Genomic DNA, 72,089 nt, shown 5'->3' with positions numbered 1-72,089 from the left:
AAGAAATATATATATATATATATATATATATATATATATATATACCAGAAAATTCTTATGCCGCATAATTTACCTCCAATTATGACAAGGCCATCTAGTTTCAAATCCCTGCACGCAGTTAAGGCAGCATTAACTTGCTCAGTGGTTCTAATTTGATCTTTTGTTCGTCCCAGCAAATCATAACCACCTTGATTCTTGTAGGTAGCAAGAATGTCATCAGTTATCTCAAGAGTTTTCTGGGCAAACAATCCTTCAGAACCCCCTGTGGATAGATAAAATATCATATCAATGACAGTGTTCCTTACAAACAACAAACAGTCTTGGCTAGTGACAATGAGTTTTGTTTGTGTATTAACACAAGGTCGAATCCCATATTGCAATAGCAGAAAAACTAATCAATGTTGGTAAAGCAAATAACGCATCTGAGCTTTGAATGAGATAACTAATGCTTACCCAAGAATCCAAGTAAAGTGCTTGTGGGGTTGTGAATTTTAAGAGCACTGAGAAGACCCCAAATGACGTTGTGTCCTCCGGGAGATTGTCTCCCACAAAAGACTATTCCCACCCTATTAAAAAGACAAAACATTTAAATAAAAGATGATCTTTTTATTTCTATTTTCGCTAGAAAATCAAAAGTGGCACTGTTAACAAATAGCAACGCATAAACCTTTTAGCAGGGTGTTCAGTTATGATATGAGCATCAGCTACTTTTGCAGTGGCCCTAAGAAAGTGAGCCAATGGGTGACCGTAAGTGTGAGGGAAAGATCGACTTATGGTGTGGGCATCAGTTGGGTCCAACGATGTAGTTGTATCACCAAATTCAACCCTAACAGTCGTACCCTGCAAACACAATCAAGTAATAACAATAAATAAATACACAATTTCAGTATCAGTGCAGCATCTGGTACAGAACCAAAGACTAAATCAATAGCAAAAAAACAGATCTAATGCCTTGGTCTACTTCGGCATGCCAATAGATCCAATCAAACATAATAAAGATCACTACTTTACTTGAGTATGAATGAGACTGTCACTGTGTGAGCAGGCCTAAGCTAAATCAACCAAATAGAGAATATGACAGCTAAAAAAGGAAAGAAGAGAAAACCTGAAGACAAGGAGGTAAGTCGGGCTGGTAGGCAGATCGTAGTTTTTGGAGATCGGAGAGTTCTCTGGGAATGCCGTAGTCGGAATCCATGGTATTGGTTCAGTCTTAGTTTGGTCTTTTGGGAGAGAGAGTGAGTGTGAATGCCGTCTCTGAGTACTCCGCTTTTATAGTCTAGGCAAATTGGCGATACAACCAACCAAAGCATACCTTTTTTCTTCTGTATGACTCATTCGCCCTTTATTTTTACTTTAATTACCATAATGCCAACATCGTTAGGTTTTATTATTACCAATTATCTTATTTTCTGTAAATTTATCTATAATAAATTTCGTTTACGTATAAGATACTTTCAATATTTTTTTTTTTAACTAAAAGAGTGTTTATATTCATGAGCTTAATTGATTTTTATGGTTAATATGGTTTTTTGATTTTGTAATCCAATATGTAGTTTTGTAAGTGATTTGTTTTTTGATTTTGTAAAGTTAAGGTGATTAATTTTGTTTTGTATGACTAATGTGATTAGTTTTTGTTTTTACGATCGATGTGACTAGTTTTAGTTTTGTAAGGTCAGTATCACTACTTTTAGTTTTGTAAGACTTAGTATGGTTAATTTTTAGTTTTGTAAAACCACTATATGACTAGTTTTGATTTTATAAGACCAATTTAAAATAAAAAACACATCATATGTATTGTAGTCACCTTCAATAATGGAGATGAAAATAAATAAGTTCTAGTCTTTATATCAAAGAATTATATGTGACTATTTATATAAAGTCTCATAATTTATTAAAATATTTGTTATATATTAATTTTTGTTCGTTATTTTATAGGTGTTCTATTAGTGGGTCAGAGTCACATCTCTTATTTTTTAGATTTTTTTTTAATATTAAGATTTTAATATCTAGTTTTTCAGGAGTATTTCTGGATGCCCTTATGATAAACAATAAACTATTATAAATAGAAGAAAATGATTCATTAGTTGCATAACTTTATTACTTTGTTATTTTAATTTGTATCGGTTTCTTTTAATTAAAAAAAAAGGCAATGCTTGAAATGAAAGTTGTATTTGCTAACCAATCTAAACTAATTTCAATCCAAACTAAATTAATTAATTTAAATTTTATTTTTATAATAATACATCGGAATAATAATGACTCATATTGTTAGAGTATGTGTATTTTATTATATAAAACCATGTCCACAAGCACAAGCATTTTGTTGGGGAGGTAGGTTAAAATGAAGTTCGGTTGCTTGATAATGAAGCACTCCAAACATTCTAAACTCTCAATCGATAAACTAATAGGAAACTAAAATTAAAAGATAAGGGCAAATTAGGGAAATTCATATTGATTTTATTGAATTTGAGAAAGATGAATCTATGAGCGTAGAGGAGTTCAAGATAGAAAGTAAAAAACACCAATAATTGCCAAACTTACTAAACTATGGATTTTTTATTGAGAGAATATGCTCAAAACTCAAGGGATATTCCTGTAATTTTAAAATATTGGCCCACCAACTTACTAAAACTGCTCAACTAATAGAACTACAACACACACATCACCACCTAACACTCCAAACACCAACACCAACACCAACACCAACACCAACACCATAGTCTATTTTTCTTTTGATGTAATATATAAATAAAATCAAGAAACTCTTATATTTTCATAGCAATAAATAATTTAAAAAAACTACAAAAAAAAATGTAGAGAACATGATTATAATTTGTTGTTGGAAAAATTTAGACAACACTAAATTTATACGAGTATTCAAATAAAATTAGAATATTTAAAAACAGATGTGCGAGTACTCACCAAGAATAGCGAGTACTCAAGATATAAGCTACTAAATAGACAAAAACAAAAGCAAAAATAAAGAAGAGACAAAAAAATTATAGTGGTTCAGTGAGAGCTTGAGCTACTTAGTTCACTTTTGGTAATAATTTCAGCTTAGTTTATTTGATTTGGATCACTTCTTTATATAGAAAGCAAGTGTCCTTTAGGATTACATAACTGATCGGCTTAGAACCGTTTTTACAATAAATGCCAGTATTTAATCAAAATAAACATTTAAGGAATAAATGAAGAAAAATTTCATCAATTCTTAAATTAAGTGCAACAACGTATGCGACTTAATAAGCTGCGAGTTGTCTATTCATATTCCAACACACGAGCTCGTAGACTCTATGGTGTTTGTACTCCCAGGATGGCCTTCAGGCCTATCGTTTGAATGTCTGCATTCATCTTTGATTGCATAGTTGGACCTTCCATGTGTTTGACAACGTGGAACATGTGAGTCCCTAACAAGTCGTCGAACACATTAGTCATGCGGACCGAACCTATGTAAAGAAACGGTCTTTACTTGTCGCAGGGAAGATATACTTGGTCATCGCATATAACCAGTATATGCGTGACTAGGATCAACTTCTCTTGATCTTGCTTATCCTTTAACTATGTGGGGCATCACATCTTCTCACAAGTTCATATCAAGCAAGGTTAGCTCTACTTGAGCTATTTTATTGACACGTCATCCTTATCTATCGGGAATCGGGTCCACGTGTCAGCTATTTACGAGACTGTACTCGTATTTCTAAGCGAAAAAAATCACACTATAACACATGTCCCTAGTTTTGTGATGACAACTGTTTGTCAAATAGCAAAACTATTCATGAGGGATAAGCGAGTTATTCTGTCACATTGCGGTGGCCCTTGATTGTCTTATTGAGTGTTTTGAAAAGACAGCCATATTTATTATTTTACTTTTTCCAAGATGCCATGTCATTGAACCCTTCGGGGTTCGTACAGGCGTGGTATGATATTACTGTTAGATTGGGTGACCTTTGGTTTGTGAATGCCACATGTCCAGATCATAACGGATGGGTTTGGTTCATAATTAAACCCCCGGGATACGAATTGATTTACTTTATTTTCCCTCTCATTTTTTATTTTCATTAAAACTATTTTCTCTAAAAATCCAAGAGAAACCTTTTTTTTCAAGATTTCAATCTCCTTTTGTTGAAGATTATTTCGTATTTCAAACAGTTTTCTAAAGTGATAATCGAGTTTAGAAGAACAAGCCTTTGGACTAAAGGTTGGTTTTTCCTAAAAACTTTCTCCGTTTAATGTGTTTTCTTTAAGTAATCGCGCGCCATCTGGGTTTTTCGGGGTAGAATTTGCATGAAAATAGTAGGATAAGTTTTGGTAAGGCAAAAAGGGGAATTTCTTGGAATTTTTTTCCTATATCTCGAATACTTGCATATTGTTTATCATGAACTTCGAATGCTCAAACTTTTAGCTAGAACACATTGAGTATTTGCATATTTCGATGATATCACATTATGATCGTAAACTACTCGAGTTTGAAGTGGTTGGGTGTTTCATAGTGATTTAATGTTTATTTACCCGTATAAACCTTAAGACATTGTGAAACACCGAACCACTATGTATTACCTTGGTGTTAGTTTTGTTGTTTTTGTTCAATCTAAATTTGTTATCCGTGTGAGAGCACTCCTCCCTAAATTGCACTCACAATACGCTGAAAAGATTTTCTATCTTTCAAATGAGTGATCTCTCGGACAACAGCCAAATATTTGCATATGAGGGTGGGATATTTGCGGACGAACCTTAGAAGAGCGACTGTTTTATCCCCACATCACGGTTAGAAGATGAGATTCCAGCAAGAGTAGACCAACATGACTCGTGGTCTACTGCAGAGATAGGTCACATGGTCCAAGAGTTAGAGGCACCGATTGCTATCGAGATACGAGGAAGTGAGTCCACTATGTCTGCTCAAGGGAGTTTTTGTTGGATTTTGTGCCCTAAATAAAACTCATTTCAATATAATCAGATTTACTAATTAATAAAGATCAGAAATCGCATTTTATGTTGCATGGTACACATGATTTATTTTATGATTATATTTAATTTATAAATTCTATTAAGTCCAAAACATATGTATTTGTTCATGATTATAGTGTTGTCAGCACATGGAATATAATCATGACTATATGTTCAAAAGTTTAATTCCCTGATTTGTCAGTTCACTGAATTTAGACTGGCATGATAATCAGCGATATGTATACTTACACCTTGGATAAGTGTTATGTCCTTTCTAGGGCATTGGAAAAGTTTACCAGTATCGGATGTATGGAGTATGCATTGGAAGGGACCGATATTGAACTTGGATTAGATATGATAAATTACCGTAATATCTATTCAATTCAATATCACCTAGTTGATCCTAGATCAAATGATCTTAATCCTGACATGATTAGGTTCGATCTCAAGAGTGTTATTTGTGTTCTTTGATTTGTTAGTTAAGCCTACCTTTTGGTTTGGGTGATACGTACATTTTGGGAACATGGTAGTACAATTGAGTTGGAGCGCTAATCATAGATATGGAATCTATAGCTTCTATCCAGACATAGAAGTGAAACGATGATTTCCTTCGAGCTAGGCTAAATAGAAATAAATGATAGAGCGCTCATTTTAGTGATTATATTAGTTCACTAAAATATCATTTATAGGTGGCAAAGTGTTTTAAGGATAAAATACATTGAAAGGGTTTAACGGTAATTTTTTCCCTATGCAATGTAGATCATCTATAGAGGATCATTGATTATTGGGATTATAACAATGGATAATTAATAGCGTATCTATATCGTGGAACATATAGAGCGTTCTATGTAACTGAGAGTGCAATTCCAAATTCTATGGTGGATGCAATGAGGAATTAATAAGTTAGTGAATTTACTTGGTGAATTCTAGATCTGCTTATTAGAAGCTCAGTTATGTAGACTCATAGTCCGCATACTAGTTGAGACAAACTACTTGTAAGACTCAGTTAATTGATTTTAGTTAATCAATTATAATTCTAAAATTAGACTATGTCTAGTTTATGAATTTTTCACTAAGATATGGGTTGATTGTGAAGAAATAGTGTTTTAGGGTTTATTTGTTAATTAAGAGACTTTATGGAGTCTAATTAATAAATATTATAAATGGAAATTTTATTTGATAATTATTTTAATTATTAAATAAATAGTTTTGGCATTTATAGGGTTGAAGTTGCAAAAGTGGTATTTATGAAAAATAGGTAAAATAGTTGGGAAAAATGACAAAACCCAAACTTGAGTTGGGCCCATTAAGTAGCCGGCCATCAAGTGGTATTTTACCCTATTTTATCATTTTTTTATTCCTAATAATTCAACTCTAACCCTATTGAAGATAGTTGTTAGGCTATTTCTAGCCTATATTCTGGATCACTTTTATGTTCACTTTTCGATGTTTTAGGACAGAATTACGCTTGTTTTTTATGTTTTCAGGTTTCTCAGAGTTATGGAGGCCCCGGGATACAAAAGTGCAATAAAAGACAAGTGGAGCCAAGAAAAACGCCAAATTGAGGCTCGGTGCACTTTTGGCCGCGGCGAGATCACCATGGCCGGGGCCATAACTCGAAAACAGAGAGGTCGTTTTTGGGGGCTCCAGTCGCCGGGGCGGAGGATGCCATGGCCGCGCCGCGGCGGCGAGAGCCCGTACAAGCAGGGGTATTTTCATCCTTTGAACCCTAAAAATGAGAAATAAAAAGAAAACTGCGATTGAAAATTAGAGGAGGCGATTTTGAGACCTAAAACGCAGTGGAGAGCGGCTAGAGGAGCAAAGTGAAGATCCAGAGTCATTCCACCAACAGTTTCTTTCTCTCTTCCTTTTTAATTTCTTTATGTTGAATTCTGTTTTAGGAATGGTTATGGATTTGAATATGAGCTAAATTTCCCATTTAGGGAGGATGATGAATGTTATTTAAAGTTTTTGCCTAGTTAATGAATAATTGCCATTCCTCCATCTTGATTGTGAAATTATCTATATTTGTGTTTAATTCCATGTGTAAGCTTGATCACCTTCTACATGTTCTATGATCTCAATTCAAAATCTGAAAAGTGAGAATTGAGAATGCTAAAATTGGATAATCGAGGCTCTATGTGAAACGAAAGTATTTGCATGACTTATGTGACAATTGGATTATTGCTTAATGCTGATTTCATGTTAGTTTAATTGAGAGATTAATTAGAGAACATGTGATTTAGAACCTAGAAGATCGAAAAGTATTTGAAAATTTGATGACTCGAGTAACTGGTATTTCTGAGCATTTATTCATGAATTTTTTTATTTGGGGTCTGAAGATGAAAATTCGAAGGGAGTTACTGCTAGCTAAACCAGTTGATTTAGCGGATGCTATGGCGAAAGCTCAATTGTTCGAAGACCGTAATGATGATTTGTTGGGACGTTCAAAGAGAAAGTATTCGATCAGGTTGGTCTCAGTGCACCATAACTTATCCTCAACCTTCAGCTCAAGCTACGGTCAACACTTCTACTTTTGGGGCAACCTCAACAAATACCAACGATCCAAAATCCACTAAGTCAGGTACTAATACACTGCCTGTTAAGAAATTAACTCCTGCAGAAATCAGGGAGAAGCGTGAGAAGGGCCTTTGTTTTACTTGTGAGGAAAAGTACAGTCTCAGACATAAATGCAAGAACAGGGTATTAATTCTTTGTGGCACCGAGGAGGAGGAAGAAGGGCAGCGAAGCCTAGTAGGAGAATTAGACTTGAACGAGGTGGATGAGACTTTAGTAGATGAAGTAAGCCTGAATTCCTTGTCAAATTCAGCGAACCCTCAAATATTTCGAATATGGGAAAATCATGGTAAGGAAACCTTGGAAGTTTTGATTGATACTGGCAGTAATAACAACTTTATACATGAATCCTTAGCCAGCAAGTTAGGCCTTGCTGCTGAAGATACAAAATGTTTCAAGGTTTACATGGGAAATGGTAACTCTCTGTTGTGTTCTAAGATCTGTCATGGGGTGGAATTACTACTCCAAGGTCATCAGTTCTATGTTGATCTCTATGTCTTGCCAATATGGGGATTAGATGTGGTGTTGGGAATGCAGTGGCTACAAACCTTGGGGCCATGTATCCATGACCATAAGGCACTCACGATGGAATTTACTTGGAATGGGAAGACAGTTAAGTTGGCAGGTTCCACTGATTCGGCGCCACATCATCTGACATTCACTCAATTCCATGCCATATTGCGAGATGGAGAGATAAGGGAAGCATATCGCATTACATCACTCGCCAAGATGGAAGACCAATCTTCAGGATCCATTTCAACTTGGTTAGAAATTCTGCCTGGGGAGTGTAGAGAACTAATCCATGAATTCCAAGATGTTTTTTTCGAACCCACTACTCTGCCTCTGTACTTGGACATAGACCACCGAATTTTTTTAGAATCGGGATCGTCTCCAGTCAATGTGAGGCCATACCGCTATCCATATTATCAAAAAGATATCATTGAAAAACTGATTCGGGAGATGTCATCTTGGGGGTTTATTCAACATAGCAATAGCCCCTATTCTTCACCAGTACTGCTAGTGAGAAAGAAGGACAGTACCTGGCGCTTCTGTGTTGACTATAGAGCTCTTAACAACGTTACGGTCAAGGATCGTTTTCTCATTCCCACGATTGATGAGTTGCTAGATGAATTGGGTGGTGCAACAGTGTTCTCTAAACTTGATCTTCAAGTAGGTTATCATCAAATACGAATGGATCGACGTGACATTCACAAAACAGCGTTTCAAACACATGAAGGGCACTACGAGTTTCTGGTAATGCCTTTTGGCCTCACTAACGCACCTTCCACTTTTCAAGCTGCCATGAATAAACTATTCAAACCTGTTATTAGAAGTTGTGTAATTGTTTTCTTTGATGATATACTGGTTTATAGCAAAGATATTCAGGAACATATGCTTCATTTGAAAAAGGTCTTACATCTACTTCAAGAAAACAAGTTCTATGCTAATGGAAAGAAGTGTCAAATTTTCCAAACCACCATTGATTACTTAGGCCATGTTGTATCAGCTAAGGGAGTTCAAGCTGGCCCAACAAAGATATCAGCAATGGTTTAGTGGCCCCAACCAAAAAATTTGAAGCAGCTGCGGGTTTTTCTTGGGCTAACGGGGTATTATTGACGTTTCGTGGCTCATTATGCAAGCATTGCTGCCCCGTTGACAGAACTACTCAAAAAAGATAATTTCGAATGGTCTGAACAAACAGCAGTGACCGTTCAACAGTTAAAAAATGTGATGACAACCACACCGGTTCTAGCTTTGCCCGATTTCTCTAAGGAATTCATTATTGAAACTGATGCTTCTCACACAGGAATTGGGGGTGTCCTGATGCAGGAGGGACATCCAATTGCTTTTTTCAGCAAAAACTTAGGACCTCAATTTCTTGGCACATCTGCATATAAGCGAGAGCTACAAGCTATTGTCGCAGCAGTCACAAAGTGGGGACAATACCTTCTTGGTCGTCATTTTGTGATCCGTACTGATCACAAAAGCCTAAAAGAACTCCTTACACGAGTCATACAAACTCCAGACCAACAATTTTTCCTTCGCAAACTGATGGGGTTTCAATTCTCTATCCAATACAAGTCGGGAAAGGAGAATAAGGCAGCGGATGCCCTGTCTAGACAGCATGAACACTCATTATCATCTCTTAGAACTGCCATCACTTCGGGATGTTTTGAATTCTTGGAAGAACTGAAGCAAGAAAACATTACCTGCCCAGATTTGAGACTTATTCATGAACAGTTAATGGCCGATTCTATTACGCTAACAGGTTACGAGGTAAGAGATGGGTTGCTTTACTTCCAACATAAGTTGGTGATCAGCAAACACTCTCATCTTAAGAGCCATTTGCTGCGAGAATTTCATGATTCGCCTATTGGTGGCCATGTTGGTAGCCAGCAAACTTTCCTTCGCCTAAGTGCTAACTTTTTTGGCAATGAATGAAACAAGATGTGTTCAACTATGTGCGACAATGTTTAGTTTGCCAAACCATCAAATACTCCCCTACAGCTCCTTATGGTTTGATGCAGCCACTTGAAATGCCAGAGAGGGTTTGGGAGGATCTTGCAATGGATTTTATTGTGGGCTTACCAAATTCTAATGGGGTCACCAATATTCTAGTGGTCATTGATAGGTTTACCAAGTATGCTCATTTCGGTGCTCCTTCAGATTACTACTCAGCCACTAAGGTAGCTGAACTTTTCACTAACATGGTGATTCATTTGGATGGGGTACCCCGAACAATTGTTTCAGATCGTGATCCAATTTTCACCAGTGCTTTCTAGAAAAAGTTGTTTGAATTTATGGGTGCAACATTGAAGATGAGTTCCGCCTATCACCCCCAAACCGATGGACAGACGGAGGTTACCAATAGATATGTGGAGCAATATCTTCGAGCTTTTACCGCTGAGAACCCCAAAAAATGGAGCAAGTTTCTTTCACGGGCTGAATTTCATTACAATACAAGCTTTCATTCAGCCATTGGCATGACTCCTTTCGAAGCGGTGTATGGAAGATCACCACCAACAATTCCAGACTATACTCGAGGCTCCACTTCCATACAAGCAGTTGAAGATGATTTGCTCTCAAGAGATGACATTCTGCGGAGACTCAAGGTTAACTTGCAACAAGCTCAGAATAGGATGGTTCAACAAGCTAATAAAAAATGCAGAGACATCGAATTTCAAGTTGGTGACTTGGTGTTGGTCAAACTCCAGCCTTACTGCCAATCAACTGTGGCTAAACGACTCAATACAAAGCTATGTCGGCGTTACTTCGGACCATTCCCAATAGTTGCCCGTTGAGGTCCGTTAGCGTACACGTTAGGACTGCCACAAGAGAGTAAGATTCATCCTACTTTCCATGTATCCTTGCTGAAACCCTTTCATGGTACCACAGCTCCAGTTTCTTTCCCGTTGCCTGAAACTAGCCTTGCTAACAAGCCAATGATGATCCCCATAGCTATTCTGGCTGCTTGCACCAAGATCATCAACAACAAACCCATTCGACATGTTCTTGTTCAATGGTCGTTGTCTTCTCCGGAAGACTCCACTTGGGAAGACTTTGAATCATTTGTTCAGCTCTATGATTTACACAACCTTGAGGACAAGGTTGATTTTGAGGAAGGGAGTAGTGATAGCAAGGCCCAAAACAAAAGCCCAATGCTAATTAACCCAAATGCCTTGCACCAAAAAGTAAAGGAGTGGATGGACCAAGCCTCTTCTTCAGCCCATGACACTAACAATGAACAAGCTTCTTCAACCAAAGGTATTAAGTTTTACTCTATTTTACTCTGTTTCCCTAGTTTTACTCTACTGTATTTACTGGTTTAGTATAGGTCTTGTTTAGTTGGTTGTATTTCATTACACTTAATTAGTTAGTTTGGTTGTTACCCTTAGTCGGTTAGTTTGTTTGCTGTAATAACGGTTTGTTAGTTAAAACCGTTTATTCACTCTTTTGTACCATGGTTCAAGCTCTATTTATAGGCTTGACCTCTCTTTGTTCTGTAAGTAATGAAAATTCATTTTTCCTTTTTCTCAATATGGTATCAGAGCGGGAGAGATAAGCCCTCCCGTCCGATCCTTCCAGCCGTCGTGTCTGCTTCTCCGGTGTTGCTGTGTTCTTCTAAGCTTTGTCTTCTCCTTCTCCAGTGATCCTCTTTTCGTTCTATACATTGATTCCGCGCAATGGCTACAGAAAAAGATCAAACCAGAACTCCTGCAACTATTGTCGATCTCGACGATTCTTCTACTAATCAAAGTCTTCGAATCGCAGCTGCCAAGAATCCAATGGAAGATCCTTCTAGTCCCTTCTTTCTCCACCATGGAGATAACCCTGGAAATGCCTTGGTATCCCAACCTCTGACTGGGCAAGATAACTACATCGCATGGAGCAGGGCGATGCAACTCGCGATCTCTGTGAAAAACAAGATCAGATTTCTCGACGGTTCCATTCCTAAACCCCCTATTTTTGAACTGAATCTTTATAATGCTTGGTATCGTAATAATAACATTGTCATATCTTGGATTCTAAATTCTGTTTCTAAAGAGATTTCATCTAGTATTCTTTATGATGAAAGTGCCTCAGCTATATGGAATGACTTGAGGATCCGTCTTCACCAGAAAAATGGTCCTCATATATACAATTTAAGAAAAGACTTAATGGATCTTAAGCAGGAAAACCAGAGCATTAGCATGTATTTTACTAGACTCAAGACTATTTGGGAGGAGCTAACCAACTACAGACCTACATGTACATGTAACGGATGTACATGTGGAGGAGTCAAGAAACTTCAAGATCATCATCACATGGAGTATATCATGTCGTTCTTGATGGGACTCTCGGATTCTTACTCCCAAGTTCGAGGAAGCATATTACTCATGGACCCTCTACCCGAAGTCAATAGGGTGTTTCATCTTGTTACTTAAGAAGAGATCAAAGAGGAACTGGAACTAACTCGAACAATGCCAATTCTGCCATGACATTTGCGTTTCAAGGTGACAAGAAGAGCAATCAGAAGGATGACAATCAATCCACAAAGTCTCACCATCCTAAGAGAAATCGTCCTTTTTGCACCCATTGCAATATATTGGGGCATACGATCGAGAAATGCTACAAAATCCACGGATATCCTCCTGGATTTAACAAGCAGAACAAGAACAAGGAAGCCGCTGCAAATCAAATTCAATGTGGGGATGAGAGCAACTCGACTGCTAGTGATAATCATGCGATTCTCCCTCAATTATCCACGGCTCAATACCAGCAGCTGCTTAACTTGCTTGCTTCACAACAGAGTGGTATGAACATTAATGAACCTAGTACTTCCACGGGAAATTTAGGTATCATACTATCACATTGTTCTAGTTCTCCTATACATAATTCTTGGATTGTGGATACAGGAGCCACTAGGCACATTTGTTCTAATATAAAACTTTTTTAATATATGTGTAAGATACCCTCAATTAAACTCATACTGCCTAACCATGATTGTTTGATTGTGAACCAAAGTGGATATGTCAAACTAGAAAATGAAATGGTCCTAACTGATGTATTGTATGCTCCCACATTCAAATACAATATCATATCCGTAAGCTATCTCACTAATAAGTCTGCCAATTCTGTTCTTTTTACCTCTGATGAGTTCACTATGCAGGAAAAGGGCAGCATGAAGATGATTGGAAGCGGCAGTAATGTCAAAGATCTATACATTCTTGACAATACACCAAACTCCAGTCAAATTCTATCTATAGATGCTGAGACTTGGCACTCTCATCTTGGGCATTTATCTCACAAACAATTGAATCTCCTCAAAGACATTTTGAATTGTAAAATTTCTGATTTACATAAAGAAATGCCATGTTATGTTTGTCCTATTGCTAAACAGAGAAAACTTCCCTTTCAAAACAGTATTACTGTTTCTAATAAAGCTTTTGATATTGTTCACTGTGATATTTGGGAACCATACCACATTATTTCACACACAAATCACAAATATTTCCTTACTTTAGTAGATGATTTTTCTAGATTCACATGGATATTTCTTTTACAGCATAATTCGGATGTTAGCTTTGTTATACCTCAATTTTTGAGTTACATACAAACTCAGTTCAATCAAAGTTGCAAGGTATTTCGTTCAGATAATGCACCAGAACTTGCCTTTAAGGAGCTGTTTTCGAAGCACGGAATTCTGCATGAATATTCATGCGTTGAAACGCCAGAGCCCAATGCTAATTAACCCAAATGCCTTGCACCAAAAAGTAAAGGAGTGGATGGACCAAGCCTCTTCTTCAGCCCATGACACTAACAATGGACAAGCTTCTTCAACCAAAGGTATTAAGTTTTACTCTAATTTACTCTGTTTCCCTGGTTTTACTCTACTGTATTTACTGGTTTAGTATAGGTCTTGTTCAGTTGGTTGTATTTCATTACACTTAATTAGTTAGTTTGGTTGTTACCCTTAGTCGGTTAGTTTGTTTGCTGTAATAACGGTTTGGTTTATTCACTCTTTTGTACCATGGTTCAAGCTCTATTTATAGGCTTGACCTCTCTTTGTTCTGTAAGTAATTAAAATTCATTTTTCCTTTTTCTCAATAAAAGGAAACAAGAAGAAGGAGAAGATGGAAGAGAACCAGGCAGCTACAGAGCGCGTGAAGGAAGAGTGCGCGTGAAACCGAAATGGCTCAAAGATTTCATTATGGCTGTGCGTTGTTGAGGAATGAAATTGATGGTGCCAAACTCCAATTCTGTTAGCAGAGGAATTACATTTTCTTTATTGTTAGTTAATATAAATACTCTTTTTGTAATTTTGAGAGGATTGTCTATTGAATGAATTAGCAAGAATTTGCTTGGGAGACTTGTCCTGTCTCGAAGAGGGCAGTTTATTCTATCACATATCTTGTCGAGACCATCAAAGTAAGGGTGGTCCATAGCTTTCTTTGCTGAGATACGCTTTGAGGGTTCATACTGCAACATTTGCTGCAAAAGTTGGATAATATTTTTAATCAAATTTGAGAAACTTGTCATTATGGTATTAACAATATCTTTATATTGTGAATGTGATCTCTTTACATAACTTACCCACAACAGATCCAATCCACGGTTGTCCAAGTTAGGAACAGCCTTGGTCAAACTGTGGGGATATTCATGCCAGTTCATTAGCAAAGCTGGAACATCAGAGTCTGCAAAAGCACAAGTTCATTTCTACTTAATGAAACCACACAATACATCAAAACAATTAGGGAAATGATTATTACTTTGACGGTATCAAGAGGGATTTTCTCCGTAGTTTCACGAAAGGAACGAATGAATTTCTTGAGATCAGTCTCCATATACTCAAACACAAAATACAGAACTGTCTTCCCTTCCTTAATTTATTCAACCCTTGTTTCACATCCATTAACCTAAATTCAATTAAAACAACTGACCTTCTCTCTAGGTCTGTACACCTTCACGAAAGTGCCTTCTCCAAAGAATCCATGGCCGCCGGTGTTTCCATCCAGAGCTACAGAATAATTTCATAATTTATTATTCAAAATTGGATTTCTTTTCTTCTAAATATAGTAGTCATTTTTCATTACAAAAATAAATAAATATGCATATCAAAACTTTCCCCTTTTTTTTTCATATTTTTTTAAATATTCCAATCCTAATTAAATAGCCTAACAAAAAAAAAAAAGGTAACTAGGTCTCTCCTTTAAAAATATAAATAACCTTCATTTGTCTTCTCATCTTTCTATTACTCTTTCCTTTGCCTCCGTCACCTTCACCAATACATTAAGCTATGATTCCTTCCTTGTCGTTAATCTAACTATCTCAACAAGTTTGGTTTTTTATTTCTTAATCATCATCATCTCATACTTGTATATATATATATATATATATATATAACTCGTGTATAATTTTCTCAGAGAGTTGACTAAAATGAAGTATAATACTGCTTCGATGATAGGATTAGGATTGGGATTGGGATTTGGCAAAGGAGTGATGACCATTATTGTTCGTCTTCTGCTTAAGGCTACCCATCATATTATTGGTATTTTATTTTATTATTTCCTGATAATACTAATTATTATTTTCAATTACACTTCTAATTATATATAATAAATTAATATAAAATATTAAATTTTTATGGACCTTCTTTTGTATTTAAGTACATTTTTTTTTTATAATCATTTACATTATTAGTTAATAGAGTATTACCTTCTTTTGTAGTTATTTAAAGATATTATAGTAAATTTAAAAAAAAAATCAAAAAAAATTTAACACGTTGAAAATATGATTCAAATAGTTAATAGAGTATTTTCAGTATTTTTTTTTTTCAAATGTATTGAAATTTTGCATGATATCTTAAATAATTAGAGTAAAAAATTCTTTTAATATCGAAACAAATAGATAGAGAGTACATTTAAGGGCGCAATAGAAGCATCTTAAAATATTTTTTGTTAAAACATAAAAATGACTTAGAGCATATCTAATAAAGAGTTAAATATGTGGTGTGTTGTTAATTTTTTAGCATTTTTCAATAAAAAATTTCTTCAATAGTGTGTTATAAGTGTGCCAAATTTGTCACATCTAAAAATTAGGCTAAATTTAGTACAAAATATAACATTGTGTTAAATTTAGCACATAATAAATGCTACTTTTTAATTACATTTTTGTAATTAATAAAATACTCTAATAAATATATTTTATTTATAATATTGCCATTAATTATTTGTCATTAATGATATTTTATTTTTTAGACTAATTTATCTCTTAAAATATTATTGTAGATTAGAGCACAATTACAAATGTTATGCTAAATATAATGTTTGTTTACTTTTTAATAATGGAAGTTGGATTTTTGTTGAGGAAATAAAAAAAGTAAGAAAATTAATTTCGTTATATTTAGTATAAGAATTTTTAAAATTTTTTTTTTTTGGTACAATTGTTCTTTTTATATTACCTTGATCAAAGGCAAAAAGGTGGTCTCTAATAAGACCCTGTCCATATCCGCACCAGCACCAGCACCAGCACCCGCACCAGCACCAGCACCAGCACCCGCACCCGCACCAGCACCAGCACCAGTCCCCGCACCCGCACCCGCACAAGCACCTGCTCCCACACTCGCACACTCACCCGATGAAATAGAGATGAATCAGTATTATAAATTCTTAAGTCCGATAAGAGATCAAAAACAAAAACGTAAGTATTAATACAATTCAATTTATATACATATATATGCTTTGTATTTCAACACTAATTTTCTTTCTTTTTTCTTTAATTTCAGCTTATTGTGCTGCATTTGCTGTAGTTGCATGCATTGAGGCTTTGATAGCACAAAGATATGGTATCAGGAAAAAGTTATCAATACAATATTTGGTTGATTACTGCTACGATAGAAAAAGGAAATTAGGACTTAAAACTGATATTTTACTTAATTTTATCATAAAATATGGGATATATACTGAATCTGATTATCCATATGATGGAGAAATTAATTATCCACGTCCGAAAAAGGTAAATTTATTTATTTGTTTAAAGCAGTACTTAATTTTTTATTATTATTATTATAATAAATTTTAATAATATGCTAATATAGTAATACATGCTTTATATATATAGGATAAAATGATTAAGAGAATATTTCCCATCAATGGGTATACAATGGTAGTGAAAGAAAAAGACATCAAGCATTGGCTGAAAATAGCTCCAATGTTAATATCAGTTGAAACAAATGGTGATATTAATCATAGTTGGGTAAGAAACAAATTTATTCATTTATTTATTTTTATTTGAGTTTTTTTATGATTAAACCCTCTTAATCTTTATTCTACTTGCATATAACTTTTCGAGCTCAAATTTTTTAGTGGTAAAATCTTCCAAATTATTCAACTCTTAGTAAATTTAAGATGTTATCTATTTCTCACCGTTTACTGCCAACAAGAATTGTTTGTGTGTATACTCTTGTACATGTCGCACGTTTACATTGGTACTCTTAAAATTATTATTTAAAATTTATAATATTTTTAATTTTTATAATGTTATTTAATTTAAAAATAAATTTTGAAATAATAATATTAGGTGTACTAATATAAACGTGTCATGTATACAAAAGTGTACATTAAGTAATATATATTTACAGTTAAGCGAACGACACCTTAAATTTATTTTGGAAGTTTTTACTATCAAAAGTTAAAGATTGAAAAATTAAGTACAAGTAAAATAATATTTAGAAGGGTTTGATTGTCAAAAATTCTTTTCATTATATATTATAAATAAAATTAAATTAAATTCAAATAATTTATATTGAATCAACATGTTTATTTAGGATATTTATTGTCGAAATAAGTCACAAGGAAATGATAAACGTAGTGGTCATCTCATGGTACTTATTGGATGTGGAGAACAAGAGCGTCCTTATTGGCTTTGCCAAAACTCACATGGAGAGAATTATGGTAAAAAAGGCTTTGGAAGGTTCTTAATGAATAGTACAGATAATTACGTTCAAGTATATTCCCTACATCTTTCAAAAGGTAATTTAAAATTAATCAATTTATTGATTTGTTGGCGTTTAAAATTTAATTAGTCATTTTGTATGTGTATGTGTGTCTATTTTGAAATTTAATTAAATTTGTGAGCTAGATAAAATATTTCTACTAAAAGTCTCATGCATTCTTTTATGTTTATTTGTTTCTTTAAATTGTATTATTATTTGTGAAATTTCAACACTCTTTTTTTGTTTTTCTTTGCCAGATTATTACACAGAAGTGTTATCTAAGAGCCTAACTCATAATAAGATAGAGATCAATCATTGCAAATACTTAAGTCCGATAAGAGACCATAATACTTTTAACTGTACGGTAAAACATTAATTACATATACATATAATTTGAGTGTTACAATTATTATTATTATTATTTTGTTAATATTATTTTAGGTCTTATATTTTTTGTAAAAATTATTGATTAGATCTTTTATTTTGTTGAATGACGAAACAGACCCAGTCTTATCTAAAATAGTATAAATAGGATCCTAAACTCAAATTTTGATAATTTTTTAAAATATAATCAACTTGAAGACAATTCCTAATACGAATAGATGCACTAAATGTAATTAGTTTTGTCATAACTCTAGATTAAGTTATTATTAAATTTTATTTTGATTAAAAATTAGTTAAGAATACTATTTTGGAAAATAAAGGTCCAATATGTCATTTATCAAAATAGATGGTCCAATCAATATCTTTTATAAACACAGTATTTATTTATTTTTTTCTTCTAAAAACTTTTAATTTTTTCTTGTTTGTAATTTCAGCTTATTTTAGTGTATTCGCTGTAGTTGCATGCATTGAAGCACTGAGAGCACAATTCTATGGTATTGAAGAAAAATTATCAGTACAATACTTAATTGATCACTTATATAATCAAAGCAACAATATTGGAGCTCGTTGTGAAACTTTCCTTGAATTCATCATAAGAAATGGAATATATACCGAATCTGATTACCCTTATGAAGGAATAATTAATTGTCCTCCTCCCAAAAAGGTATTTTATTTTATTTATAATGTATAAACTATATAATTATAATAATTATTAAGCTGCTTTTATAATGCACTCTTTTAAAAATGATGTATTGATGTACTATCTATCTAAATTTTTGTGGCCATTATTTTTTCATATTCATGTGCGGTAGTTATTTAAAATATACTACATAATTTTGAGAAATTCAGAATATCTTACAATATAGAAAAGTCACGCGTACAATATAATATTTGAACTCTGCTTTTGGTATGCTAAATTTTTTCGAATTTCTTAAAAGTTTGCATGATGTCTTAAATAATTAATGTATATGACCATAAAAAAAAATTTAGCTAAACAATTATTTCGGACACTAAAATAGATAAAAATACATTGATACATTTTTTTTTTTTAAAAGAGTACATTATAAAATATTCTTAAATATTATAATATTACTAACATATTATTTGTATATATATATATTTATAGGAAAGAATGATTGAAAAAATATTTCCTATCAGTGGCTATACTGTGGTTGTGAGAGAAGAAGATATCAAGCATTGGCTGAATATTGCTCCAATGTTGATAGCAACTGATTTAGATAATGATTTTAATTCTTTGGTAAGAAAAAAGAGAATATTTATTTATTTGATTATTGTTAATCAATTTTTGCAATTTTCTTATATAACTTTTATAATGAATCTAACATATTTATTGTTTTTAATGTTTTTTAGGATAATTACAGTCCGAAATTTCATACCATGGTACTCATCGGATGTGAAAAACATGAATGGCTTTGCCAAAACTTCAATGGACAGAATTATGACGAAAAAGGATTTGAAAGATTATTAATTGGTCATGAAAAGAATCTCATTAAAGCATATTCTTTACATCTTCCAAAAGGTTAATTTAAAATTTAATCATATTTTAAAATAACTTATTTTTTATTTAAAATTTTTAAAATGCATACAATTAACTTATTGATTTTGTGTGCTTCTATTAAATTTAGTTATTTTGTATGTTTGCTAATCTAAAATTAAATCAATGACTTAATAGCAACTTATTAATTTTTGGCGTGTTAATTTAATATTTAAAATTATTGAGCTAGAATAAATCTCTATCTGTTAATATTTATTTGTTTCTTTAACTTGTATTATTATTTTTTTTCTTCAACATGTATTATTATATAGAGTGCTTTTACAATGCACTTCTTTAAAAGAGGTCCACCGATAATCTCTCTATCTGTTTCGACATTTGAGAAAAATATTTAGTTTAATTTTTGTATGGTCGTCTATGTTGAAATTATTGAAGACATTCTTTAAAATTTTGAGAAATTTAAAAAAATTTAACACGTTGAAAACTGGGTAGCACACGAGACTCTTTTATTTTATACGCGTGTGAAATAGAATGTTTGAACTCTATTTTCGGCGTGATAATTTTTTTTTTGAATTTCTTAAAATTTTACAAAATCTCATAAATAACTATAACGTAAACGACTATAAAAAAAAAATTAGACTCAAAATTTATAAAAGTGCATCGGTAAAGGTGCACTCTAACATTTTTCTATTATATATTTTGAAATTTCAAATACTAAGAGCTTGTTTGGCTGTGTTTCAATTTTTAGTTTTTAAAATTGTATTTTTAAAAGTGAGAATAGAAAACAGGTTTTTGTCATTTTAAAAATTTAATGGTGTTTGACACAAATTTTTAAAAACTGTTTTTAGATTTTTTTTTTACGAAAAAAATCAATATTTTAGCACCATACCATGACATTAACCCATCCGGATTTAGGTTCGGGTATAGTTTCAGGGCTAAAATCTGAGTATGTGAGCAAAATATAAAATATAATATGTTAGACAAAAAAAGTATTTTTGAAAATTGAAAATAGCATTTTGATGTTTTCTGTTTTCTAGTTTTTTAAAACTGAATTTTTAAAAAACAATTTTTAAAAATTTTTATCAAACGACTCCTAATAGTTTTTAAAAACTGTTTTCAGTTTTTGTTTTCAGTTTTTAAAACTGAAAACAGTTTTTAAACTATAAAGCCAAACATCCTCTAAGTTCTTTGATTTGCTTTGGCAACTCACTTCCCAGATTAAAAGATGTTCTCTAAGAGATCAAGAACAAAATGGTAAGTATTGCAATTTTAATTTATATATACATGTTTGCTTTTTAAATAAATAAAAGGAAATTTAACCTTTTTTTCCATTGTAATTTTAGCTTTTTATTTTTATGCATTCCCTGAAGTTATGGTGTCTCTTCTCGAACTCATGGTTAAGCGCGATTCCTTTATCTCCCTAGCCTTTTCCAAAGTGGGTTTTCTTCAAGTAATGACATATGTACACAATATAGCACTTGGAACAGCCAAAGGACTTGCTTACTTACACAATGGCTGCAACCACAAGATCATACAGTGTGATGTGAAACCAGACAACATTCTGTTAGAAACTCACACTTATAATTGGAAGAAATCTTCTTAGAGGTTATAGATAATTTCATGTTAACTTTGTTGTTCTTGTTGTTGTCTTTAAGAATGCTCTGTTTTCTTGTTTTGGACTTATGCCTATTTGGTGCACATATTTTATGTGGCTTGTGACATGATGGAAATGAGTCCCACGGCTTAAGGGAATATAAATTTGCATAATACTACATACCAGTACAGTAGCACCAACTAGAAGTACTTAATATTAGATGTCATTTTTAATAATAATAATAATAGTAATAATAATAATAATAACAATAATAATAAAAAACAATTTTTTTTCAAAAGAAAAGGAAAGGCCGTGTAAGCAATACCATTTTCGTTTATTTTCTTCTTTTCCCTCTCTTTCTCTCAATCTCCCCTATATATATAAAACACGTTTCAATATGAAGCAAAGATTATTCAAAAATCAAAATGGAAAGAAGAATGATTGCGATTATGATCATCTTGGCCTCGGTTGCAGGTTTCTTGAGACTCAGACCACCACATTCTCCATCCAATTCTCCATCCATCTCGGAACTAAACGATTCTCCATCTCCATCTGATTCTCCATCTACCTCTGAACTGAACGATTCTCCATCTCCATCCACCTCTGAACTGAACGATGTGAGCGATAACAATGGTACTGGTGTTCTTCAAGTGGAGATCGATCAATCCTCTCTCATCATAGTAGCAAATATTCGACCTAGGTTCGATCGAACTCCACCGAGGTCATAATTGGAAAAGCTATTTGCAAGATATCAGGATAGATGCCGTGAATGTGGACTATGACTGCGTTAAGAATCTCGACTTATTGATCGATTCTATCGTTTTCTCAATTTGTGTGTGAGGACATGTCAGTCATGTAACCCCTGCTTGTGGTTTTAGTGTAGCATTACATTGTATAATTTTTAGGTAAAAATAATTTCATATAATAAATTAGATAAAAAATTCATATGCTCTAAACTGGCTTACAATAATTTTTTTAAAAAATTAACAACAAAATCTACACCCAATTATACTATATACATGTTATGATATTTTTAAATATAACTAACGATTAATTCATTAAAGTAAATTGACAAACCTGTTGAGAAGAATATCCCAAATCATTATTATTGGTTATTCCAATACATTCACGACCAAAAGAAACTCCCGATCCATCATAAAATTCATGAATTTGACCACCATCAGACTGACTTTGGTCCCCGAAAAATTCTAATTGCCTTTCGGTGTTGAACAACTGCTCCATCGCATTATAAGAATAATCTTCATACTTGATGGAACATAATGTTGACGCATTGGCAAAAGCAGAGGCGGCGACAATAATATTAATGGTGGAAGAGAATGAAAATACTCATCTTGATCAAACTGAACATGATCATGATTATTATTTTGGACTTGGGTTTGTGTAATTAATTGCTCTTATTCCTTAGCCATTTCAATCTTCTCATCAAAAGTTTTAATCTTGGCCTCCAAGTATTGTGCCAAACCCATCAAGGAGTTTTTGGACAAAAGAGCTAGTTTGTCATTCCAATTCATGGAGGGTAGTGATTAAACCCCATTAACATGAATATTAACATTAGTAGTACTAATAGGGTTGGAATAATTATCCTGAGTAGCACTACTTACTTTCTTTTCAAGTTTCTATAACTTCTTCTCCAACACCATAGAGAGACCCACTTCGCTGTTTTCTCTATTCTTAACTTTACATGACTCTAATCATTCATAATAATTAGAGACAATAGAATGAGCTTTGATCGAGTCTTCTGGAAACACATCTAACTTGCCAGCGGAATCATAACACACCAAACACACCTCCGACTCGCCCAATTCACTAAGTTGTCTTGCTTTTCTCTTAAGTGTAGCATTCCATTGTATAATTTTTAGGTAAAAATAATCTCATATAATAAATTAGATAAAAAATTTCTATGCCCTAAACTAGCTTACATTAATTTTTTAAAAAACTAACAACAAAATTTATACCCAATTATACTATATACATGTTATGATATATTTAAATAAAATAATTGATTAATTCATTAAAGTAAATTGACAAACCTAATGAGAAGAATATCCCAAATCATTATTATTGATTATTCCAACAGATTCACGACCAAAAGGAACTCTGAATCCATCATAAAATTCATGAATTTAACTACCATCAAACTGACTTTGGTTCTCGAAAAATTCTAATTATCTTTCTGTGTTGAACAACTGCTCTATGGCATTACAAGAATAATCTTCATACTTGAATGGAACATATTGTTGAGGTATTTACGAAAGCAGAGGCGGTGACAGTGACATTAATAGTGGAAGAGAATGAAAATACTCATCTTGATCAAATTGAACATGATCATGATTATTATTTTGGACTTGGGTTTGTGTAGTTAATTGCTCTTTTTTCTTAGGCATCTCAATTTTCTCATCAAAAGTTTTAATTTTGGCCTCCAAGTATTGTGCCGAACCCATCAAGGAATTTTTGGACAAAAGGGCTAGTTTTTCATTCCAATTCATGGAGGGTAGTGATGAAACCCCATTAACATGAATGTTAACATTAGTAGTACTAATAGGGTTGGAATAATATCATGAGTAGCAGTACTTACTTTCTTTTCAAGTTTCCGTAAGTTCTTCTCCAACACCATAGAGAGACCCACTTCACTGTTTTCTCTCTTTTTAGCTTTACATGACTCTAATCGTTCATAGTAATTAGAGATAATAGAATGAGCTTTGATCGAGTCTTCTGGAAAAACATCTAACTTGCCTGCGGAATCATAACACACCAAACACACCTCAGACTCGCCAAATTCACTAAGTTGTCTTGCTTTTCTCTTCGGTGTAGCATTACATTGTATAATTTTTAGGTAAAAATTATTTCATATAATAAATTAGATAAAAAATTCTTATGCCCTAAACTGGCTTACATTAATTTTTTAAAAAACTAACAACAAAATCTACACCCAATTATACTATATACATTTTACGATATATTTAAATAAAACTAATGATTTATTTATTAAATTAAATTGACAAACTTGATGAGAAGAATGGTTCATTTTCACTACCCAATCTATCATCCTCATTACTTCTTCTAGTGATATGGTAATCAATAAGAATCGTTTTAGTATTTCCACCACCAAAACCACCTCAGACTCGCCCAATTCACTAAGTTGTCTTGCTTTTCTCTTCAGTGTAGCATTACATTGTATAATTTTTAGGTAAAAATTATTTCATGTAATAAATTAGAGAGCCCATCGCGGATAAGGAATTTAGTTCAGGGTACGATGAGTAATAAAAACACACCATCGATTTTAAGTTTTGCGGTCGATATTCGAAGAGGGAAAGCAAGAGAAAACAGACTACTTGATGCTCACTTTTTAAGGCTCTTATATAATCGTCTCTTGCAATGGCGATTCATAAATGCTAGAGTTGATGCTTCTCTTTCGGCACAGAGGTTGAATGCAGAGGTTTTCTGTATTTTTATATTTTAAAGCAGTATTTTTTTATATATATTTTTATAGAATTTCACATAGAAACCCACATAGTAGCCAATAGAGTTACTCAAATTGTAATTAAAATTCACATAGCAACTCACATAAAAACTACTGGAACAACCCAAACCGTAAATTTAAAAAAATAATATATAGAATAATTCCTCTAAAAACTCACTTAAGAATTACTTAAAATCCTACATATACCAAACCAAAATTAGTTTTAGCTAGAAAATTATACAAATTAACTATTAATTAAATAATTTGAGGTAAATGACCCACAAAATATGGATTTCAGTAAATTTTCAAAAAAAAAAAAAAATACTTAAAATACAAAAAAAAAAAAGTAATAATTTTTATATCTAAGTGTAAAATTTATGAATAGAACTAAATAAAAAAATGTATATTAAATAAAATATAAATAAATATATACTTTTTTATATTATCCTAATTTTTACACTATGACGTGGCACTTGACAGGATGACACGTGTCTTATATTTCTTAACCTGGGCGGACAATTTTATTCCTAGCAACCCGTGGAGATTGATATGAAGGTCCAAGTTGTACGTACATAGGAGGATGTTCGAGCAGAGTTATCAGTGGACATCCGATCAACAAGACCGTGTGATCAACTCGCATGCACCGACCAGGGGATGTGAGTTGGCAATTCCAGTAGTGATCGACACTATCTCCTAACTTGCATGTCACGAAGTAATCCCTATTTTTGTGGGATGAATTCATACCTTTAGAGAATACCGACAATCAACCTAGATTTGCTCAATTTTTTATTAGAATTATGGAAACATGTTAATTTTCTATTTTATTTCTTATAGATTAAGAGAATTCATTCCAATGTAATTAGTCCCCATAAATAATGGTCTCATCTCACTATTTAGGGACACGAATTTAATCAAAGAGAACACTTAAGAGAGAAATTGTGATCGAAGAGATAATTACTCAAAGATCTTTTGTAAGAGCTTTCGAGAAGGAATACTTCATTCATTGTCTCATAAGTTAATACAACTAAAAGGAGAGTAGGCTATTACCACTATAATGGGGTTGATCCTCTATGTTGACCGAGGTTTTCGGCTACTGATTTAACAATATATAAGAAAGTTGTAGGAAGTTTAATGCATGAGATTTTTACGTGGTTGGGGCATTAATGAGCCTTAGTCCACGAGTCTTTTTTATTTATGAGAGTATTTATTACAGAGAATGTTCTTGGTAGTTTTTCTCTTTTAAGTTCTTATGAAACCCAAAATTCTCAACCCCCGTCTTAATGCGTTTGGGGGGTATTTATAGTGTTTTTCAGGGGTGATCCCTAGAACCGTACTTCTAGACTTTCTCTGTATTTTCAGTAGGGGCACACATTCCCAGCAGATATAAAATGGGAAATACATGGCCTATACCCTAGGTATCTTAGGGGTTAGGTGGATATAATCCTTTATCCCTTCTTGACTGATGTGATCCCTCATAAAGTAGCCGTCACTAGGCTTATTAATCATAGCGTAATAGCTGCAGAAGAGGGGTTACGCCGTCAGACTTAATACTTATGGCAATGTCAATACGCCTTCTCCCATGCGGCATTAAATGCGAGGTGACTGTTCAAATGGGGTCTGGTGCATCCCAGAGGTGCTTTGCTATAGCTCTGTCCTCCGAGAGTACGTGGACCCCTCATATCTTCTCCGGGAGGTATTTTCATGCTGATATTCTTGATTTAAAAAGACTTAGTCAAATTATCTCAGAACCATATTCCTCAAATCCACGTGTCGCAGTCGTATTGGTCCATGTATTTTGGACAAAATTAAGGGCAACATTTACCCCCAAGCCTTGTTTGGTGGGAAGTAAACGAGGCTTGCTTAAGTGCCTCCAGCTGCCTTATTGACTACCTGACACGTGCTTTGGGCGCGTGGGATGCATTTATGACAATCATCATTACAGTTTTTGCTTTTTCCAGGCAACGATTCATTTCCCATCCATTAATGATCCGACGCATTTAATGGGTGTCAGTCAAATACTCAAGCATTTCCAACCGCCTTGATGAACGCTTATCCCAACCGTTAGATCTGCAGAATGTGAACCAATTAATATTCTCACCGTACGATGATGCTTGATCACAGCTGCTTCACACCCGTTCTGGCCTATAAAAGCCAGTCTTCTCATTTCATTTGGTTACTTTCGCCAGTTTGCCAAATTTCCTCAAAGCCTTTATAGAGAGAAAAAATTCCAGACACCATAGATTTCTTGCTACTCTTCCTCCGCCGTTGCCAATCCTCGTTATACCGTCGATCAACACCGACCCCCAACTCTCAACTTTCATGTAAGTTTTCTGGATACTTTGTGCTCGTTTACTGTTTGTTTGTATAGCATGATTAGAATGTCTGGGTTGAGTGCTGAATTTCTGGGAAATAACCTTGAATGTATTAGCTGTGTAATGCGTAGAATCTCTCTTATTTGTGTCCTTGCTATTTTCTTTTATTGCTTTTTTAGAGTTGAGTCTCTTTCGTCGAGATAACGCTTTTAGAACCAAAATACTAATAATGTTAGTGTAATGTGTTTAGATTAGGTGGAATATTGATTCATGTGTTTCTCATGATAGAAAAGAATTATAATATATATATATATATTATATTATATTTTTGGAAATTTTCATGGGGCACCTAAATTTGGAAATTATTTACAAAAATAATGTCATTTTCGTGAGTTAGTTTTCATGATATATAGTTGCCATTTTTTTGGTATTTCCTTTTTTTTTTAACATTTTTTATATTGGGCTTTTTTCCTTACTTTTTTGGCCCATTTTTTTTTAAAAATCCCTCCTCTATTCGCGTGTGCGCGTGACGTGAGCCTGAGAAGCTACAACACGTCAATCACGTAGGAGGACTGATGGTATTACTAGTTTCCCTCTTTCTTTCTTTTTTGTTCAGTTTTTCATTTCCTTTTTCTTTTCATTTTCAAAACTTTTCAAATGTGTTGAACGAATATCAGGGTTAGGGTTTGGTCTTCATTTCCTTTTGATAACATTGTATCTTTTTAGCTGAAATGGTGATCCTTCGATCGTCTAGTTCTCCTTCTCCGTTGCCTTTATCTGATTGTGGTGCAACTGAAAAAGATTTGTCAATGTGTATCCCAGGTGGTTCGAAGGCTTCGAGTTTAGGAAAGAGTAAAGGTTTTGCTGTAAAGAAAAAACGAGATAAGGAGAAGATAGTCGAGAAAGGAAAGATTTTTGAAGATGATCGTGTTGTGAAAAGAGTTAGGAAATGTGCTGCTCTGGATTCTGATTCTGAGGATGAGTTAGACATGGATATGTTCAATGGAGCTAAGGTTTTTTTTCTTTCATTTTAACTTTTTTGTTTTCATTTTTTAGTATATTTTTTCTTATTATCTTTTGTACGTGTTGGATTCTAGCGTAATTACTTGTGTTGCTAATTCTGTGTGATCTTATTGTTCAGCTGCATCCACTATCATATCTGCAATTCCTTCGGTGTAACCAGCCATTCTTGTGTTATTTTTCAGTGAGTTCTAAATTTGATCCAAAGTAATTACTATGGATATATTTGATGTCTATGTAAGACTCAGAGCATGTGTCAAAATTTGTTGTCCCTTGTTCAATTCTAGTACATGTAGATACCTCTTTGAAGTTCACCATTAAAGGATAGGTTGTTTCATCATCATTTTTTATTCTTAGTTGTTGGTAGAATTTGCAATTGTTGTCATCTTTAATCTTCATAGGTGGTATTCCTGTTTTCACTTGGAATTGAACATTAAGTTCATACTTGTTCTTGTCAAGCTCCAAACTTTGACAGATTGTGTGAACAAGAGTTCCATAAAAGAAATTTCTTTGAAGTAATATGCCTGTCACTTCATAGTTTCTGTAATTGACATTTTCTTCCCAAAATCCGTTGTAAAATAGTATTATTGTCATAGGATCCATTTCCTGAGAATGTCAAAGATTGATAACAGTAAGTAACAACTTTTTCAAGAATAAATTTCTTGGAAAAATATATGATCGGACTAGGATTTTCGTTTGTAAGGTGTAATTGTAGCTTGAGATTCTTTGTTATCTGTTTAATAGATCAAAATAATTGAATATTAAATATGAATTTGTTTTGATTATGAATGTGCAAGATGTATTGATTGATATTACATACCTTTTTTGTTCAATTTCTTTTTTTTTTTCCAGATTTTTCGTTCTTCACAACTTCTTGGTTATCCTCTATTCTTGTATATTCTTGTTGCTAGATATTCTCTCTTGTTGATATCAGTGATTGCAGTGATGCACTAACAGTTGCTATTTCGTGCAAGCTCTAAGGTTTGAATATTTTTCATCAAGGGAGGTTTTTGACAAAGGAGTTTCTCTGCGATTAGTCGACGGAAAATCGCAGATAGTTGTATGATATTTTTTTTGTTGTTTGATTATGTTCTGATTGAGGTAATGAACCAATGGTTGCTATTTTGTTGAAGGTTTAAGCTCAGAAGATCTCATCAATGGAAGTTATCGATAATGGAGTTTTTTGTAATTGACGATGGAGTTTTGCGACTCTTGGAGATTTTTTTAGGTTTTTTTTTTTTTTTTTTTGAATGAACTTTAAATTGAAACTTGAGGAATTTATAGGTTCGTTGTAGATTGTGAATCACACGCGTGATTCCTAGTTTTTAGGATTAGCAGTTGATTTGTTTAAAGGTTTGGTTCACGTGAAGAAGATGATGACGTGTCACGCCATTTTGTGTTTGTTTTATAGTAACGTTATTTTTGTAAAAAGTTTCTTAATATAGTATATTCCTAAAAAAATCTCTATATTTTTTTATTGTTGATATATTATAAGAACTAGGGAACTAAGCCGCGCTTTGCGCGGTGTTACCCAATTTTTGTAATATCTTTATATTTTGAAAATTTTATATTAATTAAGTGATATAATATAAAATATAATATTTTTTTTTTATAAAATAAAATATAACATTTTAATGTGTGTATTATAAATGAAATAACACTTGAAATTTTAAACGAATAATTTGTTATTGTCAAAATATGTAGAAAATTGTAATTTTATGACAAATATTAAAAATTGTAGAATTAACAAAGAAATTGCATGTATTTTTATAATAAAATAAATAAAACTAATAATTTTTAAGTTTAATAAACTCGTCTTGTGACTGATTATGCAATTTTTTTTATTATTATTTAAAAACCTATTTAGACTTTTTTTCCTTTTAACTACAAAGAATGATGTTAAAACTATCTAAGTATCATTTATTATTCTGTAATATTATTTTTTTTTGTGTGTGTAACTTACTTGATATGTTTGACTTAATGAATAAATGAACCAAAAAAAAAAACAAATATTTATAAAAAATATTCAGATAGTTTGTTATTATATAAATATTTAAAATTTTAGATTATAGAATTAGTTTTAACAATATGAAATTTGTATCTTAAAGTGTAATAATAAAAAGAGTGTTTGTAATAAATCAAGCTAATAGGACTATATAGAAAGAAAAAAATACACAATTTTGTGTATAAAATATGTAAAAGAAAAAAATATTATGTAGTATACAGTAAATTGTTATTACTTTTTTGGTACCAAATATATGTGCTATTCTCAAAACTCTAAAATTTTAACTAAATGAATATAAGATGTCACTTAAATTTATTTCTGATTTAGAAAATATAACCGTCTTTTACTCATTTGTATAGTATTAGAAACTTATATGCATAGGAAATATATATTATATTAGTTACTAATAAATCTTTTAAAAAATAAAATTCATAAAAATTTATATATATAATTTTTTTCAATTTATATGAACTATATATATAAATTTAAATTATAAATATATTTTTTAATATATATGTATTGGAAATTTTAGAAGACTAAAAGATTCAATAAATTTCATGCATATATATTATTTATAAGAATAAGAATATCTTATATAACAATAAATAATAAGATTTATAAAAAAATATGAAAAGACATGAGTTCTGTGCATATAATTTAATTGTAATAATATACAATTTATTATTATTATTATTATTTAATATGATTAGATTATAATAGATGTAGTCATAAGTTACACCAATAATAATAATAATAATAATAATAATAATAATAATAATAATAATAATAATAATAATAATAATAATAATAAATGTAAATGTGAGTTACTCGTTTAATTATATAGATTAATAATAAAAAAAGATAGAGCACATTAGGAAAATTTTATAATATGAAAATGGAATATAAAAAATTAATACATATATATAAACATTAATATATAACTAAACTCTAAAATTTTAACCCAATAAACAATTATATTTGGGACTATATACGAACATTAAAAAAATAAAAACTATACAAAGAATATAAATAGTTTTTTTAATAGAAGAAAACAAATAGTTGTAATAATTAATAAAAAAAATATTAATACAAACATAAATAATAAAATTATACAAATAATACATAGTTATTTTTTGTTACAAATTTTTATCTTGAGGTAATAATAAAAATTCTAAATAAATAAAAAAATTGAAAAAATAAAAATATGAAACATAACTCTAGGATGTCATTTTATATTGTTTAACATCAATATTATATAGATATATAGATAGATATTACATAAATTTTGTATTTAGTTAAAATTGCTATATAGATGGAGAAATTGAATTGAAAAAAACGTATAACTAATAGTATTATTAGGGATTAAAGATAAGGATGTTATATTTTTTATTATAATCATTAAGTGAAAAAAATTATTAAAAAAACACTGCAATTTAAAAAAAAAAAAAAAAAAAAGAATATTAAAAGAAGAAGATGTCACCTCACATATTTTAACATCACAATTATGGATGTACAAAAATTTTATTTTTATTCACGATTTCGTTATTGGTATTGAATTCGATGATAAAAATATAATGAATAGAGTTGTTTTTCCATAAGCTTTGTAGTTGGAGCCGTGGTGGACTACGACGAAGACAAAATTTATACTGAAAAAAAGTGTTAGAATTAGACAACTTCTTCAATTAAAAAAATGATAAACATAGTTTGATTGATTCAAAGAAAGAAAAAAATAATACATACTAAAATATATAAACAACATTAAACAAAATAGTAATGAAAATTAAGAATTTACATTTTAAAAGATATTCTAATTTACAAACCCTTACATATTGCACATCCCAATACATGTATATATAGTGGTATTCAATCTAATAGAAGTTTTGAAGTGGAATAATTATATTGTAACCGAATATTAATTATATTTTTTATAAATTGAATGGAGTTAATAATAAAATAATAAATAAGAAAGGGGTTATAATAATAAAATAATTTAGAATTAGAGTTATAAAAATGAAAGGTCATTAACTTTTTCAACTAAATAAAACTACATTAATATTGAACATAAATGATTAAATAGAAAAAAATTAACAAAAGAAAATTAAAAAAAAAAAATGAAAGAGCAAATACAATATAAATAAATATAAATATATAAATTTATTCTTTTATGTATATTTTTATATTGGAAAATAATATATATTTATAATGCTTAAAATTATTTAAATAGGGAATGTTATTATTATTATTATTATTTTAAAATTTTAAAAAAATTAAATTAGAAAAAGTAAAAAATTTTAAAAAAATGCCAGCAAAATATATATTTGAATAATAAGAAAAATAAAATGATGAAAAACACAAAATAATATTAGATTATGAGTTATAAAAAATGAAAAGTCACTTATTTTTTCAATTAAATAATGCTACTTTTATTATTAAATAATAAATGATTTAAAGATTTTAATTGATGAAAAAAAAAATTTAAACAATGTGAAAATTGAGAAAACAAAAAAATGGAAAAAAATTCATATAAAATATTACCTCATTTTTTTATGGTTTATTATTATTATTATTATAATTATTATAATTGTTATTATTTGAATTGAATAATTTATTATTTATTAATTTTTTAAACTTACATTTCGAATGAAATTATACATCCATATATTCATTGAATATTGATTGACTAATAATGAGTATGAAAATCTTACCAAATAAATATGGTAGATTGAAGAAAATATATGATAATAAAAAGATTGGTAATTTTCTTTTTTGAGTTTAAAAAAAATAATGTAAAATAAATGTGAAGAGAAGAGGAAAGGTTAAGAAATGTGAATAAAAGAGATAAAAATAATTAAATTAAAAGTAGATAAGTTACACTTAACACAATTTAAAAAGAAACAAATAATTAAAAAAAGTAAAAAATAAGTATTAGAGATTATAAGAAGCTTAAGATGCCACATCATCTCCTTAAAACATTCCTTTATATAGATATATAGATAGATTCGGGTTGGGTTGGATTACACGGCTCACATAAGCTCCAATCCAATTCTGACCCATATAAGTCGGTCCACTATTTTTGTAACATCTCTATTCAGCACAATATTTTTATAATCTTTTCGGCCCAATTTCAGGTTGAGTTCGCTACTTTTGAGAATCAGAAACCAGTCAAAAACTAATTAAAGCACTAACAGACATATGACTTCATTTCTAAAAAACTAAAGAGCATAATAGCATTATGTATAGATTATTTCAAAAATGATTATTCTAAAAAAATGATTTATTTTCCCATGAGATACAAACAATAGATTACTTACGCAGTGGACGGAGTATAGAAATGGTAATCTAGCTCAGGTGGAATAACCAAAGTGTCCGGACTATGGACTACCGTCGCCGAGAGAGAAGACCGTGAAACCAAGTCGGAGGGAGAACCGAAGAGAAGGAAAGTCTTGGAATCTGACTATACTATATATTTGAGAGGTGGAATATTTGAATTTGAAAAATCAAGAATTTGGGCCGGGCTGGGCTGGGCCTACTAAGCCCATTAGCTTTTTTGGATTGGAGCGTTGAATAGCTATAAATAATAAGAGCAAATTACACTCAATACCCTTTTTATATTGTCCTCTTTTATTTTTACCTTCTTTTTTAAAATCTATCATTTTTACCTCTTTTTTTAAACATTCTACCAATTTTGCCCCTGTCACTTCAAGATACCTCCATGTGATTCTCTTATGTAAGGGTATTTTGGGTACAATACATATAAAAAGAGGTATGTTTCAAATAAATATAAAATTAGAGGTAAATTTGATTAATTGATGAATAAAAGAGACATTTTTCAACTTACTCCTATAAATAATGAGTTTTTTTCTATCTCTCCCAATTATTATTTTACTTTCACCTAATTCTCTAAATTTAAATTTTAGTGATAAAAAGATCATTAACGAATTTAAAATATTATCTATTGTCATAATTAATTACTAATTTGAATTATTTATATGTATATACATGATATCTATATTAATAAACGTATTATTATTAAAAATTATAATATTTTTTATTTTTATTAATTTCAAAATAATTTTTAAATAATTATACTAATATAAATATATTAAGTGTACAAAAATATACATATAAATAATTTATAGTGACATTTAACTGAATAATTCTACTGCTAAAATTTAAAAATTAAGTGCAACTAAAAAAGGAGGAGTTAATGGGAAAAAACACATAAATATTTAAGGGATTATTTTACAAATACATAAAAACAATTAAAAAATTTATAAAATTACGGTTGTACGGAATTTTAAATATTCTTATAATTTTTATAATTTTATTTACATAAAATGCGAATTTTTTATGTTGTACTCTTGTTAATTTGTTGTTGATTTTTTGTTATCTGTATGTTATTTTTTATTATTATTTTCATATTATTTGATTGTTATTTTTTTGTTATTTTTACGTAATTTTTTTTTTTGTTATTTTCATGTTGTTTTTATGAAAATTTGTGAAAATATTAAAAAAATTCTTTAAATAGAAAAATGTAATTTTTTATATAAAAAAAATAAGGCTAACAGTAATTTTTTCCCCTGAACTTTGACATGTACTAAATCGTACCCCTGAACTTTCTTGGCTGTTAAAAATTCCCCCTGAACTATTGAGATTGTTAAATTTAAGGATTTTTGTCTAATTTAGTAAAAAATTCTAACATGGATGAAAATTCAAGGGGTATGATTTTATACATATCAAAGTTTGGGACATAATTTGGTAGATATCAAAGTTTATGGAACATGGTTTAGTACATAAACAATCACTGAAACAGTAAAATTGAATGAAATTAGACAAAAGTCCTTAAATTTAACAATTTCAATAGTTCAGGAGAATTTTTAACGGCCAAAACAATTTAAGAGACATGATTTACTACATGTCAAAATTCAGGGAAAAAAATTACTAATTAGCCTAAAAAAAATTAATGCCTTAGCCAATTATTCCAATAAGACTAATTAGGATTTTTGCCCCTGAACTTTGACATGTACAAAATCATGTCCCATGAACTTTTAAGGTCGTTAAAAATGCCCCCCGAACTATTGAGATTGTTGGATTTAAGGACTTTTGTCTAATTTCATTCAATTTTACTACTTCAGTGATTGTTTATATACTAAATCATGCTCCTCAGACTTTGATATCTACTAAATCATGCCCCTCGAACTTTGACATGTATTAAATCATGCCCCTTGGACTTTCATCCATGTTAGACTTTTTTACTAAAATTAGAAAAAAATTCTTAAATCCAACAATCTAAATAGTTCAGGGGCATTTTTAACGATCTTAAAAGTTTAAAAAGCATAATTTGGAACATGTAAAAGTTCAAGCGGCAAAAATCCTAATTAGCCTTCCAATAATTAATAAAGTTAAGAAAGAAGAACGACTTAGTTGGGCCGGGGGTTGGTTGTTGTTATGGATAACGATCAACTTGTAACCGTAGTTAGATTAAATAGTACTTACTAACTATGGTTAAGTTAGATCAGAGTGTTTAATAATATAATATGTCAGAACCAGATCAGACCAAGGAAGTATAGTAAAATTGTGAAAAGAAACTGAATGGGATCTTTACCGATATTGAATCTGAGTCTAAGCAGCATCAATCTATGTCGCCGGGGATTGGAGGGAGACGGCGGGGGAGGAAAGAGGAGCAGCAGCGGAAGAGTAGTGAGAGTAGTTAGAGCGATGGCGGTACCGAAATTTAAAGGAACACAGTTGAGAGAGCAGGTATTGACGGAGATGATCGAGAAGAAGGTGAAGGAGGCGGAGGAAGTGTGTGGTGGGAAAGGAGAAGTGGCGGCGTCGGAGGAGTGTAAGGTTGCTTGGGACGAGGTCGAGGAGCTGAGCCAAGCCAAGGCTGATTTCCGTCGTAAGTTGGAGAAGCAAGATCCTCTCGAGTATTTTTGTCAAGATAATCCTGAGACCGACGAGTGTTGGATCTACGATGACTGATCGTCGATCATCATGAATGATTATGCGTATGTATATTATTGATCGATTATGATGTGTGGATGTATGAATCATAATTATAATTATTGTAATGATCGATATATTAATGTTTTTATTAGTTTTTCCATATTGTATATGTATTATAATTATTTCATTAAAAAGTATTTATAACAATATTTTGTTTGGTTCTTCAAAATGATAATAAAGACTATCTTTATTGATTGATATTTGATACCCTAAAGTCTCTCACCATCGAAAAGAGAAATATACAATTTTGATTTTGATATGATTCAAATTTGCCTTAGAAAAAATCACCAATTTGTGTAAAATAAACTCATCATATGCAAACTTTGGCACTTATTTCTTGTTATTGTTATTTATATATTTCTAATTATAGTTAAGAGTTCACAAATTCCATTACCTCTATAATTCATCTCGTAAGAGCGGAGATGAAGCAAAATAATAAAAATAAAAAAGAATTTGCGGCGTAAATATTTAAGTTTAACTTTCGGTTATAAAAGAATATTTAAATTTAATTTTCAATTGTAAACAAATACTTAAGTTTAACTACTAGTTACAGATAAATACTTAAGTTAAATTTTTGACGATAATAATATTTAAGTTATATTTTTAAAATTTTTGTGTGTATTTAATCGTTAAGTGTCAAATCATTATTTATGTGTTATGTACTTATTGGTATTTTAAATTAATTTTTAAGTAAAAAAAAAAAAAGAAAAATGATCACCTAAACCATTCATAGACTAACACGTGATTATTGACTTTACACTTAACAGATAAATTTATCTACAACCAAAAATTAAATTTAAATATTTATACCGTAAATTACTCAACAATAACAGAAGTAACTTATCACAAAAGAAAAAGAAGTTAATAATATTGTGCACATGTGTATCTAGCATTACTTAAGAATTGAAGAGTATAGTTAAGTGTAATTATATAATTAATATATAATTATCTAATTGATCAAAAATACCAAACCTCCTAATTACTTAATATTATTACACAGTGATACCTTTAGTGTCTTGGAAAATTCACATAAATTACTATTTTATAAATTTTTTACACTTTTACGTTTAATTTTTTTTTTTTGACATTTTTACAGTATTCATATAAATAACAAGAAAACCATATAAAAATAATAAGAAAACAACATAAAAAATAATATATAAATAATAAAAATCAACAACAAAATAATACGATTACAACGTATTAAAAAAAATACTTCAAAGACCATACATTATATAAATAAAACTTTAAAAACGGTAAAAATATTTAAAATTCCGTACAATTTTCTAATTTATTTATTTTTTATATATTTTTAGGGTATAATTACATAAGGCACTATTTTTTGTAAAAATATTTAAAATTTTGTACAATTTGTAATTTTTTGTGTTTTATATATTTTAGGGATAATTATATAAGATATTATTTTTTGTAAAAACAACAGCAAGAATTTACATACAAATAATAAAAAATTAGTAACAAATGAACAAGAATACAAAATAAAAAAACTGTATTTTCTGTAAATAAAATAAAAAAAAAATTATAAAATTTTTTAAAATTCCATAAAACCGTATTTTGTAATTTTTTTTATTATTTGTGTGTATTTATGAAATAATCCCTATATTCTTAAATAATCCCCTATGTGGAAATGGAATGGAAGAAGAATAAGTAAGCCCATTGGGCTGTGTAAAAAGCCCAATAATTAAAGGCATGGCCATCAGTACTCATATTAGCTTCTTCATCATCAACATCCATAATTGTGGGGTAGCTAGTGAGTGGCCGAAGGAGGAGGTGGTGATGGCTGTGATAAATTCACAGGGCTTGGGTTTGGGTTTCTCAACCTCAGTCTCATCCTCTTGGAGGCTTCGGAAGTCAAATAAACCCAACTTCAACACCAACAAGAGATATTCCTGCAAAGCTTCATGGGAAGAGGTGGGTTGGTACAGTACAGTACAGAACAGAACAGAACAGTAGTTTAATCATAATATCTGTAACTATGTATGTTCTTTTGTGTTTTGAATGTTTGTAAAATTATGCGAAGCTAGCTAGCTGGTGTGCTGGTCTTCTCTGCCATACCTTTCACAGCAGTCAAAGCCATAGCTAATAGCCCACTTGGAGAGTCACTTCAGAGGCGATTGCAGCAAAGGAAGAAATTTGCAGTTCAAAATTCTGCCAAGTTCAGGTCTTTGGCCTTAAAAGCTAGACAACAGAGGTAATATTATGATTATTAGTGTTATGGACGAAATTTTACAACACCACCAAATTGTGAGCAGCAAACACACAAAAATTACTGTATAAAATGTATTCCAATATATAAATTTACGCAAAAATTATAGTGGTTCGGCCCGAGATGAAAGACTACTCTTTGCTCTGTCTTTTTATTATTCAGCCCCTCTTTGAATGGAGGTTGATTAGGTGAACTGTACAAAATATGATCATAATGAGACCGTTGTAACTATAATTGGCATATTAATTATATCAGTTATAAAGTAAATGTAACGCTCTTTTTAACGGGGCTGATCCCAAATGAATTGAGTTATTCAAAAAAGCTTTGTTCTTTCTGGAGTTATTGTCCATTGTTGACCTCTATGGTAGAATCAGTCGGGGGCTTGTGAGGCAGTAGTTTACCTTATGGCGGATGTCAGCGGTTTGAGTTTACTTATCTCCAACTCGTGAACTTACCCGATACAGACACTTGAATTTATGACTGTTATTTGTTAATTTCTTTATTAGCAGCGACACAAATTAATTGTGTAACATAATTATTATTTATTTTGCTGTATTTTCTATCCTATTTATGTATGATTATTTGATAAAGCTTGTGGTATGGAGAAGAGCGTCCGAGGTGGCTTGGTCCTATTCCCTACGATTATCCTCATTATCTCACAGGAGAGCTTCCTGGGGATTATGGTTTTGACATTGCTGGACTCAGTAAAGATCCGTTGGCTTTTCAAAAGTATTTCAAGTAAGCCCATAATTGAGTTAAGTCATTTCAGCCAATTCTAGTGGTATCTAACTCACTACCACCACATTATTACCTTTTCTTTCTTAACTCAGTAATACTGCTAAGTATCTTATTACTACTAATACTGTCATTGCAGCTAATTGGGGTGGGTGGTATAGTATTACCAACTACTAACTCACTACAACTAATACTAATGTTATTAGTACTACCAAAGTAACTTACTACTAATTCTGTCATTACATGAATTACATTGCAGCTTTGAAATATTGCATGCTCGTTGGGCTATGCTGGCAGCCCTTGGTGCTTTGATTCCTGAAATATTAAATCTCACTGGAGCCTTTCACTTTGCAGAACCTGTATGGTGGCGAGTTGGATATTCCAAACTCAAGGTTCAGTTTTCTTCTTTTTATTAAGGTTATGTTTGGAAGTTAGATTTTGGTGGAGAAAGAAAAAAAAGTAGGGAAAATGTAAAAAAAAATAACGTAATTTGGTACTCTCTACAGAATTCAATCAGATACTTGATTGTCATTTTCTTATCAAATTGTGAAAAATATTAACTACTGTTTTTTAGAATTCATTAACTAAATTATCAAAATAATGAAGAAATTAAGGTGTGTTTATTATGCTAAAAACTCTTTCTACTACCAACCCTTTAATCTAATCCAATCTAATGTAATATAATTTCTCTAATCTGTGCTTTAATTTCTTTCTCCAGGGAGATACACTAGACTACCTTGGCATCCCAGGACTCCACTTAGCAGGAAGCCAAGGAGTAATAGTCATTGCAATTTGCCAGGCCATCTTGATGGTACTTACCTAATTAACTCTATCATAATCCCTTATCTGTATTATAGATTTTTCATATTTATATATATATATATATATATGTATGTATAGGTTGGACCAGAATATGCAAGATATTGTGGAATTGAGGCGTTGGAGCCTCTAGGAATATATCTACCAGGAGATATAAACTACCCAGGAGGAGCATTGTTTGATCCATTAAACCTCTCCAAGGATCCTGAAGCATTTGAGGAGTTGAAGGTGAAAGAGATTAAAAATGGGAGGCTTGCCATGGTTGCCTGGCTGGGATTTTACACTCAAGCAGCTTTCACTGGTAAAGGCCCTCTTCAGAACCTTATTGACCACGTTTCAGATCCCTACCAATACAACATCTTTCACATGCTTCATTAATTTATTATATTAGATTCTCTTCTATGCTCTTTTTTTACTTGCTTGTACATATTGTATTTCTATACACATGCCATGTCTGTATATATATATATATATACATATATTATCAACTATTTATTTATATTCTTCTTCCTTCCTTGACCTTGAGTAAATATTAAGGAAAATGCACATGTTTGATCATAGAGTCATCACATTTTTCTCTTTGCATATTTCAGTTTATATAGCTGGCCAGATTTTTGTTTAATTCTGTTGTTATTATTAATTGAAAGTTGACTTGGAAGTTTTAATTAAATAGGAATATTACATTAATTTCATCTCTACATTTTCGCCACATGAAATGCTAAAAGGTATTATTGGTATTTAGTATCCTCTTAAGTGTCATACTGTTATTGGTGTAATTATGTATCGGATTTCGTATAATTTAAAAAAATAGTTTTCAGAAATATTGTTAACTAATTGTAGGACGTCACTTATGAAAAGTGTTAGGCACCATTGACGTCCAATAACAAAACACAATGCTCTTTGGCCACCCCTAAAGAATTAAATTATACTTTGAATCAATTTTGTTCAATTTATGAATGGTCAGGGAGGCATTGATAGCATTGGCAGGGCAGGCTACACTTTTTCATTTTCTTTTTTCTGGTCTTATCAAAAGCTTAATCATGAAAATGAGATGTAAAAACAATATGAAAAGGTGAAAATTTAATCAATCTTCACATCCGATGTTAAATTTGAACGATTGGATTTGATTATACTTTGTTGTTTGTGTAATAATCAAGAATTTTCAGCCACGTGGGTAAATGTTTTTTTTCTTATCTTTTTTAATGAAAAAAAAAAAAACAATATTACTGTACTTATTCATCTCTCTAAATATAGTATCAACCTCTTATTATAATTTCTTAATCGATCTCTGTGTTTTATTTTTTTTTTTTTTATGATTGTGTTTGTTATAATTATAACATCATCTCTGTAAATTTTTGAAAAATTTCGAATAGTTTACAGTGTCGAAAATAAGTTTGAAGTTTTTCAAACACACGTAGTAAACTGAAATATCAGTAATTTTATTTTTGATACTGTAAACTGTTTAGATATTTTTAAAAATTTATAAGGAATATATTATAACTATAACGAATGCCACTATAGTAATAAGAATTGAAAAAAAAAATATTTCAGCATGTGATTTCAAACGTAAAAGTTGACTAAAAAATTATAATAAGATGTTATAATTATCGCTTCTCATATAATATATATATATATATGAGATATATATTAATAACATCATTAAAATTTTACAAATTTATGAGGTAAGCATTGATATTTTTGTTTAAGGTAATGGCAGGTACATTTGACAATATTGTTGATGAAAAATGGTTTTGGTGATGTCAAAGGGTAATTGAATGTAGAAAGTGACATTATAGGATTAAGGCAATCGCCACTAATATGAATATATGATTATTATAGCCTTAATTCGTTTGTACGGCTGTATTTTCTGAATTGAAAATATATATTTGTCTCTTTTGTTTGTTCCTTAATTTGACCAATTATACAAAATTTAATTGCAATTGTTAACATGGGCCGATCGATGGTTGGCCCATTTTGGAAAAGAGGGGCTCTTTCTTAATATATTGTGGGTTGGGCCCCACCCACATTAAAATGGGAAACACGTGCAGCTTGATCATAAATGATGATGATGAAAAAGTTGAAAGATGATCTTGACCGTTGAAAAGATGAATAGAAGAGATAATGGATGAGGATGTGGTTCTATCTTTCCGTACAAATAGGAAGTGGGCTAGGCAGGGTGGGCCTGGTGGGCCGGTCGCGGGGTAGTGGGGTATTGTTTGGCCCACAACTTCCACCACCTCGCCTACTTGTACTTGATTGTATTGTCTATACCTCTCAATGAGGGGAATCTTCTTCCATCTTTCTTCATTCCCAAAACTATTTCTTTTCCTTTATTTATTTTAAATATTCTTATCCTTTATCTCTATATTAGGGTTTTATGCAACGTTTTAGTTTGTAAATTCAGTTCATGAGGGATAAAATTAGGGATGTACACAGGTGCGGAATTGGCAGAGAGTGCTTTCCTCATTTCCATCTCTGTTAAAAATTTTAATCTCCATTCCTGTTCCATCCTGTGTATTCTTCATCGGGAATGGAACGAGAATTTTTTAATGGGGCGAGGACAGAGCGGGAAATCTCTAATATAAAAATAAAATATATTTTAAAAATTTAAATGTATAAAAATATTAAATTATATAAAAATTAAAAGGTTTTTTTTTTTTTTTTTTTTTTTTTTTTTTTTAATTTTTACATTTCAAAATAATTTTTTTTTATAAATATTTTTACGGAATTCTATATAGAAATCCCTATAGCAACTAACGGAGCAACCTAAATCGCAACCAAAATCTGTATAGCAACCCATATAGAAACTACCGAAAAATTACCGGAGCAACCCAAACTGTAAATTTGAAAAAAAAAATTTAAAATAGTATATGAAGTAATTTTTTAAAATTAAAATATTATACATTATTTATTATTCAATATACTACTTATTATACAAAACATAACTTAAAAAATAATAAAAATAAAAATGACACTAATATAACAAAAAAATATAAACACATATTATAAAATATAAAATATTAATAAAACGATAACTAACATATTAAGCGGGTCTCTATCGAGGCAAGGAGTGTCATTCCCATTCCGTTTACCGTTAGGGATAAAAAATAATCCCCGTCTCTGCCCTATTAGGGGCAGGTCTCTATGGAGCCTCATCTCCATGAAAAAAATGTACACCTCTAGATAAAATACAAAAATATAGTTTGTAAATTTATAAAAATGTATTTATTTTAAAATTAATTAGTGATTAGTAAAATAATTTATATTTTTTATATATGATTCAATATTTTTTTTAAAGTTAATTAACGTGAATAATATTATTAATTAGTGAACTAATACATAATACCATCAACTGAAGCCTGTGATCTAAATTTAAATTCTAGATTAAGATAACTCACTTTGCCATGGCATTACCGCAACATTGACGTCAGTTTTACATATTAGGAGAAATTAATTATACTAGCTCATCTTTATTTTCTTGTTCTCATGTTCTTTTGTTTATTTTATTTATTTTCTTGTATGATTTTTAAGATCAACCAAAATATTATCATTGGTCTGTTCCAAATTGTTTGATATTAATTTTTACTCAATTTTTGTAGAGACAATATTTATTTAGGGCCCGTTTGGTACGTAGGACTGGATGATTTTTTTTTAATTTTAATTTTATTAATATATTTTAAATTTTATAAGAATTTAAATGAAAGAATTATCACACATTTATTTATAAATATTTTATAAAAAACTTATTCATTAAAATGAGTGAAAATATATAATTTTAAATTATTATACAAAAGTTTTAAAAATTTAAAATATTAGTAATTAAACAATAATTACTTAAATTGATTCCAAGAAAACAATATGACAATAAAATTATATATTTATATAAATATTTTTAAAATTTAATATTTATATTAAATTGGTGATTAAATTAGTGTTTAACATAAATAATTTTATATTATTCAAGTATTTTTATTTTACTATTTTAATTATTTATTAAATAAAAAATATGAGAAATTATTTTATCATATATTTATGAGATATACTTGATTATATAGGATATATTATTTTTTTTATAATTTAATTATTTATTATTATATATTTTAATTTTAATTTAATATTATATATTTTTATTTTAATTTAAGTTTTTAATTTAAAAGAATATAAATAAAATAATCCAGTCTATTCTTAAACCAAACACAAGATTACTTTCAACATAATCTAATCTTGTCCAGTCTAATCTAATCTTTTTCAGTCTAATCCAGACCAATCCTGCATACCAAATGAGTCCTTATTATCTTATTACTTGTTTGTCGATTGTATACACGTATACATTTACATTGCTATATTTTATGCAACACTTTCCTTGCCGGTACCTATACTATTGAGAAGCCGTGAGCTAAAAAGACTTATAAAAAAAGGGAGTTTTTTTTTTTATTATTATTTTTACATTTTAAATTTTTTTTTTTTTGTATTTTTACGGAATTTTACATAGAAACCCTTATAGCAACCACTACAACATTAAGGAGCAATAGCGGCGGGCCCCTCAGCCGCTATTGGTCCACAATCTGGCCGCTAAAGGGCAATAGCGGCGGACCTCGGCCACTATTGGTCCGCCGCTATTGCTTGGCCGCTATTAATAGTATTAGCGGCCAAAAACTGGGTCCGCCGCTAATACTATTAATAGCGGCGGAGCAATAGCGGCGGGACCCTGCCGCTATTGCCCTGTGTCAGTTTCGTGTTTCGAGACTGACACAGGGCAATAGCGGCGGGGTCCCGCCGCTATTGCTCCGCCGCTACAACACCCAATAATAAAAAAAAATATTAATTATTTTTAAAAATTTATTTATATTATATATAAATAAATAATTAAATATTTAATAAATAAATCTAATTAATATAACTAAAACAATTTAATAAAATTTATTAATAATTTAAAATTGTCTCCAAAGTAATTAACTTTAACATATTAATCCTAATAAAATATTGTCTCAAAATTAAACTAAATTATTACAAAACATAAATAAATTATTCATTAACATCTTCATTCAGGTCTCTAATTATGAAGTCTTGATCTGGATTATTTTCGGTACGAGTCCCCGAAGCCCGTGGCGGAGAAGGCACATACGCTTGGTCTGATGATAAACCCAGCGTCAAATTACCGAGCTCAGCTTGGTTGAAAATGGGAGTTGAAAAAAATTGGTTCTCCTGCGATGAACTCCCAAATAATTCAAAATCAGCAAAGTTTGAGCCGAGCGGAGGAGACTCTGACGGTGTTCGGTATAAGAACTGATTTCCCATTGGCGGAGCAGACTGTTGTTGCTGCTGAGGAAACTGCTGAGGAAAAGATTGGGGTTGCTGCTGCAAAAAATTTTCAAATTGCTGCTGTGACAAATTTTGGAATTGTTGTTGCGAGGAAGGCTGAAATTGTGGTTGCGAAGGAGGTTGTTGTTGCTGTTCCGGAGGAGCGGCATGACTCTGAGAAGACGAACCACCAGGCGACTGCGACTGACTATACGTTTGAATGAAATTGTCAAAGCGTGGGTTAAATATTTGGGCACGTTGTTCAGGCGTCAAATTACCCCCCCAAGTGGCACGCATAGCTGAGAATATATCTGCCACAGTGCTCATCATTTCAGTAGTTGGTTGGGGAGGCACCGTTGATTGAGTTTGAGGGATTGGTTTCTTTCCTTTGCCCTTGAGCCTTTTACCCACGCCTCTTTGATAGTCAGATCTTTGGCCTAGAACTGTTTCCATAACGTCAAACTGATAACCAGTATCAGATTCAGATTCAGTCCCAGTATCGCTCTGGGATTGTCGTTCCAGTCGCTTCCTATCAAGCTCCTTGATCAGTTCCTCCTATTTAAATCAAAATTATTAGAATATGTAATTAATATAAAATATAAATTTTAATAATAAATAATTTTAATCACTTACATAATTTTTTGCAGCTAATTCATTAACGAAAGTTCCAGACAGTTTTTTCACATGGATCTCCTTCCATGCTTCAACTACATGCTCTCCAGGAGGACCCCCCTATACAAATATAAACAATTAAATTAGTTTATTATAAGAAAAAAATATTATTAACTATTAAAGAATTTTTTTTATGAAACATTTAACAATTAAAGAATTAATACATACCATTCCGTGGCGTATGGACGCCAACGATTTTGTGCCTTGCGTTGTTGGATATTTCATTAGTTGCCGATTCGATTTATTTTTAGTTGAACGATTCAAAAATGCATCGCTAACGAACAATTCGCAAACCGGTTTCCAAGTCTCGGTATTCAAGTAGTCAGGGGGGAATTTGAGAACTGTGTCCCGATCTTCTGGTTTTTTGTAATGTTGTTTGAAATGCTTGTGTCTGAGCGTCTTTCGCTCACTATACCGCTCCGCCATCACCGAATATAAAGTCCCCATAAGTAGGTCTCGATGGGGATTCCCATCGATATCAAAATAGTACTATGTAATAAAATAATTTAAAATTATGTTAATTTATAAATGAGGACATAAAATTATTACAACCTTTAATAATTAAAAATCACTCACTCTAATTCGATTGAGCACTTGATCCTTGTATTGTTGGGGTACATCGGAAAAATTTAGATGACCACCCGGGCACAACATGCTCACTTGTTGGCCAAGAAATCGAACATAATTGCTTGCTTCAGTGCCAACAACTTTGCCGGTTTCAAGATCTACCTCCACCGGTAAGGGCTTACCAGCTTCTCTCCTTTTTTTTTCGAGATTAGCGTTTGCGGCAACCCCACGACCCTTTCTGACCGGAGGTGGAACTATATATATTCGAGGGAAAAATAATTTTATTAGTAAATCATACATTCACTATTTATATTCAGAACAATTGTAGATTTCAAAAAATATAAAAACCTGCTTCGCAAGACGACGGTACCCTAGAAGGATCAGGGGGATCCCTGCCATCACCATCCCCACCGTGGTATGTCGCTAACGTAGCTGACATTTTACTTTACTTTGAAGACGGAAAAAAATGTAAGAATTCACAAATGTGAAACACATAATTGAAATATAAGTATTTAAAATGTTAATACGAAAGAAATTAAATATTCCTTTAATTGTAAAAAATTTTAGTAACAAATGTTTACAAAATAAAAGTTACACTGAAGAATCACTATCATTTCCATCATTCACTAAGTTTACATTTTCATCCTCTACATGTTCAACTTGTAAATCATCTACTTCTTCAGCAACATAATTTTCATCAAGTTCATTATTCTCTATTTCAGAATCCACTAACTGATCGGACGATTCAACAATTACTGGAGGTTCATTCGATTGCATAATCAACTCTCCAAGATCAACCGTCAACACAAAATTGGCAGAGTTAGAATCACTAACAACATCTACATCAGTCTCATCTTCGTTGTCAGTAATGTCCCAAATTTGTCGATGGCTAATATCTTCAACAACCTTCCAATCGCGACCTCTGAGTGGATCTTCAAGATAGAAAACTTGCTTCGCCTGGTTAGCAAGGATGTACAGTTCATCTTGATACCAATATCCACGAGTATTTATACTAGTTATATTATTTTCAGTGATTGTCTTCTTTCTTAATGGATTAGTGTTATACCATTTACATTCAAACAATGACACTGTATATGCACCAGTATAAGATATAGTGATTACATCTTCAAGTGTGCCGTAATAATTAAACCCTTCAGCTCCAGCAACAGTAACACCACTATTTTGTGTCTTCCGCTTTTGGTCTCGCTTTGATGCAATAAACCGAACACCATTCACTACACAACCTTCGTAAATGTTGCTAAGTAATCGGACCCGGAAGCGAGAGCGAGTAACTCATCACCATTTTGTAAAGTTCCAAGCTTGTGCAACTCATATATCTAAATACATAAAATGTATTAATATGAGAGGAATATAAATGATTGAATTAAAACTTAACAATTTTGTCGTTATACCTTCTTGTGAAACCACGGACGGAAAGTTTGCCTATGCAAGACATCGTGATTACCATTAGGATATTCATGCCTGATCTTGTCCAAATGTTCACTGTGAAGTATGATAATGTCAAGATACGATAGAGGGAGATAGAAAATAAAAACTAAAAATTTAATAAAATAATTTATAAAAATGTAACAAACTTACTCTAAGTAAGCTTGGATTTCAGGAGAATTTTGAAGAATGTACCACTCAGCTTTTTCACGACTGGTATGATCAAGAGGCTTGATAAGTCCGCTAGTTAAAGGACGAGATTGAGAATTAAAAACTGAGAGATAGCGACAAACAGAAGGCGCATCTTCATTTCGATCAAGCCGATTAAATCTTGTTTCACACCCTTTAAAGTACATTGAACAAAAGGTTACTGCCTCATCAGCAACATAACCTTCTGCAATTGACCCTTCAGGACGTGCCTTATTTCCCACATAATTCTTCAATTTTTTCATGTACCTTTCAAAAGGATACATCCATCTCATAAAGACCGGGCCACCCAATATCGCTTCTTCAGGCAAATGCAATACCAAGTGTATCATTATGTCAAAAAAAGCTGGAGGAAAAATCAATTCCATCTTGCACAATAACAGAATTAAATTATTTTGAGCATCCTCCATATCTTTTACATTTAGAGTTCTAGAGCATAACTGTCGAAAAAAATTACACAGCTGAGTAATAGTTGTTGCAGTGTCACGAGGTAGAAATTTACGGACACCAACTGCTAGTACTCGCTGCATAATGACATGACAATCGTGGGATTTTAACCCAATAATGTTAGACTCATCTGGAGAAACTTTGCTCTTATAAATTTGAACAGAAGCCATCAGGAAACTTTATTCCTTTAACAAACTGACAAAAAAGTTGTCTTTTCTCACGAGTCAAAACATAAGGAGCATGCGGTTTCATTAGCCTCCCATTCCCATCTTCATAAATCCACAACGATTCCCTAATACCCATCTTCTTTAAATCATGGCGCGCATTGGTTGTGTCCTTTGATTTATCATTATCCAAGATGGTTCCTAGGAGACTATCACACACATTCTTCTCAACATGCATGACATCAATGTTGTGTTTTAAAATATTCGCGCTCCAATACTCCAACTCGTAGAAAATACTTTTTTTCCTCCAATTACAATTTTCTGCAACTCTTCTACGTTTCACGCCCCCAAAATTTTCATGATGTCCGGGAATTTGGGGTTCGAGAGCATTAACTTGTGATAATATTTCTTCACAAGTAAATCGTCTTGGAGGAGGTCTTCTTTCAACTTTACCATCAAATCGAGTATCCCTTCTCATTGCATGGTTACTTGGCAAGAACCTTCGATGACCAGCATATGATGTCTTCCCGATCACTCGAATGGACGTCATGTCTTCATTACAAGTAGGGCAAGCTTTATAACCTTGACCACTCCACCCAGACAAGCTACTACGAGCAGGAAAATCATTCACTGTCCACAAAAGCGCAGCACGCATGGTGAACATCGAGTTGGTCGAACTATCTCTCGTTGCTACCCCATTATTCCACAACTCCTTTAATTCATCCACCAAAGGTCTTAAAAATATATCCATGTCTTTACCTGGAGATTTTGCACCAGGAATTAGGGTAGATAGCAAAAAATAATTATCTTTCATACATAACCAAGGTGGTAGATTATAGTTAGCTACCACCACTGGCCACATGCTGTATGCAAGACTCATGTTGCCAAATGGATTAAATCCATCAGCAGCTAACCCAAGTCGAACATTTCTTGGGTCCCTTGCAAACTCGGGATGTTTTGCATCAAAGTCTTTCCAAGCTAAACCATCGACCGGGTGTCGCAACACCCCATCATCTTTTGATTTTCCAGTATGATGCCATATCATGCTCTTATTTGTAATCCTCGAACTATATAATCTTTTAAGTCGAGGTGTCAACGGAAAGTATCGCATGACTTTGCAAGGAACTTTTTTTCCTTTCCCGTTCTCGGAAGTAACCCAACGACTAGTTCCGCAAACTGGACAAGCCTCCTTGGATGCATTCTCCTTATAAAATAAGCAACAATTATACAAACAGACATCGATATTATCATAACCCAAGCCTAATTTCTTCAATCTCTTTTTTGCCTCGTAGTAAGTTGATGGAATATTATTTTCCTTCGGAAACGCAAACTTTAAAAGCTTCAATAATTCTTCAAAGATGTTATTAGGAATTTTTCCCCTAACTATTAAATGCAATAGCTTTGCTAAAAAGTTGAGAGACGAAATCCAATCACAACCGGGATACAATTCAGCTTCAATTTCCTCAAATAAGTCATCAAACTGAGGGTTTGTGGTTGGTTGTTCATCTTCTCCTTGTACATCCTCTGTTGTTGGGGGAAAGAAGTCTTCTAGAATAGGTATCATTTCATCCTCTGATTCAATATCGGCAACTGCTACATCATCGACAACATCCTCAGGCTCGCCGTGATAAATCCACTTATCATATCCTTGCATGAAACCTCGATCAAATACGTGTGCTCTAACCCTATCTATTTTTTCAAACCTACTATTTATACATCTCACACAAGGACATCGAATTCTTCCATCACAATCCTTATGTTCTGATGCCATTGCTAAAAAGGCTTGTAAACCATTCCAAAATTCATGACAACCACGATTTCTGATTTTGGTCCAAGACTTATCAATTGTCGCCATCTACAATTTAGGCGACAAATAAAGTGTTACAAATTTGAATAATTTTTAAAGTGTTATGAAATATTTTATGAATTACACATTTAAATAAAAATTTTATGAATATTTTATGAATTACACATTTAAATAAAAATTTTATGAATTACATATTTTATGAATTACACATTAATAAAATTTTATGAATATTTTATGATTTACATATTTTATGAATTACACATTACTAAAATTTTATGAATATTTTATGAATTACACATTTAAATAAAAATTTTATTCATTAATATTTACAACTTAACTTAAAAAAATGAACAAATTACTCTTTAAAAATATTTTAATTTTTATGTTATTTATTAATTTATATATATAAAAAAAAGTAATAACTTATTATAGTTTAAACTAATTTATTTAAAAAACTTTATTCATTTAATTACCAATAACTTTAAATTAAAAAAATAATTAATCTCTTTTTTAAGAATTATTTATTTTAAAAAAATATATTATTTAAAAATTTATATAATATATTATAATTTAAACTAATTTTTTTATTTAATTTATAAAATTAAAAGTTCAATTTTTTTATTGAATTTTTAAATTTTTTTTTTGAGAAATATTTAATTTATAAAATTAAAACTTTATTTTTATAAAATAAATTTATATTAAATTATAATTTTTTAATTCCATTATTAATCTTAATTTTTTAAAATAATAAAATTATCACAAAATAAAATTCCATTAACATGTTTTCTCTTAATACCAAACATAAAAGTTTATTAATTTAATTACAATTTATATTAAAATTAAAAAATTCATTTTATTTAACTTTTTCATTTTTATTATACTTTTTTATTTTTTTCATTGTTTTTATTTTTCTTTATTTAAAATATGTGAAATTACAAAACTTACATCCTAAAATTATATTTGATAATTTTTTCACTATTCTCACTATATTATCATGATAATTCATATTTAATATACTAAACAAAATTAATTACATCAAATACAAATTATAATATAACAACAACAAATAAACATTAATAAATAATTTCAATTCCACAAAATAATTTAAAAATGTATAAAAAAAAATACAACAATAAAATATTTATATAAACTATACAAAATATACTCTTTCAGCTTATATAATATTACTAAAATAATATATATATATAATATATACTTATATAAACAAAATTAACATTATTATATATATAATATACAAATAATACATTATATTTCAAAAATATAACCAAAAATCATATATATATATCCACAGTGTATATATAAACCAAAATAAAACAATATATATCAAAATTATATATATACAGTGAAGTAAAAACACTCAAATAAAACAATAAATTCCCAAATCAAAAATATATATATATATATACAGTGAAAATATATACACAAATAAATCAAAAAATACCCAAATCAAATATATATATAAACAGTTAACATATATACACAAATACAGATTATTATATATATACACAAATACAGATTATTATATATATACACAATATATACTATTCCTTTATATATATACTAATAATAATATTACAAATTATATATACTAAAAACTACACAGATTTATATATATACACATTCTAAAACACCTAATATATTACAATTTATATAACCTAAAAATTACACAAATTTATATATATACACACAATACGAAATTTTAAAAACAATATATACATTATATATTATAATTCCTAACATTTCAAAAAAAATTTCAAACATAAAACAAAAAATTAAATTATACAAATCTAAAATTATAACAAAGTTATAAAAAATATAAATCTATATAATATAAATACCTTAAAACAGAGGCTTCGGAGGCGGCAGTGGCGAAGCAAGGGTGGTCGGCTGGAGGCGGTTTGGGCAGGCGGAGGCTTCGAAGTGGGCTGATGCGGTTGGGGGAGGCGGAGGGAAAATAGTTTAGGGTTTAATTTTTTTTGAGGGAAAACGAAAAATGGTAAAAATGGGTCTGATGGGGTTTATATAGGCATATTAGCGGCGGGGTATTAGCGGCGGACCCCGCCGCTAATAATAATCAATTTATTTATTTATTTTTAAAAAAACTAATTACTATATGCGGCGGGGTCCGCCGCTAATACCCCGCCGCTAATACTTTCAAATGTAACGGGCGGGAATTTTCCCGCCCACTCATTAGCGGCGGGCTCCGCCGCTATTAGTATTAGCGGCGGAGCAGTTGCGGCGGACTGCCCGCCGCTAATATGTTTTCAAAAAAAAAATAAAAACGGCCAACATTAGCGGCGGACCCCACTCTCCGCCGCTAATACCCCTGTTATTAGCGGCGGAGGGGGTCCGCCGCTATAGACTAAAAATGTTGTAGTGAACCAACAGAGCAACCTAAATCGCAACTAAAATTCGTATAGCAACTCACATAGAAACCACTAGAAAAACTATTGAAACAACCTAAACCGTATATTTAGAAAAAAAAAAATTAAATAATAATATATGGGGTATTTCCCCTAAGAAAAACTATAGCAAAATATGCAATTCGATATCGTAAGTACAAGCAATAAACTGTTAAGTTTTATGCCCTAAGTAAAACATTTTCTATGTAATATCATTTATTAATTTAAGGGAAAATAGCGGCATAAGTACCCAAAGTTTTATATTTATATGACTTAAGTACCCAAACTTTTTTTTTAGTGGCAAAAGTGCACAATGTTCACTTCTGTTAGTATTTGTTAGTACCCAATTCAATTCTGTCAATTTGTGTACACGCGTACAACTCAGATTAATTCACTCGTTTACTAAGATGTAAAATGATGAGATAAAAACAAAAGTCATATTAGTAAATAGGTGAATTAATATGAGTTGTACACGTGTACAAAAACTGACAGAATTGAATTGAGTACTAACAAATACTAACAGAAGTGAACATTGTGCACTTTTGCCACTAAAAAAAAAGATTGGATACTTAAGTCATATAAATATGGAACTTTGGGTACTTATGCCGCTGTTTTCCCTTAATTTAATAAAATGAAAAGTATTTATGATATAATCAATTATTTAGTTCACTCATTTTGTTTTATATAATTATATGTTTAATAATTAAATTCTATTAAATTTAAAATATATATTTATTGTGTAGTTTGAGTATCCTGAAGCATCGGTTCATTATGTGGCAGGTTATAAATTCTCAGCTTCTTACTAGATGCATCATGATCAGATTTAATATTACTCTGGATTCTTTATTACCCCGAATTTGTGGTGTTCTTGATGAGTGCCATTCTCATATTTTTAAGTGTTGTTTGTCTCAAAGAATAGTTGAGTTAATTTTTGCTTGGCCGAGGTTTAGAGATCGGTTAATGGATTTTCAGGGTTGGACCACTTGGCTTTCTATTAATTCAGGGTTGATAGGAATGATGAGTTTTGCAACATTGAGGAGTACTGTCTTATACCACCTCTGGCTGAACAAAAATAGAAGTATTTTTTAGGGTCATTCTCAGGTTGATTTTTGTATAGCAAAAGACATAGAAAGAGTATACTGATTATACTTTGTAAAATATAGGAAGACGACAGTGTAGGAGAAAACATTTTTTACAAGATTGAGTTGTAATTAGTTCGGTTTGGTTTGTGGAGCTTCTTGGTGAGCTCTCCTGGTTTTGTATTTTGGTGAGGTTTGAGGGTGTATTGGTTGGTTGATTAATGAATTATTTTTTTTTCTTGATAAAAAAAACATATAGTTATTTATATTTATTGTGATGTCATCGCAGGAAAAATATTTATAATTACATGATTCAAATAATTAGTATCTTAATTTATCAATACACTGATTTTACACTAACGTAATGTATTTATACTAAGACAATGTGTTATGTCTATTCTAAGACATAGGCAAAATAGACTTGTATCGAATATATTATCTATATCGGATTGGACCGATATTGAAAGAAGAATGGATGTTACCATTGTATATATTCGTAGTCAATATCACTTAATTTATCGTAGATCAATTTGATCTAAATCCTGAGATAGTTATGTTTTAAGCTAATTGTGTTGTTCGAGTTCTTTGACTTATCGTTACCAGTTTACCCTAAGGTCTAACTTATACTTACATCTTAGAAACTCGGTAACATAATTGAGTTGGAGTGTTAATCATAAATATGAACATTTATAGCTCCTATATTGAAAGATAAACGACAGTTTTCTTTGAGCTAAGTTGAAGTATTTAACAATAGAGTGCTTATTTCATTAATTATATTAATTTACTGAAATATCATTAAGTCAACTAAGTATTTTAATTATATGAAATAATAAATTATAAAATTGTAATTTTAGTCCCTATTAATTATAGACTATTTATAGAGGATCATTGATTGATATAATAGAAAATTTTATAATATATCTTTATCTGGTATATAAAGCGTTCCATAAATTAGGTGTACAATTCTAAATTTATAGTGAAGTTATGATAAATTAATATGTTAGGAAATTTATTTATTAAATTTCAAATATATATTTTATTGGAAGTCTAGATTTTATGGGCCCATGATCCCTGCAGTATTTAAGATAATATTTAACATTATGTTACAGTAGTTAATTATTTAATCAATTCATATTCACATTGTTGTTTTATTAATTTTGAGAATATTCCACTAAGTGGTGAAAAGAAAGAAGAAATAGAGAATAAGGGTTTTATTATTAATCTGATATTTTGTTGTCAAAAATTAATAATAAGAATCTAAATAATATTTTTATGAAAATAATTATCTTAATATGATTATTTAATTAAAGCTTAATATTTAAATTTAAGGAATAAATTAATTATGGCATAAATAAAAAGAATAACATTTTTTAAATTTATTGTGCTTCGAAATAATGAAGAGCACAAAGAGAACCCATGCTCTCTATAGTTTCGACTAAAAGACTTGGTAACAAAATCTTGACTCTTTTATTTCCTTTATTTATTTAGGTGCCGTTTAGTAACACTTTTTTAATCAGTTTTTTGTTTTTAAAAGTAAAAAAGTGAAAATATTTTTCAAAAACATGTTCTATAAAACTGTTTTTACTTTTCAATTTTATAATTAGAAATCAAAATTTTAAAAACAAAAAAAAAAACACTTTCAATATTTTTTTAAACAGTTTTTTTTTTTTAATTAATCTTTTGGATTACGACCAGACTCGGACCCAAATCCCCTCCCAACGGCCCTGGCGTTGAACCCGACTTTTGACTTGAACCCGAATCCGACCCCGGACCTAGACCCGACTTAAATAAAATCAAAAAATGAAAATAAAAATGAACTTCACAGAACACACTTTTGTTTTCTGTTTTTAAAATTGAAAAACAAAAGTGGTTACAGAACGCATTTTTGTTTTTCAAAAATAAATTTTTTAAAAACAAAAATTTTATTTTCATTTTGTGATTAAAAAATTAAAAAACAAAAGTATTACCAAACGACACCTTAATTAATTGAAAGGAAAACAATTAGGGTTTACTTTTGTAAACAAACAAACCCTAAAAATTTTCTCGTAGTTTACATCTTCTCTTAAAGTATAACCCTTTATAACTAAATTTGAAGTTTAAAAAAGAAAGTTTTTTCTCTGGGTTTTTTCTCTCGCAGCTGTGAAGCTGGAGCTATGGCACGCACGAGATCGAAAGGTCAGGGGAAGATGAAATCGAGACCGAGTTTTGCTAAAGGAAAGAGGAAGGATGTGCGATTGGAGAAGGAAGCATCGTCTGCTGGTGCGGGATTGGAAGAAGGGGATGTTGAAGAACTGGTATTGTCGGAGGAGGAGGAGATAGAAGCTGTAACGCCTGCGATCGAGGGAGTTCAGGAGCCGTTGTCACCTGGAGCTTCGCTGAGGACGATTCAGAGGCAGGATGGTATCAGAAGGGATTTTGCGTTTTTCCTCAAAAGAAATGAGCAGTGTAACAGTGAATTACGTCAAGGTAAAATCCCTATACCCCCTGTTTTGCATTCTGGATCTGTTGTGCGTAACCTAGAAAATTCATTTAAGGGTGATGATCTGAAACCTAAGGTGAAAATAACCTTAGAGGATATTGAGGATGAGGTATTGTTTTGGAAGCCATCCATTGTTTGCTATGTTTTGGGAGCAAACCCACCATTGCAGATAATGGAAGGATTTGCAAAAAGGATGTGGGGTGATAAACTGGATAGGGTGAAACTCTTATCATTTGGCATTTACATCATCAGATTTAGTAATGTGGAAGCAAGGGATCAAGTGCTTAATGGAGGGTTCATTTTCTTCAATAGGAGACCGGTTATCATGAAACCATGGAATCCTAATGAGAATTTCAGTAAAGAAGATGTGTCTAGAGTTCCAATTTGGATTCAATTGGAAGGATTAGAGCTCAAATACTGGGGAGAGAAATCGTTGTTCAAGATTGTTGGCCAAATGGGGAAACCGATTATGGTTGATGCAATCACCAAAGAGAGGGAACGGTTGAGTTATCCTAGAATTCTAATTGAAGTGTGTATGAATCAAAAGCTACCCGAGATGCTGGAATTTGAAGATGAACATGGGTGGAATTCATCTATAGGTGTGAAGTATGAATGGAAACCTTCCATTTGTACTCATTGTTCGGGGCTGGGGCATATAGCAGATGACTGCAGAAAGCGTACAGTTGGGAAAACAGAGTGGATTGTCAAGGCTGATAATAGGAAGAATATTCAAGTGGATGAGGAGGGTTTTACCAAGGTAGTAGGGTCCAAAAAGAGTGAAAGAGTAAAGGAAAAGCGGGCTGAAACTATGGTTAGCAACACTTTTCAGGCCTTGGATACAGAGCAGAGTTTAGAGGATGTTGAATCAACTCATATGGACAATATGGAAGAGGGGGGAGAACCCTCTTTCATCAATGGATAAGTTGATATGTTGGAATGTCCGAGGAGCTAATAATCAGCAGAAACAACACTTAATCAAGCAATTTATTAATGTTCAAAAAGCTGATTTTGTTGGGCTCCTCGAGACAAGAGTCAAGGCCCCAAAACTTGGGATCTTGTACTCTAATGTGTTCGAAGGTTGGTGTTTTTCATCGAATATTGCGTGGCACTCGGGAGGTAAGATAGTAATTGCTTGGAACCCTTTGAGATTTATTGTTGATATTCTTAGATGCTCAAGCCAATTTATGCATTTAAAAATAGCAACAATAGATGGGGTGTTTTCTAGTTACTTAACGGTGGTGTATGCTTCCAATAATCGGGATGATAGGAGAATACTTTGGAAGCATATTTGTGAGGTCAGTGTTCAAGAGGAATGGTGTATAATGGGCGATTTTAATGATGTTCTAGCAAAGGAAGAAAGAATTGGAAACAAAGTGAGGTACTATCCTGATTCGGCATTTGGGGATTGTGTTCATCATTGTCAGTTGGAGGATATTAAAACTAGTGGGAATTTCTTTACTTGGTCAAATAAACAGCAAGGTGGAGACAGAATCTTTTCTAAGATTGATCGAGTATTAGCTAATCAAGCTTGGTTGAATAGGTATGAATTTGCTGAAGTGGTTTATTTGAATGAAGGGATTTTTGATCATTCCCCGGGGGTTATTACCATTCATCCGATTGCTAGCACTGGCAAGAAGCCTTTCAAATATTTTCGCATGTGGCGGTCTCACACAAAATATGAAAGTCTACTTCGTGAGTGCTGGAGGAGAAATATTAATGGCTCTCCCATGTTTCAACTTGTCTCAAAGCTCAAGCAGTTTAAATTGATGTTAAAGGAGCTGAATAAGGAGGGATTCAATAATTTGCAAGCAATAGTTACTAGATATCAGCATGAGCTTGATGATGTGCAATCGGCAGTGCACCAGCAGCCTCTAAATTCTACTTTGCTTGCTCAGGAGAGTGAGATAAGGGTTCAGTTGATCGAAGCACAGAAAAATTATGCCTCATTCCTTCAGCAGAAAGCTAAATCGGCTTGGATTCATGATGGAGATGCAAACACAGCTTTCTTTCATTCTAGTATCAAGCAGAGATTGAGGCAAAATAGAATTATTTCTTTAGAGCTGGAGGATGGATCTAGAACTCATGACCCGAATCAAATTACAGCAGCCTTTCTTGAGTTTTATAAAATGTTACTTGGATCAAAGATGGACAATAGAAGGAAGGTGCATCCAGGGGTTATTGCCAAGGGTCCTAGGCTCTCTGAGGAGCAGAAAAACTTGTTACTTCAGGAATTTACTAAAGAAGAAGTGAGAGCAGCTGTCTTTAGTATTCCTGGAAATAAATCGCCCGGACCGGATGGCTTCTCGAGCTTTTTCTATCAGGATAATTGGGACTACATTGGAGAGGAGGTTTCTAATGCTGTGCTGTCATTCTTGGAGTCAGGTAATATATTAAAAGAGATAAATTCTACAATTATTACTTTGATTCCTAAGATCAAATGCCCCAATAATGTTAAGGAGTTTAGACCAATAGCTTGTTGCAATGTTATTTATAAGATTGCAACCAAGCTTTTGAGTTCTAGAATTCGAAACATCTTACCTCAAATAATCTCTCCTTCCCAAGGAGGTTTTATTAAGGGAAGATATATTGGGCATAATATCATGATTTGTCAGGACTTGGTTAGACATTATGGAAGGAAGGCAAATAAACCAAGTTGTATGATAAAATTAGACCTCCAGAAGGCGTATGACACTGTTGAATGGGACTTTCTTGAAGAAATGCTTGTTGGACTTGATTTTCCCCTCTCATTTGTGCAGCTTATTATGCAATGTGTTAGAACCCCTAAATTCTCTCTTATGTTCAATGGATCTTTACATGGATTCTTTGAATCTAAGAGAGGTCTTAGGCAAGGAGATCCTATGTCACCTCTTTTGTTTGTTCTAGGCATGGAATATCTGTCTAGATTGATGAAGAAGATTGGGGAGAAGAGTGACTTTAAATTTCATAATGGCTGCTCAAAAATCAAACTTAATCACCTAGCTTTTGCGGATGATGTGTTACTGTTTTGTAATGGAGACATGAGGAGTATCAAATATATGCTACAGGTATTGAAGCTATTCTCAAGAACATCTGGTTTATGCCCGAATGCTTCCAAAACGGCTTGTTACTGTAGTAATATGTCTCAAAGAGAAGTTCAACAATTGCTGGCTGTCTCGGGTTTCCAAAAGCAGGTATTACCTTTTACTTATTTGGGAATCCCAATCTCTTCTAAAAAGTTATCTGGGAAGGATTGTGAATTACTTGCTGAAAAAATGACAGCTAGAATCAAGAGTTGGAGTACGAGAAATTTGTCTTTTGCAGGTAGAATAACTCTAATAAACTCGGTACTCATTGCCATTCAAGCGTATTGGAGTCAAATGATGATTCTCCCGAAGAAGATTCTGAAAAACATTGAGGCTATTTGTAGAGCATTTCTTTGGAAAGGGCAAGCTACTTTCCAAGGAGGTGGTGCAGTAGCTTGGGATAGTGTTTGTCTCTCAAAAAAGGAGGGGGGTTTGGGTATTAAAAGACTTGAAGAGTGGAATAGGGCTGCTATGTGTAAGTACATATGGGCTATTGCAAACCAACAAGAAAGTTTGTGGTTGAGATGGGTACATAGTGTATATATCAAGAGAGAGCCGTGGTGGAGTTACAAAGCTTCAATCCATTCGAGTTGGTATTGGAGGAAGCTTGTAACTCTTAAGGATCATCTAAAATCCATTCAGAACCCGAGGGAGTTCCAAGAGAAACAATATGTGATTTCTGCAGGTTATGATTTGCTCAAGCCACAACATGATAGAGTTACTTGGAGTAGAGAAGTTTGGGCAAGGTTAAACATTCCTAAACATAGTGTGATTCTTTGGTTGGCTGTCTTGAACAGATTAAAGACAAAGGAAAGATTGGTCAAGTTTGGCATGCAAATTGAAAACAGGTGTCGTTTATGCAATGGTCATTCAGAGGATACACACCATTTATTTTTCACTTGTTCCTTTGCTGGAAAGTGTCTACAGGCAGCAAAAAAATGGCTGGTTTGGGGCATGGCTGCCAATGAGCTGCCTTTGATATTGAGATGGATAAGGAAGGCTAAGATAAGTAAGTTTAGGAAGAATGTTTTGGCCGTAATTGCGGTGTCCGGTGTATAGTATTTGGGAGGCTAGAAACAAGCTTGAATGGCAAAATGAGCAGCCGGATTGTGTGAAAATCATGGAGTTTGTTCGGCGGAGAATAAAGACTAGGGTGACTATGTTTTTGCCTAAGAAATTGAGTTGTAAAGATAGGGATTGGTTTTATGGATTGTAATTTTGTAAATACAATATTTGTATAGATTAAATCATTGAGGCTCTATCTTGGGGTGCTCTTAGGTTGTAAAGTGTTTTGTGCAATATAATTTCCTGATTCATCAAAAAAAAAAAAAAAAGTATAACCCTTTGCAATAATTCAAGCTTTGTAAGTCTCAACTTTTTCATCGGCACCTTGTTTCTTTTTGTACATCCACTTACATTCAACGACTCTAAAGTCACTAGGTGTTTCTACAAGATCTTAGACGGAGTTTGATTACATGGACTCTATTTCATGTTTCATGGCTTCAAGCCATAAATCTTTGTCAGAACTAACCACTGCAAAAGTCAATGTGTCATCTTCACTTGTGTCTCCAACAACTATGTTATATTCACTATCAAGTTCATGGCGAGTTAGATTCTTAGAGATCCTCCCACTATGATGTATTTGTGTAAGTGGCTGACTTCGAACTTCATTGTAGTTTCTTCTTCATTAACGACTTGCGTCAGTTCAAAAAAACGAAGAGTTATCATTGTCAACTTGCATTGACATCGATTAAACATTAGATGTCAAACTTTAAGCATCACCTTTAATAGTTTAAAGTTTTGTTTGTAAAAATGAATCTACTAAGGAAGATGAACAATGATACGATATTTGTTAATTAATTAGTAAACTTAAAAATGTTGAAAAAGATGAACAATAGATGGTCCGCTGGGTTTTAGACTTTTTAATAGACCTTCTTTTAATATTATTTTTATTTATTTTTTGTTTTTTAATTATTGATTTATTTTTAGTTAATGATTTTTTTTTTAATTTATTAATTTTAATAAAAAATATATTTTTTGAATTTTAAATTATTTTTATTTAAGTTACATGAGTAGCGTTGACGAGGTAATGAACTAAATATCTATGTCAATATTCTATTAGCTACGTGTGATAGAACTTAACAGAAGAACTATTTATATTATTTTGAATAGTTTAAGGATTATTTTTAACGGGTTAAAAAAATTAGAAGACATAATAATGCATATCATAGTTTGGGGGACAAAAATCCTAAATAGCCTTGGAGATAATATTTTTAGACCAAGACCATAGCTATTATAGCTAAATTATACATCTTCTATTGGAGTCTATATTTAAGCATTTAGCCAATTTTTATCTATTTTTTTTTTTAATTTTTGAGAGGTACAAGATGTTTACCTCTCTATTGAGAGTAATGATGTAAATACGGGTCATGTTTTTTTGACACAATATGAAACCAACATGAATATAATAAGACACGATAAAATATGAGCTTGGACACGACATGACATGATGCTATAATTGGCACCATCAAACACGAAAAATATGAGCTTAAGCACAACACGACATGACAAGTCCAAAAGGCACAAAATGTTTAAATCCTTTTACTTTTTTTTTTTTTTTGAAACAGAATTCATTCATTCAAACAAACATTACAATGGATTAGGCGAGTCAAGCTGAACCTGTAACACCCTAACTAACATAGGCGTATTACGTGATTTTTAAACATGCTGTGCAGCTCGTTGCTAATCAACGAGGTTTATGGAAAACGTGATTAATTAAAATTTTTGCTTTTTAATTAAACTTATAAAATAATATTACAAAAGACTCGGGATCCCGATTGCAAAATCATTTACAAAAAAGTTTCAACTGTTTATACAAAATAATGTCGCCTTGCGACCAGTTACAAAATCAGCCTCGCTGTCCCGATGATCGTACGCTCCAGGCCTAACCGCCCCGACATGTACAATCTTCACAAGCTCGCTCACGGTCCATCAGCTTTAGCCTTGCCTTTACCTACACATAAACGTAGAACTGTGAGTCGACAGACTCAGTAAGAAAAGCATAATAATACTCATACATAAATCCCGGTCATGATCAGACGCCCATATCCCTGATCATAACCCCAACTGCCGTGTCCAACACGATACTGAGTCCCGCTACTGCCGTGTCCAACACGGCATGCGAGCCACTTCTTGCCATGTCCAACATGGTACCGAGTTTTGAACGTTCATAGGGACGGTACAATTGACACGTAACAACACGATCGGTCGAACCGGTCATACTCCGCCGCCGGTCATACTCCCGCTCGTACCGACGTGTTACTATATCCTCCCGATCGGTCGAACCGGTCATACTCCGGCCGCCGGTCATACTCCGGCTGTACCGACGGGATACGTCAATAGTACGGAACCACCAATCAAGTGTCAGCCTGATCGGTCGAACCGGTCATACTCCGGCTGCTGGTCATACTCCAGCCTGTACCGACGTGACAGGGTTGGATGGTTCGAAGCCAACATACATAACTAATGTAATCTAATAGGCTTCCTACATGCACGCTAAACATGTAATCTAATCTTACCTGGATTCCGAATTCAGGTGTGCCGGTCAACCTGACTGGAACTTTAGCTGAGCAGCGGATTACAGGCTCCTAAACCATAAAAATCACAACACTATAAGTGACACGCTAAATCACTTCCCGGGGACTTAAACTAGGAACTAAAAGTTTCCCTATCGATAAAAAGCATGGCAATACCCCCTAAAACATAAAAACGAGGAAAACTAGGGTCCCTGAATTTTCCCCAACCGGTAGACCGGTTGCCCAACCGGAATTCTAGTTCTGGGAAAATTCAGAACCCTCATCCGGAATTCCGGATGCACAACCGGAATTCCGGTTCCTCGCAGGCAGCAAACATAAAAATTCATAACTTGCACAATTCAACCCCAAATCACATGAAACCTTCCAGACCTGTTCTATACCTTCCCTAGAACATTTCCAAGGCATTAAAACAACCCAGAAACCACAGATACGAAAAATGCCATTGGAGCTCAAGCTTTGAGTTCTAAACTCAAACTTGAGCAAAACCACCTAACATGCATTCAAACTAGCTTGAATCTACTTAAACAAGCATAACTAAGCCTCTGAAAACAACTAGAAACATCAAGCAACAACCCAGCAACAGATTATACAATTTCTTTCAAAAATTACATTTTTAAGCTAAAAATTCCAAACTTTGAACAACACAACTAGCATGCATCCTAACCAGCTCTATCCTACTCAATTAAACAAGATTAAACCTATGAAAATATATCACAAACACAGCAGCAACAACACATCAAGTAAGCATGCAATTCCCTCATATTTTCACCATTTTTTTCAAGAAAACAAAGGAAGAAAAATTAGGAAATACATACCACAATCAAGAGTTCACAATTTTAAGTTGAATCTAGCTTGAAAATTGATGAAAATCCCAGCCCTTGAATCACATGCACCCAGCCGAAAAGAGAGAAGGAAAAGAGAGAGGTTTTTCTATTTTCTAACTTTGTGATTTTTTGAAAAAAAAGAAGAAATGAAATAACATACACATATAATATTCATTTCAGCCAATTAATAAGTAAAATAAACAATTAATTTCAATTAATAAACTCACTAGAAGACAAAATACTAATGGGGCAAAAAGACCATTTTGCCCCTCCACCATAAAACCACATAAATCATACTAAAGGGGTATTTTTGGGAAATTCTTAATTCCCGGCCATTCCCGACATTCCCAATGTCTAATAACCCGTCCCAAACTACTAACATACTAAGTTGTGATTTCTACTGAGCCAAACGCCGAGTTCCAAAATACCGGGCACCGGAAATGCAAAATATGAAAACTACTGAATGACATAAAATGCATCACTGAATTCAATAAATAACAGTATAATAAATTATTTAAATAGCTATAAATAATTTCATAATTAATCATAAATAACTGCTAATTTCCAAATTAAACTAAGCGGGCTTTACAACTATCCCCCCCTTAAAAGGATTTCGTCCCCGAAATCTAACCTGAATAACTCTGGATATTGAGCTCTCATATCTGACTCTAGCTCCCAGGTGGCTTCCTCCACCTTGCTGTTTCTCCAGAGAACCTTGACCAATGCTATGGTCTTATTCCGAAGGACTTTATCCTTTCTATCCAGGATCTGCACTGGCTGTTCCTCATAAGTCATGTCTGGCTGTAGCTCAAGGCTCTCATAACTGAGTATATGAGAGGGATCTGAAACGTATTTTCTCAACATTGAGACATGGAATACGTTGTGAACTGCTGATAAAGCTGGAGGCAATGCTAACCGATATGCCACTTGACCTATCTTCTCGAGAATCTCGAAAGGTCCTGTAAATCTAGGGCATAACTTGCCTCTTTTCCCGAAACGTTTAATCCCCTTCATCGGAGATACCCGTAAAAACACATGGTCCCCTACTTGGAACTCAACATCTCTGCGTTTCGGATCTGCGTAACTCTTCTGTCTGCTCTGTGAGGCAAGCATTCTAGCTTTTATCTTCTCTATCACCTCATTGGTCCGTTGCACTGACTCTGGACCTAAGTATTTTCTCTCCCCTGTCTCATCCCAGTGGATGGGAGATCTACATTTCCTACCGTATAACAGTTCATAGGGAGCCATCCCTATCGTACTCTGATAACTGTTGTTGTAAGAAAATTCTATCAACGGTAGATATTTATTCCATGAGCCTTCAAAGTCCATAACACAGGCTCTCAACATGTCCTCCAATATCTGAATTGTCCTTTCGGACTGACCATCTGTCTGAGGATGGAATGCTGTACTAAATTTCAGCTTTGTACCCATTGCCCGTTGCAAACTTTGCCAAAATTTGGAGGTGAACTTCGGATCCCTGTCCGAAACTATAGACTTCGGTACCCCGTGAAGTCTCACTATCTCTCTGACATACAACTCTGCCAACTGATCCACTATAAATGTTGTTCTAACCGGCAGAAAATGAGCAGATTTCGTAAATCGATCCACCACTACCCAGATGGAATCATACAAACCCGTGGTCCTAGGTAACCCGACCACAAAATCCATCGCGATGTCTTCCCATTTCCATTCTGGTAGGGTTAAAGGCTGCAACAACCCTGCTGGTCTCTGATGTTCAGCCTTAATCTGCTGACAAGTGAGGCATCTCGATACGAATTCTACCAAATTCTTCTTCATACCGCTCCACCAGAAGTACGGTTTCAAATCTTGGTACATCTTAGTGGTGCCGGGATGCAGAGAATACGGGGTAGAATGAGCCTCCTCAAAGATCTCATTCCTAAGTTCCACACTATTCGGAACACAAACCCTGGCTTTATACAAAAGCATCCCACTGTCTGACACTGAAAAATCCTTGGCTTGACCAGCCAATACCTCATCTCTGATCTTTACTAAATCAAGATCTGTCATCTGAGCGACTTTTATTCTTTCCAACAAGTCAAATTGTAGCGTTAAGTTGTGAAGCTGACCTACCACAAACTCAATGCTGGATCTAACCATATCCTCTGCTAGCTGAGGTGAAATCCGAACCATACTAGCTACTTGCCCGGGACCCTTTCTGCTCAGGGCATCGGCCACTACATTGGCTTTTCCGGGGTGATAGAGGATTTCACAGTCGTAATCTTTCACTAATTCCAACCAACGCCTTTGTCTCATATTCAAATCCTTCTGAGTAAAGAAATACTTGAGACTTTTATGGTCGGTATAGATCTCACACTTTTCTCCAAAAAGATAATGCCGCCAAATCTTCAATGCGAAAACCACCGCGGCCAACTCTAGGTCATGAGTCGGGTATCGCTGTTCATAATCCTTTAACTGACGGGAGGCATAAGCGATGACCCGATCGGCTTGCATCAATACACACCCCAAACCCTGTTTGGACGCGTCACAATAAACTACGAACTTCTCCTTGTCTGAAGGCAAAGCTAGCACTGGAGCGGTAATTAACCTCCGCTTTAACTCTTGAAAACTAGCTTCGCACTTGTCTGACCAAATAAATCGCTGATTCTTCTTTGTAAGCTCGGTTAGGGGCATTGAAATTTTAGAGAACCCTTCAACGAACCTACGGTAGTATCCAGCTAAACCTAAGAAGCTTCTGATCTCTGTCACTGTCTTCGGTCTCGGCCAATCCCTGACGGATTCAATCTTCCCGGGATCTACCTTGATCCCATCTTTGCTCACAATGTGCCCTAGGAAGGACACCTGAGATAGCCAGAACTCACATTTCTTGAACTTGGCATAAAGCTTATGTTCTCGAAGTCGTTGCAGTACCATCTGAAGATGTAACTCATGCTCCTCTTCTGATTGAGAGTACACGAGGATGTCGTCGATAAACACAATCACACAGATATCGAGGAAATCCTTGAATACTCTATTCATCAGGTCCATGAATGCTGCAGGAGCATTGGTTAGTCCGAATGACATAACCAGAAATTCGTAATGTCCATACCTAGTGCGGAAAGCCGTCTTCGGAATGTCCTCCTCTCGGATTCTCAACTGATGATAACCCGAACGGAGATCAATCTTAGAAAAGACCGTCTTCCCCTGAAGCTGATCGAACAAATCATCGATCCTAGGTAATGGATATTTATTCTTCACCGTCAGCTTGTTCAATTCTCTGTAGTCGATGCACATCCTCATAGATCCATCCTTCTTCTTGACGAATAAAACCGGGGCTCCCCAGGGTGACACACTGGGCCGAATGAACCCTATGTCAAGCAACCCTTGGAGTTGAATCTTTAATTCCTTAAGTTCAGCTGGAGCCATTCTATACGGGGCTTTGGAAACCGGTTCCACCCCTGGTGCCAAGTCTATCACAAAGTCAATCTCCCGCTGAGGTGGTAACCCTGGAAGTTCTTCGGGAAAAACATCCAAAAATTCTCGAACCACCCTGATGTCCTCTGGCCGAATGGTATCTGGCCGAGTAGTGTCCACCACCACAGCCAGAAACCCTAAACAACCGTCGTGCAACAATTCTCTAGCTGACATAACCGAGATCACCGGGATACGAGATCCCTGAACTAAACCAACAAACACAAATGGTTCTTCACTTTCCGGTTGGAAGATCACCATCTTCCTTTTACAATCAATGCTCGCCGAATATTTAGATAGGAAATCCATTCCTAAAATAATATCGAATTCGACTAAACTCATCTCTATCAGATCAGCACTTAACTCTCTACCATCTATCCTGATCGGCATAGACCTAATCCACCTATTGCAGATAACCAATTCTTCGCCAGGTAATAGGGTTCCAAACCCTGATTCATATCTATTGTACAGTCTATCCAATTTACTAAAGACTCTGGCCGCCACATAAGAATGTGTAGCCCCAGAATCAAACAGCACTGAATATAGCGAGTTATTAATAGAAAGCTGACCTGTGACAACTGATGGGCTGGCATCTGCATCAGCCTGAGTGATAGCGAACACCCCGGGAGTGGGTATCGCTGGAGCTCTCGGTGCCTCTGATCGGAGCTGGGGACAGTCCCTCTTGAAGTGTCCGGGCATGCCACAGTGAAAGCATCCCTGACCTTTGCACTCACCCCGATGGTGCCTCTTGCAGCTAGGGCACTCGGGATAGGAGAATCGGGTCTCAGTACCACCAGGACGACTCCCTCTGTTCTGGTTCCCCCGGAACCTCTTGTTCTGACTCGAGCCACCGGAAGCAGTGGGTGCTCTCTTCCTCTGGTCAATGGCCGAACCACTACTCCCCCTGCTAAAGCCTGATGCAGGAGGGGTAGGAGCCCCGCCACTCGCCGGAGTACTAGCTGACTCCGACATACACCCAACTGCGCCCTCAGCTCGCAGTGCCTTCTCCACCATCTGAGCATAGGTGGTGCTGTCGTCCGTGGTAATCATCAGATCATGCTTGATCTTGGCATTCAACCCGTCCAGGTACTTCTCCTTCTTGCTGAAGTCGGTCGGCATAATTCCTGAGGCTAACCTCGCCAACCGATCAAACTGAGTAGTATACCCAGTGACGCTCATATTCTCACGCTGGGTCAGGTGAGCGAACTCTTTCCTCTTGGCGCTTCTGACCGCCTCGTTGTAGTACTTTGTGTTGAAGAGTTCCTGGAACCTTTCCCAGGTCATGGTGGTGACGTCATGGATCTGAGACACCATGTCCCACCAAACCAGAGCGTCCTCCTGGAACTGGAAAGTGGCACACACCACTCTGTCGTTACCGGTGACACCCATGAAATTCAGGATCTTGGTAATCACCGTCAGCCACTGCTCGGCTTTCATCACGTCCGGACCTCCCAGGAAAACCGGAGGTGCTTGCTTCCGGAACCGTTCATACAGAGGTTCCAATCTATGGGCCGCCACCACTATCTCGGCCTGGGCAGCAGGGGCAGGTGCCACTGGAACTACGGGCACAGGATTTGCAGGAGCACCCTGCTGTCTCAACCTCTGAATCTGATTAGAACCGCCTGCGAAACCAAGAGTTGGCATATCAGGTCGTATTCAAGGAGAGCTTACTAATGCCGCTTAATTTGGAAATTAAAAACGAAACATGCGCCTATTCTACTATCAGGCTACTAACATGCTTCCTAACAGGCTTTTCTTTTTCATAACTGAATAAAATAAACTACTAAAGCAATAAAGGCTTACTGAACCGTGAAACGAGCTAACTGCTGATGATGATTGTACATGTCGTGACGATCTTCGGAAGACAACCTGGCGGCTCTGATACCAAGTTGTAACACCCTAACTAACATAGGCGTATTACGTGATTTTTAAACATGTTGTGCAGCTCGTTGCTAATCAACGAGGTTTATGGAAAACGTGATTAATTAAAATTTTTGCTTTTTAATTAAACTTATAAAATAATATTACAAAAGACTCGGGATCCCGATTACAAAATCATTTACAAAAAAGTTTCAACTGTTTATACAAAATAATGTCGCCTTGCGATCAGTTACAAAATCAGCCTCGCTGTCCCGATGATCGTACGCTACAGGCCTAACCGCCCCGACATGTACAATCTTCACAAGCTCGCTCACGGTCCATCAACTTTAGCCTTGCCTTTACCTACACATAAACGTAGAACTGTGAGTCGACAGACTCAGTAAGAAAAGCATAATAATACTCATACATAAATCCCGGTCATGATCAGACGCCCATATCCCTGATCATAACCCTAACTGCCGTGTCTAACACGGTACTGAGCCACTACTGCCATGTCCAACATGGTACTGAGTTCTGAACGTTCAAAGGGACGATACTATTGACACGTAACAACCTGATCGGTCGAACCGGTCATACTCCGGCTGCTGGTCATACTCCAGCCTGTACCGACGTGTTACTATATCCTCCTGATCGGTCGAACCGGTCATACTCCGGCTGCTGGTCATACTCCAGCCTGTACCGACGGGATACGTCAATAGTACGGAACCACCAACCAAGTGTCAGCCTGATCGGTCGAACCGGTCATACTCCGGCTGCTGGTCATACTCCAGCCTGTACCGACGTGACAGGGTTGGATGGTTCGAAGCCAACATACATAACTAATGTAATCTAATAGGCTTCGCACATGCACGCTAAACATGTAATCTACATATGCATACTGTTATACTAATCTTACCTGGATTCCGAATTCAGGTGTGCCGGTCAACCTGACTGGAACTTTAGCTGAGCGGCGGATTACAGGCTCCTAAACCATAAAAATCACAACACTATAAGTGACACGCTAAATCACTTCCCGGGGACTTAAACTAGGAACTAAAAGTTTCCCTATCGATAAAAAGCATGGCAATACCCCCTAAAACATAAAAACGAGGAAAACTAGGGTCCCTGAATTTTCCCCAACCGGTAGACCGGTTGCCCAACCGGAATTCCGGTTCTGGAAAATTCAGAACCCTCATCCGGAATTCCGGATGCACAACCGGAATTCCGGTTCCTCGCAGGCAGCAAACATAAAAATTCATAACTTGCACAATTCAACCCCAAATCACATGAAACCTTCCAGACCTGTTCTATACCTTCCCTAGAACATTTCCAAGGCATTAAAACAACCCAGAAACCACAGATACGGAAAATGCCATTGGAGCTCAAGCTTTGAGTTCTAAACTCAAACTTGAGCAAAACCACCTAACATGCATTCAAAATAGCTTGAATCTACTTAAACAAGCATAACTAAGCCTTTGAATACAACTAGAAACATCAAGCAACAACCCAGCAACAAATTATACAATTTCTTTCAAAAATCACATTTTTAAGCTAAAAATTCCAAACTTTGAACAACACAACTAGCATGCATCATAACCAGCTCTATCCTACTCAATTATACAAGATTAAACCTATGAAAATATATCACAAACACAGCAGCAACAACACATCAAGTAAGCATGCAATTCCCTCATATTTTCACCATTTTTTTTCAAGAAAACAAAGGAAGAAAAATTAGGAAATACATACCACAATCAAGAGTTCACAATTTTAAGTTGAATCTAGCTTGAAAATTGATGAAAATCCCAGCCCTTGAATCACATGCACCCAGCCGAAAAGAGAGAAGGAAAAGAGAGAGGTTTTTCTATTTTCTAACTTTGTGATTTTTTTTTTTAAAAAAAAAGAAGAAATGAAATAACATACACATATAATATTCATTTCAGCCAATTAATAAGTAAAATAAACAATTAATTTCAATTAATAAACTCACTAGAAGACAAAATACTAATGGGGCAAAAAGACCATTTTGCCCCTTCACCATAAAACCACATAAATCATACTAAAGGGGTATTTTTGGGAAATTCTAAATTCCCGGCCATTCTCGACATTCCCAATGTCTAATAACCCGTCCCAAACTACTAACATACTAAGTTGTGATTTCTACTGAGCCAAACGCCGAGTTCCAAAATACCGGGCACCGGAAATGCAAAATATGAAAACTACTGAATGACATAAAATGCATCACTGAATTCAATAAATAACAGTATAATAAATTATTTAAATAGCTATAAATAATTTCATAATTAATCATAAATAACTGCTAATTTCCAAATTAAACTAAGCGGGCTTTACAGAACCGCTTGTCTCGCACAAGGGGGAACAACCCCAATCCACATGGCACTAGCTTTGTTAATCAAAGCTTCATTGGCTAATACATGAGCAACTTGATTTGCTTCCCTATAAACAAAAGAGATCCCATGAACCCTTACGTCTTGCAAAAGACTTCTAATATGAGTAATGAGTCCATCAGCATCTCTACAGCCTCCTTCATCTTTCAACACCAGATTGACAGCCTGCAAACAGTCGGTTTCCACCGTAAAGGATGGCAGCTTCCTCTGCAAACCGGTTTGAATCC

General features: G+C 33.1%; 4 protein-coding genes across 4 annotated transcripts in view; 2 read left to right on the top strand and 2 right to left on the bottom strand.

The window, feature by feature from the left end:
* LOC115711637 (pyrophosphate--fructose 6-phosphate 1-phosphotransferase subunit alpha) overlaps window positions 1-1,305 on the bottom strand; it is a 4,742-nt gene extending 3,437 nt beyond the window's left edge. Inside the window, exons 1-4 of the mRNA XM_030640015.2 lie at window positions 1,106-1,305; window positions 668-840; window positions 454-566; window positions 74-262 (exon numbers count right to left, since the gene is read on the bottom strand). Coding sequence (XP_030495875.1) covers window positions 74-262; window positions 454-566; window positions 668-840; window positions 1,106-1,195 — 565 coding nt within the window. The 5' untranslated portion in view covers window positions 1,196-1,305. The remainder of the gene's footprint in view (window positions 1-73; window positions 263-453; window positions 567-667; window positions 841-1,105) is intronic.
* Window positions 1,306-35,843: 34,538 nt separating this feature from the next.
* Window positions 35,844-36,513, top strand: LOC115711619 (calvin cycle protein CP12-3, chloroplastic). Its single transcript, XM_030639994.2, has one exon. The coding sequence runs from the start codon at window positions 35,897-35,899 to the stop codon at window positions 36,287-36,289; it is 393 nt and encodes a 130-aa protein (XP_030495854.1). The 5' UTR covers window positions 35,844-35,896; the 3' UTR covers window positions 36,290-36,513.
* Window positions 36,514-38,005: 1,492 nt separating this feature from the next.
* LOC115711609 (chlorophyll a-b binding protein 7, chloroplastic) lies at window positions 38,006-40,649 on the top strand. Its single transcript, XM_030639984.2, has 6 exons — window positions 38,006-38,242; window positions 38,356-38,522; window positions 39,129-39,275; window positions 39,532-39,664; window positions 39,991-40,083; window positions 40,173-40,649. The coding sequence occupies exons 1-6, from the start codon at window positions 38,021-38,023 to the stop codon at window positions 40,467-40,469; spliced, it is 1,059 nt and encodes a 352-aa protein (XP_030495844.1). The 5' UTR covers window positions 38,006-38,020; the 3' UTR covers window positions 40,470-40,649.
* Window positions 40,650-48,878: 8,229 nt separating this feature from the next.
* On the bottom strand, window positions 48,879-50,750 carry LOC133032243 (uncharacterized). Its single transcript, XM_061106123.1, has one exon. The coding sequence runs from the start codon at window positions 50,748-50,750 to the stop codon at window positions 48,879-48,881; it is 1,872 nt and encodes a 623-aa protein (XP_060962106.1).
* Window positions 50,751-72,089: the final 21,339 nt, after the last annotated feature.

The sequence above is a fragment of the Cannabis sativa genome, chromosome X, assembly GCF_029168945.1.
Source record: "Cannabis sativa cultivar Pink pepper isolate KNU-18-1 chromosome X, ASM2916894v1, whole genome shotgun sequence".
NCBI lineage: Eukaryota > Viridiplantae > Streptophyta > Magnoliopsida > Rosales > Cannabaceae > Cannabis > Cannabis sativa.
This window is presented reverse-complemented; position numbering and strand designations above follow the sequence as displayed.

Bases quoted from the DNA above. Each gene is read 5' to 3' on its own strand.
- LOC115711619 (XM_030639994.2), top strand. From the start codon at position 35,897: ATGGGATCTTTACCGATATTGAATCTGAGTCTAAGCAGCATCAATCTA.
- LOC133032243 (XM_061106123.1), bottom strand. From the start codon at position 50,750: ATGGCGACAATTGATAAGTCTTGGACCAAAATCAGAAATCGTGGTTGT.
- LOC115711609 (XM_030639984.2), top strand. From the start codon at position 38,021: ATGGCCATCAGTACTCATATTAGCTTCTTCATCATCAACATCCATAAT. The intron at 38,523-39,128 runs GTAATATTATGA...TATTTGATAAAG, and splicing joins TTAAAAGCTAGACAACAGAG to CTTGTGGTATGGAGAAGAGC. The intron at 40,084-40,172 runs GTACTTACCTAA...ATGTATGTATAG, and splicing joins TTTGCCAGGCCATCTTGATG to GTTGGACCAGAATATGCAAG.